At 38.8% G+C, this 71,934-nt stretch overlaps 4 protein-coding genes across 5 annotated transcripts; 2 read left to right on the top strand and 2 right to left on the bottom strand.

The window, feature by feature from the left end:
• Positions 1–34,999: 34,999 nt before the first annotated feature.
• LOC122016585 (patatin-like protein 3) lies at positions 35,000–36,926 on the top strand. The gene is made up of 5 exons (XM_042573941.1): positions 35,000–35,053; positions 35,708–35,828; positions 35,935–36,095; positions 36,168–36,437; positions 36,526–36,926. The coding sequence occupies exons 1-5, from the start codon at positions 35,015–35,017 to the stop codon at positions 36,808–36,810; spliced, it is 876 nt and encodes a 291-aa protein (XP_042429875.1). The 5' UTR covers positions 35,000–35,014; the 3' UTR covers positions 36,811–36,926.
• A 127-nt stretch (positions 36,927–37,053) lies between these two features.
• On the bottom strand, positions 37,054–42,350 carry LOC122016584 (polyadenylate-binding protein RBP47-like). Its single transcript, XM_042573940.1, has 6 exons — positions 41,941–42,350; positions 40,271–40,724; positions 38,421–38,488; positions 38,211–38,341; positions 37,976–38,072; positions 37,054–37,453 (listed from the first exon to the last, which is right to left on the bottom strand). The coding sequence occupies exons 1-6, from the start codon at positions 42,259–42,261 to the stop codon at positions 37,307–37,309; spliced, it is 1,218 nt and encodes a 405-aa protein (XP_042429874.1). The 5' UTR covers positions 42,262–42,350; the 3' UTR covers positions 37,054–37,306.
• A 1,465-nt stretch (positions 42,351–43,815) lies between these two features.
• Positions 43,816–54,463, top strand: LOC122016583. Of its 2 annotated transcripts, none has more exons than XM_042573939.1 (8): positions 43,816–43,972; positions 44,036–49,046; positions 49,133–49,380; positions 49,454–49,580; positions 51,905–52,067; positions 52,149–52,463; positions 52,566–53,251; positions 53,494–54,463. In XM_042573939.1, exons 2-8 carry the CDS (start codon positions 44,112–44,114, stop codon positions 54,175–54,177), a joined length of 7,158 nt encoding a protein of 2,385 aa, XP_042429873.1. In that variant the 5' UTR covers positions 43,816–43,972; positions 44,036–44,111; the 3' UTR covers positions 54,178–54,463. The 2 variants fall into 2 exon arrangements, with proteins under 2 accessions (XP_042429873.1, XP_042429872.1); XM_042573938.1 differs by having other exon boundaries at positions 51,881–52,067.
• Positions 54,464–55,354: 891 nt separating this feature from the next.
• LOC122017004 lies at positions 55,355–68,148 on the bottom strand. The gene is made up of 2 exons (XM_042574455.1): positions 67,993–68,148; positions 55,355–55,707 (listed from the first exon to the last, which is right to left on the bottom strand). The coding sequence occupies exons 1-2, from the start codon at positions 68,070–68,072 to the stop codon at positions 55,482–55,484; spliced, it is 306 nt and encodes a 101-aa protein (XP_042430389.1). The 5' UTR covers positions 68,073–68,148; the 3' UTR covers positions 55,355–55,481.
• Between the last annotated feature and the right edge of the window lie 3,786 nt (positions 68,149–71,934).

Genomic DNA, 71,934 nt, shown 5'->3' with positions numbered 1-71,934 from the left:
GCCTTAAAAGATACCTTAGGGTTTGCCTTAGCTCCCCCCATAGATGTGCTTGGTCTCTTGTCCTTGTGAGGTTGCCTCCCCCTCGGACATTGGCTCCTATAATGTCCCCTTTGCTTGCATTGGAAGCACACCACGTGCTCCTTGCCCTTGCGTATCGGGACTCCGGCTTCCTTGACTTTTGGTGCCGGTGGAGTCTTCTTAATCCTCTTTGGACATTTACTCTTGTAATGCCCATATTCCCTACACTCAAAGCACATTATATGTAATTTACTTGAAATTAAGTTGCTTGAGTTACCTAGGGTTGAGGATGAACATAAACTCTCTTCTTCATCCCTTCCGGAGGTAGAGGCTTCTTCTTGCACCAATCTTGATGAAGAACTCTCCTCCTCTTCTTCCTTAGATGTTGAGTAGCCCTCAACTTCTAATTCCATACCTCCATGATGTGAGCTACTTGGCTCACTTGACTCCTCTTCATGACTTGAATTGGAGCTCTCCTCATGGAACTTAGCCAAGTTGTTCCACAACTCCTTGGCATCGTTGTATCCACCTATCTTACACAAGATATCATTAGGTAATAAAAATTCAAGGATTTTCGTTACCTCGTCGTTGATTGTGGATTGGTGGATTTGTTCCTTCGTCCACTTCTTCTTCTCGAGAGGTTCTCCCTTTTTATCCACCGGAGGAGTAAAACCTACTCGTACACAATTCCAATTCACTAGGTTAGTCATAAGAAAATACTTCATTCTTACCTTCCAATACGCGAAGTCGTCGCGATCGTAGAAGGGTGGAATCGTGATGTCTTCTCCAAGTAGATCCATTCTCTAGCTTGTGCTCCCCCGGGTGTTAATCCGACGAAGAGCAACCTCGCTCTGATACCACTTGTTAGAACCTTCGGATGGCTAGAGAGGGGGGGTGTGAATAGCCGACCTCAAATTATCGTTTCTTCCTACAATTTAGGTTAGCGCAGCGAAAATACAATGTAGAAACGAAAATGGAGAAGATCAAACCTCAAACACGATGATGTAACGAGGTTCGGAGATGATACTCCTACTCCTCGGCGTGTCCGTAAGGTGGACGAAGCCTATCAATCTGTCGATGGATGAGACCCCGGAAAATCGGCTAACAACAACTCCTTCTGGGTGGAGAAACCTCGCCACAAACTCTTTTGCAACAGCAATAAAGGAGTACAAGATAGAGCAAGAAAACAAGAAGAATATGAATGTAACAACACTTTGCTTGCCTTCTTGTCGACTGGAGTTCGATGAAGCAACAACTTCACGATGCCAGCAAACCAGCCGAGGGAAGCTCACACGAAGCTTGAAACACAGAGCTCAGAAAGCTCGGATCGCAAGAGTGAGGAACAAGAAAAAGTTACTGTAGAGGCCCTCGACCTCGATATATAACCTGCACTGTGAAGACAAAGAGCAACACGAAATCTAGCGTTATGTCGCGGCTGGGCTGTCGTCGAGCTCCAACCGATCGGTGGAGACTCTGATCGATGCGTGGACCGATCAGGCCGATCGGTCCCGGGCCGATCAACCAACTCTCGAGAGTTGGCTTAAGTCGATCGGTCTATGGACCGATCAGACTATAAATGATCGGTCCGGGCCGATCCCCTCTATCGCTCTCGAAGTCCATCGCTCGATCGGTCTGACCGTCGGTTAATCCACGAAACATTCTATTTGGTTACCGATCGGTCACCAGACCGATCATCGATATCGGATCGGTCACCACACCGATCCAATGCCTTAGAGCTTCCCAGCCCTAAACCCTAAAGCCTTCCCGGTCTAGAGAACGAGCTACCGAGCCCTCTCTGACCTAGTCCGGAGAACGAGCTATCGAGCCCTCTCCGACTTCCACGTTCGGTCCAGAGAACGAGCTACCGAGCCCTCTCTGACTTAGTCCGGAGAACGAGCTACCGAGCCCTCTCCGACTTCATCCGGTCCAGAGAACGAGCTCCCGAGCCCTCTCCGACCTAGTCCGGAGAACGAGCTACCGAGCCCTCTCCGACTTCGTCCGGTCCAGAGAACGAGCTACCGAGCCCTCTCTGACCTAGTTCGGAGAACGAGCTGCCGAGCCCTCTCCGACTTTGTCTGGTCCAGAGAACGAGCTCCCGAGCCCTCTCTGACCTGGTCCGGAGAACGAGCTGCCGAGCTCTCTCCGACTTCCCATGCCAAGCTTCCATACTTTGGACTTTTCCCGTGCCAAGCTCCCTGCTTGGACTTTTCCGTGCCAAGTCTCCATACTTTGGACTTTTCCCGTGCCAAGCTCCCTGCTTGGACTTTTCCGTGCCAAGTCTCCATACTTGGACTTTACCCGAATCAGGTCAACTCAAGTCGGGTCAACCAGGTCAACCTTGACCAAAGGTTGCACCCACAATCTCCCAAGTTTGTATTCTTGTCAAACATCAAGATACAACTTTTCTATTCTCGTCAAACATCAAAATACACCTCGAGTCAGGTCAACTCGAGTCGGGTCAACCAGGTCAACCTTGACCTAAGGTTGCATCAACAGGTCTTTCACCTGGCTTCGCTCACCAGGATCTTCCAACTGTCTGACTTCACTCACCAGGACTTCCCAATCAAGTATCCAGTTAGTTTTGACCTACTTGACTCTTCTTCACATCGAATTGGTCAACCTTGACGAGAGAAGAATTGTACCAACAATCTCCCCAAATGAACGATTGCACCTGCAATCTCCATGTATTATCAGTCTCCATGTATTGTCAAACATCGAAACTCAGACATCAAGACTCAAGCTTAAGTCAACTCAAGCCTAGTCAACCTAGTCAACCTTGACCCAGAGGATATTGCACCAACAATCTCTCCCTTTTTGATGTTTGACAATACCTTTAAGTTAGGCTAATCTCATAGCCTCAACTTCCTTTTATGCTAAAGTATGAATGAGGTTTTCCTTCATTCTCCCCTTTTCTTAGAGGGCAAACTCCCTCTTTAGGTAATGAAGGCCTAACTTAAACACTATATTCTCCCCCTATTGGCACACATCAAAAAGAACTCTCCTCCTGAAGAGTTGCTCACCGTTGTTCACAACTTCACTCGTTGTTCACAACACCATAATGAAGGTCTCATACCCTTCACTATCTTCAACGCTCACCCTTGAGCGTTAACCAATCCAATAATGAAGGTCTCATACCCTTCAGTGTATTAAATGCTCATCCTGGAGCATTACTCCACATTATGATGCTCATCCTAGAGCATCCATAACCCCACAATGAAGATATCCACTCTCCATCGTTTTTCAATGCTCAATTTTGAGCATTGTTTTTCTAAACGAAGGTTTAACTACCTTCAATGGTTTCGAAAAATAAATTTCATGTCCTCAAAGAGTAACTCCCTCTAAAGACATGCACGTAACTTCTGTCATTGCACCAACAATGACTTGGAATCCCTAAATCTTTAGGAAAACTAAATTTAGAAGTTTTGAGATTCAAAAATTCAATAATGAAACCAAACCTCAACTTAAACTTCTACTTAGTCTTCCTTAACGAATCTATCCTTGTTTTCATAATGAAAACTCTCCCTAAATGTATACAAATGTGTTTTGAGAAGTTAGGAATGGCTACCTAGACTCAAAATGGTCTAAAATGCTGAAATTAAGCTTTCCCAGCCGAAATCAGCACTTCAATCGATTAAAGTTGGGGTTTGAATCGATTTAAGCAAGCTCAATTGATCCATAGATCGATTCAGCCACTGTGAATCGATCGGAGAATCGATCCAGCAAGCTTCTGCTTGCGAAAACAACCCTCTCAATCGATGCACTCCAATCGATTGGGTGATCGATTGAAGGCCTGATATTTCTGAAATTTGATTTCAGCAAGGTTCAGAAACTCCTTAAAAATTCTACAAAATTTTAAAAATCATGAAAATTCATGTAGACATTACTTAGGATATACACTATCAAGGAAAAAAGTTTTCTAAGAAAATACTTCTTATTTTCAAAGATTAATACAAAGTTAAAAAATTATAAAAACTTTAGTGTTTTCTTCAAGTTTGTGTTTAACTTTTCAATGATGATTACTATCAAAAGATAGTTTTCACCAAGGTTTTTCAAAAGTATTTTTAAAACTATTTTCAAAACCAATATCCAACCATGTTCTTTGGGCTCAATGCACATGACATATACATTAGCTTTCCCAATGATTGGAATACACATAACTATGTGTTTTGATGAAACCAAAACTCAACTAGATGCACTAAATTAACATCTTGAGTTTTGTTCATCATCCTAATATCTCACTTGTATCTAATGTACACTAAAACACATACAAGTCACCTTATAGGTATTTGTGAGATGTAAAGTTTAGTTTTGCCCTAAACTAGGGATTATACATATTTATCTAGGCATTTTGGATTATGAACATCCACCTTGGATGTTACTTGTTAGTGAATGTTATTTGTCCTTAATTGTAAGGAATTAAAAATAATGCATGATGAGTTATAACATACATCAAAATGGATAATTTTCAAAAGAAAATTCGCTATAACTACATGATGTATGAATGACATGACATGATATTTTTGTTTGTTTTTCATAATAAGCATGAATGCAAAAATGATGTCATGGCATGTGATGGACAAACAAAGCATGGTAATTTAGCTTAAATAAAATACCTAGATTTTCTATCTAAGTGTCCTTAAATCCTTAGCTAAGCCTAAAAATAATCCTAGATTGCCTATATTTTCTCAAGAAGATGCCAAAACCCAACTTGACATTTCTTTAACTCTTGATTAAATTGCACCAATTAAAATTAAGCATATTTCCTCAAGGTTTGTCACACTTTACTCTTTCAAAGAGTAATCATTTAAAATTAAGCCCTAACTTGCCCTTAACTTTCTAAGAAAATATCAAAACCCAACTTGGTATTTCTTACGCTTCTCCCAATTGTGCTAATTTAAATTGAATTCCAATTCCTCAAGTTTTAGCACATTTTACTCTTTCAAAGAGTAAACAAGTAATCTATTTCATTTTCAAAGGTTAATAAAAACCTTGAAAATACTCTTCGAGTGTCAACTTCATTAAGGTTGAATTAACTATCCTTCCAATTAGAGTTGACACTCTCTAACTCATCTAAGGGGTAGAGAAAATGCTCCTAGGAACCCAAAATCTATTGGTGCTCCTTGGATGCTCTAAGTACTCACTAGGGGTAACTTCGCTAGTTACCTTCCTAATGACCTTGTTAGGCTTCTTAAAAGCCTGGGTCACCTTTTCTAGGTCAACTCTAGGGTGACTTCCCTTGTGACCTTGTTAGTGACTTTCTTAGACTTTTAAGAAGTCTTAGTCACATTTGTTGTTGCAAAGATACTCCTAGGGATAACTTCCCTTGTATCCTTGACTTGATCTCTAGACATAGGGTTGGTTCCATAGCTATATGGAACCCTATGATAAGAGGACACATCTTTCTTGGTTTTAGGTTTGTATCCCAAACCCCTATGGCCATTGAATGACTTATGTGCTCCTAGACTGATTTTATGCTCTTTTTGCCCTTTTAGGATATTTTTTATCCTTTTTAGGGTCTTTTCAATTCTATCAAGCCTTGACCTCAAGACTTGATTTTCTTCCCATAAATCTCTAGACTTTGATTTTTCATTAAATCCTTGAGCATTTTTATTTTTAAGCTTATACCTAAGGTTCTTAGTGTTATTGCCTAAGTTGTTATCTATCTTCCTAGCCTTATGTGTGATAGTTTTAGCATGAAGAGCTACATGTTTTTTCTTAATGCCATCATGTTTTCTATTTTTATGGTAAATGACATTAAAATGATATAAACTAGAATTAGCATGCTTTTTACCAAGATGCAAGGGGATAGACTCAATAAATGATACCTTAGGTTTTACCTTGGAGACTCCCCCTTGACTTGTGCTTCCTCCTTTTGCTTTGACCGCTTTCTTCCCCTTTGGACATTGACTCCGATAATGTCATTTTTGATGACACAAGAAGCACACAATGTGCTCCTTACTCTTCTTTGTTGTGGGGGCGGTCTCCTTTGACTTATCCTTGTCCTTTGGTGCCATTTGGTCCTTCTTCTTGGCCAATTTAGGGAACTTGCTTTTGTAGTGCCCATGTTCACTACACTCAAAACATATAATATGATTTTTACTTTTAATTGAAATATTTTTACCTTCGCATGTAGAGATGACACTTGATCCTCCATTTGATGTCTCCCGATTTTTGGAGGATGCATCATCTTCTTCTTCGTTTGACCCAAATGTAGAAGTTTCTCCTTCTTCTTGATCCGTTGTCAACGAAGGTCACTCCCCCTCAATCCTAGAGGTGGAGGCTTCTTCATCTTCATCTTGTATATGAGACAAGAAGTATGTTCTCTCCTTGCCCTTTTCATTGCATTCCTTTGAAGATGAGGCTTCTTGGACTTCTTCTTCGGAAGTTGAGCATCTCTCAACTTCAGAGTTCTCTTGCTCTTGATCTTGATCCAATGAGTCGCCCTCTTTGGATTCTTCTTGATCTGGTACAGTGGAGGGGATCTCATGAATCTTTTCCAATTTGCTCCAAAGCTCCTTGGCATCCTTGAATTATCCAATTTGAGCCAATATATTGCCTGGCAATAAATTGACCAATAGCTTAGTCACTTTGTCATTTGCCTCGCTCCTTTGAATTTGCTCTCGACTCCACTTGCTCTTCTTGAGAATTTTTCCTTTGCTATTTGTTAGAGCTTCAAAACTTTTCATTAGAGCAAACCATTGCTCTATCTCCATCATCAAGAAATTTTTGATTCTTAATTTCCAAGAATCGAAGCTTGTAGATATGAATGGTGGAGGCACCCTTGTATCGAGTCCAAGTCCATCTTGGAATTCCATCTTGAAGTTGAGCTTTTTGAAATCTTTGACTTGAAGAATTTTGCTCCAACTTCTTCACCCTCTAGCCTTGTTGCCCCTTCCGGCGATGATTCTGGTGAAGAGCGATCTCGCTCTGATACCACTTGTTAGGGTCGAAATGTAGCTAGAGGGGGGGGGGGGGGGGGGGGAAATAGCTCGTCGCGCTCGTCATAGCTTGCTTCTTGGTGATGATATACAACGGAATGTACAAGAAACAAAAATACAACGCTAACACAAGGATTTACTTGGTATTCACCTCAAGAAGAGGTGACTAATCTAAGGATCCACACACACGAGCACTCTCTACTATGAAAACACTCCTTTACGGTAACTACCGAAGGCGGAGAAGCCTTACAACACTCTCAGTACAAGAAGAAAGAAAGGGAAGCAAATACAAGTAAGATCTTACAAGATTTACAGCATAAACCCTAACCCTAGCTTTTTCTTCTTGTGTTGAGCGCCTCTTGATCTTGGAAGGACAGCAATCCTTACTCCATGAATGCTTCAAGAACTGGCGTGAGTCTCTTTTGAGAAATCACTGTGATAGCGTGAAGAGGAATCGAAGAGCTGCTGAGGAATTCACTCACCAACGACTATAACCTGCACAACGGTCGGATCCCAATCGATTGAATTGCTCTCAATCAATTGGGGAGACTTTGAATCAATCGGTCAATCGATTCAGAGCACCTCTGTACTCTCTGGAAAGAGCTGGAATTGATTGCCCGATTGATTCAAGGCTCTCCTGCGATTTTCAGCCTCCCAATCAATCGCCCGATCGATTGGAGGCTCCCAATCGATCGGGTGATCGATTGGGAGGGCTTCTGTGTGACAGCGTCAACTTTCTAATCGATCCACTGATCGATTGGGAGAAGGATTTGTCACGGGACACATCCAATCGATCAACCGATCAATTGGGTATGATTCAATCGATTGGTTGATCCAACTTGATTTGCCCTAATCAAGTACGACACCCTTAAAACCCAACATCTGATCAACCATGACCTGTTGGGACATCATGCCTAGCATCCGGTCACCCTCGACCTGCTAAGACTTCCTCACCAAGTGTCCGGTCAATCCCTTTGACCCACTTGGACTTTTCTCCTCGTGCCAAATATCCGGTCAACCTTTTGACCTACTTGGACTTCTCCATACCAGGTGTCCGGTCAACCTTGACCCACCTGGATTTCCATGTGCATGGCTTCACTCACCAGGGCCTTCACCTAGCTTCACTCACTAGGATTTTCATACTGCCTAGCTTCACTCACTAGGTCTTTCACCTAACTTTACTCACCAGGATTTTCCAACTGCCTGGCTTCACTCACCAGGACTTCTCCTCTGCCTAGCTTCACTCACCAGGACTTCTCCTCTGCCTAGCTTCACTCACTAGGTCTTTCACTTGGCTTCACTCACCAGGATTTTCCAACTGTCTGACTTAATCACCAGGACTTCCCAGTCAAGTATCCAGTCAGTCTTGACCTACTTGACTCTTCTTCACATCTAACTGGTCAACCTTGACCAGAGGAGAATTGCACCAACAATCTTCCCAAATGAACGGTTGCACCTGCAATCTCCATGTATTGTCAGTCTCCATATATTGTCAAACATAGATACTCAAACATCAAGACTCAAGCTTAGTCAACTAGGTCAACCTTGACCTAGGGAATATTGCACCAACACAGTATTCCCTAAACCATCCCTGGACCATAAAAATTGATTTAAACGGCTATCACGTGCAATGCGCGTGCATGTAGAAACACAACTCACGTAAAAACATGCCCCAAGCCCTAGCCTCTCGAGATCTTCCACCTCCGTGATCCGCCGACGACTAAAACTCCACCGTGATTCGCCGGCGACGTGAATACCACCTCGCCCATAAATTTTGGATCCCTAACCCCTCCCCGACGACCTCCAGCATCCCAGACGGCCTCCAGCATCCCCGACGGCCTCCAGCGTCTGCGACTCACGTAGAAACCCACCGCGATCCGGCGGCGATGACCCAGTTCCCTGACTCCTTCGAGGCCCATCCCAACCCGCGACTGACGACGACCCAAGCTTTGCCGCCATTAGGGCTAATTTCAACTGTTGGTGTGAACAAGTTTGTTCTTTTAATTCCTTCTTATTTAAAAGTTTCAGAGCTTTTATAATGAGTTCTAGAGAAATTAAACCAAGATTTGAGCTTTCTTTTTCATCTAATGTACTTAACTACGTGTTTCAAAGCTTATTTCAGAGTGGAACAGATTGGACTTTGAAGTTATAACAATTGCTTAGGCATAATAACAGATTAGAACTTTGAAGTTATAAATAAGCTTATTTCTTTGATGTTGATGTTGAAGTTATAAGAACAGATTGGAACTTGATGTTGAATTTGAATTCAGAGTGCATTCAGAATACAATTGAGCACTCTGATGATTGGAAATAATTTGAATTCAGAGTGCAGCACTAGTTCAAGGCATAATATTATTGAAGACATTAGGCATAATAACTTTGAATTATGCATTAAACTAGTGCTGCACTCTGAATTCAAATTCAACATCAAGTTTCAATCTGTACTCAACATCAAGTTACTCATGGCATCAACTTTGAATTATAACTTTGAGCTTATTTCTTTATTTTTTTTTCCCTAAATATAATTTTTTTACAAGATCAAAGTAATTATCATGGAGGGTGAATCTACAAGTTGTTGTCGTTTGAATTTTGAAGAAAATGAAGATATTCTGGAAGGTGACTTTGATGTTATTGACGAAGGTAATAAGAATCATATTGGGAATGTATTGAGCTTCAGTATCAAATTTCCCTTTTTAGCCAACTTGCTTTGTTTGTTTGATTGTATAGGCTTGCACATTGAAGCAGATTTGGATATACTACAAATGGGATTGGAATTTGAGACAGAAGAAGATGCATATCAATTTTATTTGGCATATGCTAAAAAGGTTGGATTTGGTGTAAGGAGAGGTAGGATCCACAAGGATGAATCGGATAAATTACCTGATAGGGTTTTTTATTGTTGTGCCCAAGGTAAAAGAGGAAAAGACAAACGAGATCTTTATGTCAAAACAAGTCGTGATGAAACAAGGTTTGGTTGTGAGGCTAAAATGAAGATTTGTAATCGGAAAAAAAACAAGTTTACTATGGTACAATTTGTTAAAGATCATAATCATTATCTCTCAAGTCCAAACAAAACACACCTCTATAGAAGTCATAGGAATATATCTTCTTCTGCAGCTATACAGATTGAGATGGCAAGTGATATGGGAATCCCCCCAAAAGCATCTCATGATCTTATGGTGAGGCAAGTAGGTGGGAAGGAGAATTTAGGATTTATTCCTGATGATTATAAAAACTACTTGCGATCCAAAAGAATAATAAATATGAGAGTTAGGGATACAGGGGGTGTCTTGGAATATCTGCAGAAAATGCAGTTCGATGATCCTAATTTTTTTTATGCTATCTAAGTTGATGAAGATGATTTGATTACTAATATTTTTTGGTCTGATGCTAAGATGAGAGCTGATTATGCTATTTGGAGATGTTGTTTGCTTTGACACAACCTACAAAAAGAACAATGAAGGTCGACCAATTGCATTGTTTGTAGGTGTTAATCATTATAAACAATCCATACTTTTTGGTGCCGCTTTATTATATGATGAAACTAATTTGACTTTTGAGTGGTTATTTGATACATTAACTAGAGCTATGGGTGAGAAAAAGCCAACTACTATTCTTACAGATCAAGATGCAGCAATGACAAAGACGTTAGCTTCTAGATGGCCTCAAACACATTATCGTTTGTGCATTTGGAATATTTATCAAAATGTTGTCATACATTTGAGTGGAGTTTTTTTTTCTATATTTAGAGACTTTGCTAAAAATTTTGCCTCATGTATATATGATTTTGATGAAGAGGAAGATTTTATTTCAGCATAGAACATGATGTTAGCCAAGTATGCACTTGAAGACAATGATTAGTTGAGACGCATGTACAACATCAAGGAAAAATGGGCTTTAGTATATGGACGACAAATGTTTTGTGCGGATATGACTACAACCTAAAGAAGTGAGAGCATGAATAGTATTGTGAAACAGTATGTCACTTATAAGCATAAGTTTTTAGACTTCTTCAGTCACTTTCAAAGACTCCTTGATGATCGTCAATATGAGAAATTAAAAGCTGATTTCAAATCAAATACAATTGCTCCCTATTTAATGTTTCCAATTGAGATTTTAAAGCATGCTAGTGAAATTTATACTCCTGAGGTGTACAAGTGTTTTCAACAGGAGTGACGTTTATCTCATGATTCTAATCTAGAAATTTGTGAGGATGTTGATACATTTATAAAATATAAATTTACTCCTCACAAAAAGAAAAATCATCATATAGTTACACTTGATAAGAAGTGTGAAAAAATTGAGTGTAGCTGTAGAAAATATGAATTTGCTGGAATTTTGTGTTCTTATATTCTGAAAATATTACGTGAAAAAATATCATAAAGGTCCCAAGTGATTATGTATTGAAAAGGTGGACAAGAAAAGCAAAAAATGGATATTTTGGAGTTAATGATTCAATGACCAACAATACTAGTTTGGATTCAAAAGTACTTCAAAACATGCGTTACAAAGAGTTGTGTGGGTTGAATGTTCAATTGGTTACCAAAGTAGCAGAAAGGGATGACACTCACAGGTTTGTTAAAGATGCTATGTTGAGCTTGTGTAAGATAATGGATGATAAGTTACAAGGTAATGAATCAAATGCCCAACAATCAAATGTGAGCCAAGCATCCTGGGAATTTGATTATGGTGAAGGGAACTCTACTGGTGTGAAAGGGATTAAAATGAAGAAAAAAACGGTGTCAGGTAAGAGGTTGAAAGGTGGGTTAGAGAAGATTTCAAGGAAAAGAAAAGCAGCGAGGAAAACAAACCAAGCTTCAACAATTGTAATGGTTTATATTCCATAACTTCACAAATTTTGTTTATTTGATATTATTTGTTGTTAAATTCGAATAACTTAAATCATTATATTTTTTTATAACAAGAGTGTAGATCAAAGTATTTCCAGCGTGGCCAGCGTATAATGTGACCGGATCATTCATCAAGTTGGTATTTGTTTTACTTATGTTAATCTAAGATAATTTATGTTATAACTATCTAAGATTGTATTTTTTTTTTAGCTTATAAATTATGTTCCAACAATTGGTAGTTCTGTTAGTAGTTTCAATATGACTGAGACTTAATTTCCATCATTATTAGCATCACAACTTTCTTAGGTATATATACATCTTAGTTATCACAAGTTTCTTTAATTCTGATTGAAATTTATAATAGATACTGCTTATTGATTGTTGGATTTTAGTTATAGAAACATTATCTCTTTTGAATAAAAGGCTATGATTTGTTTTGATCAGAAGTTGATGAGGTATCATTGCTGATAGGATAAACTAGAAGATTTAACCATGAAATCAGCAAGAGAAAGAACAGATACAGAAGTATCAGTGACAACAGCGCACAAGTTTATAGCTAACCCCTAGCTTTTAGTTATTTATGACTAAGAACAACATCCACTTAGCTTACATATCATAAGGAAAACATGACAATCACGGCCAACCTTTTTCCATATATCTCTCCCTTTAAAAGAAGAAAAAACTTACTTTCTGTTTTTGTGCTAGATAACTAACAATACAAACTACACAAACAGATGCAGGTAAATGAACAAATCTTGGGCTAGAGATGAATCATTATCGAAACAAGGAAAAAATAATAATAATAAAAAAGCATGTCCTTTCGCCATCATCAATATAAATGTTAATAATTTGTAATATGATCAAGTTAGCACCCACCCTTGATTAATATATTCTTTTGTCTACTGCCAGACAATTGCAACTAAATTACGGATCATGTTTGATGCTTTCATATCTTAGGCCAACTATATATGCCATGGCTTGACCATTTTATCTTGTGGGTTCTCCAAGTAAAATTGTCAGGAAAACTGCTGGCATCACTTTCACCTTCATCTTTGCTGTGAAATAGACCAGACTTGCACACGATCGGTAAATCATTACTGATATCATCGTCAAATATAGATCTGCCAATATTCTTTTGCCTAGACAAACTTTCTTAGTCCACATTGTTAGATACAACATGCATTAGAAGGGTGCTCTTTCCTCTTCCTTCTATAGCCTTCATCCATTGAACATCACTCAGTAGATCAACATATACCGATTGTAACGCTCGAAAATTCTCAAATAAATTTTAGAAATATTATATTATTTTTCTGAAATTTTAGAATATTTTTATAGAATTTTTGGAATAGCATAAGTAGCAAAATTAAATAAAAAAAAAAATAACTTAAGCAGGAATTGAACCCGCGACCTATCAGAACTTAAAACTTATATCATGACTTTAGTAACCAAGTGGCCCCAGCAGGGGTGTGTTGAAAGAAGAGGAGAGAAATTATATTTATGATTGAGTTGGGTCGTATTAATCACTTAATATAAATAGGGAAGTTAAGTGAGAGTTTATTATTTTGGGATCGGCAACTCTTCCTCACCCTCACCCGCCGACCTCTCCTTCTTCCTCACCCTCTCGGCGCACCAAGCCCCAAGAGACCTAGGGTTCCATCCCTAGGGTCGTAGGAGCACCTTTCGGCGACGACTTTGATACGAGGACGCTCCTCTCCGCGAGAAGAATGCGTAGACGCAAGAAGATCGCTGAAGAGATCTTCTTCTCCGGAAATCTAGCGATCAGAATTATAAGAAACCTAGCGCAGGAAGTAAGTAACCCCTCACCTGCAGTATAAGTAGCTAATCGTACATTTTTATATTTTAGTTCAGCCATATGCAGATTTTTTTTTCGACACGTAGGGTGTATTTGACCCTCCTCGCAGGTTTAAGGTTTATTTGAGCACCTCTAGAAGGGCCAGACATGCTTCCCCCTCCAGTTTTGGAGTTTTAGACGTTGTCGGGTGCCTAGAGGTGGTCCCCTAATAGAGAGGAGAGTTAGAGCATACCAAGTGCTCGATAAAATGACTAGTACAGTTAAATGCTACAGTAGGCATTTTAATAGCTCAGTTAAATGTCATAAAAGTATTTAAAATAGCATGCTTAGTCTTGCTTCAGTTTATATGGGACTACGGTCCAATGGGTGGGCTCCCATAGTCGCCCTAGGTTCAGATAACCTAGTAAGAGCAAGATAAGATAAATTAGCTTATGAATCAGTATTTTACTTTTATCAGTGGCACTGTACTGGACTCTTAGTTGTCCTTGGGTTGGACTCCCATAGTCGTCCCTAGGTTAAGATAACCTAGTAAACCCTATTAGATTCGGGACCAGCTACCTCGAGTCTAGTTAGGGATGCGCGCATAGCAAAAACAGTTGTCAGGCCCATCAGCAGCATGATTATTATTTTTAAACTATTATGAAAATAGTTTTCAAAACTTCACAAATTAGTTATGTAAATACAGTTCAGATTCAGCATTAGTCTAGCATCAGTTTAGCTCAGCTTATGTATCAGTTCAGCTATTTTTTTCTTATTGATCCTACAAGACAGTTCTATGATCAGTATTTGATTGCCATGACTCATATATCAGTATGCCATGTTTTTTTTTTTAGCATTTTCAGCATAATTATCAGCATGTGTTTCAAATAGCATCTTTTAAAAGCATGATTTCATCGAATGCATGTTTTGTGAGGTAGATGGTTCTTATTAAGCTCCCAAGCTTATAGTTTCCTTTTCCTTATACTGCAGATAAAGGTAAAAGAAAGATGGATTAGCGGAGGCTGGAGGGCAATGTGTCAAGATGTGTGTGAGAAGGAACTTGGAATAAAGACTCTTGGGGACTAGCAAGTCTAAAGAATTAGAATTTCTTATATTCTTATTATTCCGCACCTTTAGAATGTTTAAATGTCATGAATTGTGAAAGTATGCACCATGCTATGCCTAGACTATTAGTTATTTTGATGTTAGTTAATAAACTATGAACAATGACAGTAATGGCATGCCTAGTAATGTTATGATGCTTTTTAGTTGATACATTGAATTGTATACGAATTAGTTGAGGAATGCTTATCATGCACTTACATTGTTATATGAGATGTTGGGGTGCTGCTAGCGGCATGTTTAGTTTGTATCAATGCTTAGTTTTAGTATGAAGTTGATACAAAGCCATGGTTCCACTCGTATGCTTAGAAATTGCCAAAGCATGCTAAATTTCATAGAAATATGTATTAAATAGCTTAGAATGGTAATATGTGTTCTATTGTATGACAATTGCATGAAAAGTTTAGATTCCATCCTTTAGCATATGTACAATAATGAAATGGTATTTTGAACATAAATTCTAGATTTTATAGCAATTAGCAGAGATTTTAATTAGTTCAGCTTTCCACACATTATACTTCAGTGATAGACACAGAATAGTTTAGCAAACGTAACCCCCGGCCTTACAGCTTAGTCAGTAGAAGGCGGGGTGTTACAGAGTGGTATCAGAGCAAATTCCATACTTCCTCCACACACACATCAACATTGAACCTGCAGCTTCCAAGTAAGAATCCCTCTCACCTTATTTATGTTTCTTGCTTCCATGTTTATAGATAACTCCATGTTTATCGATAACTAAAGCACGTTTATATATGATTGCATCTAACATGATAGTAGTAGTTATGTAAACATGATTGTAGTAGTTATATATGTCCTCTACTTCTCTAGGAAATGGTACGAGGACGCCCAGCTAGAAGGACACAAGCTACTGAGCCCCAGCATGAGGCAGACAACTTAGTGCCTCCCCCAGACCTTACAGAAGCAACTAGCTGAACAACAACAGGAGATAGCCACCCTAAGGGCTAATCAGCAGAACACTCTGTTAGAGTGTATACTAAAAGCCTAGCTTTTGGTATAAACATTTATCTAGAAATAAGAATCACATTGGTCAAATGTCTACATTTATGATAAATGTAGTTGTTCAATTAATTTATATTGTAGATAACATGGTGTGTGGTGTCACACACAGAGGATCATGTTATCAGTACCTTATAAATTATAAACAGTAACTCACGACCATAATGGAAAGGAACAAACCATTGGAAGGTCGTAGTGTAATTAGGTATTAGTTTATCTTAACTATATAATTACACTAGTACACTTAGAGTGTATTGAGTAGGACCATTAGAGGTCGTTTCTTTTATACTGACTTTATAAAGAAACAAAGACCTCAGTTATTATGGAAGTGTGTGCTCTTAATCCTAATATAATAACAAGCACATATATTTGATATTTATTTCTTTAATTTATCAATGGGTGAGATTTAGTTCGATGAATCAATAAGCCCGATAAGTTGGGAAATGATATCACTTATAGTGTATATTGTTGATTATAGAAGGAAACTGTGTCCTAGTGATCTAGGTTGAGAATGTCCTCAAGAGGAGCTCATAAGGATTGTCATGTTAAACCCTGCAGGTGGACTTAGTCCAACATGACGATAAGGTTGAGTGGTACTACTATTGGACTAAAATATTAATTAAATGAGTTGTCAGTAACTCGCTTAATTAGTGGACATTTGACATCTTAAACACAGGGAGACTAACACACTCATAATAAGAAGGAACCCAAAATGTAATTTGGGATTGGTGCGGTAGTTCAATAATAGTTCTTTAGTGGAATGAATTATTATTGATGGAATTAAGTTGTGTGTTCGGGGCGAACACGGGAAGCTTAATTTCATCAGGAGACCAAAACCAATTCCTCCTCTCGGTCCCTATCGTAGCCTCTTGTATATAGAGATTTATACCCACCTTCTTACCCAACCAATAGGGGCCGGCCAAGCTAAGCTTGAAGCTCAAGCTTAGGGCCGGCCAAGCCTAAAGGTGGCCGGCCAATAGCTTGGAGCCTAAGTTTAGGTGGCCGGCCACATCATATTAAAAAGGATTTTTTATTAAAATTATTTCTTATGTGGATATCATAGTTTTAAAAGAGAGTTTAAAAATTAAATCTTTCCTTTTAAAGCTTTCTACAAAAGATTAAGAAAAGATTTGAAATCTTTCCTTATTTGTAGATTGAAAGGAGATTTTATTTTTAAGAAAAACTTTCCTTTTTGACCATGATAATAATTTAAAAGAGAAGTTTAAAAATTAAATATTCTCTTTTATTAGTTTCTACAAAAGATTAAGAAAAGATTTGATATCTTTCCTTATTTGTAAATTGAAAAGAGATTTTAATTTTTAGAGATAACTTTCCTTTTGGAAATTATCCACATGTTTAGAAGAAGAATTTTAATTTATAAAATTTCCTTTTTATTAACCAATCATGAAAGGATAAAAATTATTGGAGAAATTTTTATAAATTTCTAGAAACAAATTAGGAAGTGTTAATTCTTGTGTGAATTAAATTTTCTGTGGTTTTGGGAATTAGAAGTGGCCATTATTATTAAAAGAAGAAAATTGTTTTTTAATTAAAATAATTTTTCTTTTTTATGACAAAAGAATTAAGGAATTTTTTATTAAAATTTCCTTATTTGTCAAGACCAAGGATTATAAAAGAGGGGGTAGAGGTGCCTTTACGGGTGAACAACTCTATTATTCTTCTCCTCTCTTTTCCTCCTTGGTGGCCGACCCTAGCTTCTTCCTCTTCTCTTCTTCTTATGGCCGGCGGCAACCTCTCTTGGAGCTCTTGATGGTGGCCGGTTCTAGCTAGGAGAAGAAGGAGAGAAAGGTGGTTTTGTTTCTTGCATCCCTTGGAGCTTGGTGGTGGTGGCCGGACCTCTACTTCTCTTGGAGAATTGTGGTGGCCGAAACTTGCAAGGAAGAAGAAGGTGCTTGGTGGTTCTCATCTCGGAAGATCGTTGCCCACACAACGTCCGAGGTTAGAAGAGGAATACGGTAGAAGATCAAGAGGTCTTTCTAGAAGGTATAACTAGTAATTTTTTCTTTTCGCATCATACTAGTTATTTTTGGAAATAATACCAAATACAAGAGGCTTACGATTCTAGTATTTCGAATATGTTTTCGATGTTGTGTTCTTTTATTTTTCTTTTCCTTGTGATTTGATTGTTCTTTTTGGTTGACCTAAAGTTATTTTAGGAAATTAAATATTAGCTTTCCATAAAAGGTTTTGTCTAGTCGGTGGTGGTTGTTCCCATATCCAAGAAGGTCATGTGCCTCGCCACGTCAGTACTGGGAACCAATTATGGAAATTAATATTTAATGGAATTAATAACTTAGGTGATTTGGATCAAACGTGTTAAGTTCCGCAGGAGATCCAAGTCTAAACCTTAAAGAACAAATAGATTAAGTTTTGGATCAAACGTGTTAAGTTTCGCAGGCGATGCAAAATTTAATTTAAAAGAACACATGGTAGCTAGGAAAAGGTTCAGACCTTTGTACAAAATTTTTATACAGTGGAACCTCTAGGTTTTCCGAGTAGCAACCAACAATTGGTATCAGAGCTAGGGTTTTGCCTCTGTGTATTTGGTATTAGTTTAATTATGCAAATGTCATACATAATTTAGGCAGGTTAATAGTAGGATGTGCTAACTTTGTGGATGCAGGATCCAACTATTATGGCTTTTAGTTATTATGTGTGTGATTGGACCCTTGGACATGTCAAGGGCATTTATATGTGTGTGCATGATTGTATTATAAAATACAGCAGGAGCTGTATTTAGTTTTATTAGGATTTTATTTTTGATCTAGATACATGTACATTCCTTTTATGGAATATAGGATCAAAAATGTAAAATTCTATTTATGTCGCGGATCGAATCTTGCAAAGCGTGGAACCTTCTAAGGACCAGAGGCGCAGCGGAACTAGGAGCAAGATGGATGCGACAGCTAGTCCCGGTGGCGGTGGCCAAATATGGCAGCAGCTTGGGATGACAACACACGGAGGACAACTAGTGATAAAAGCCATAATAGTTGAAAATTAGATTTTCTATTTATTGCTTTTATATTGTGCTGTGTGTGCATGTTGGTTTATATATTTAGTAGGCTAGCATAGTTAAAATTCCTCATTTACAAATAACTAAGTGGGAGAGGGATTTTAAGTAAATCCCATGGTCTCCATTACTGGTTTGTAAGTGATGCAAACAAGCTTGCGCGTTGGCTCTGAGTGCCTTCCTCCATAACGGATGAGCTTGTTTGTGGATCACTAAAACAGACTTCCATTTTTGGATGACTATAGGAAGTTAATTAAGAGCGTGTGATCTTCCCCAACGGAAGGGGCATAATCTTATTAATGGACTTAGTGTCAAGAAATGGTATACACTTAGACACATTTAATAGTATCCTCCCCAACGGAGTCACTACTATCACTTGTGTAACCAAAGGGAAACCAACTATTGATTTGTCATAAAACTAGATTGGCAATATAATAAAATTAATAAAACCCTCTTACAAATGTTTGAATTTGTATACGTCCACACTAACGTGGCATACAAGATTCATGATGTTTGAGGTAATTTTATTTGTCAAAAAGTTATATTGACAAGATAGTCAATGGGTAAAACCCTCCTCTTACAAATGATGAATTTGTATACGTCCACACTAACGTGGCATGCAAAATTCACGGTGTTTGAGGTGTTGGTAAATTTAAATAATATTGTTTGAGGAATCAATGTTATTTTAAATTCAAAGAGTTTTGACCAAATATTTGATCAAAGACAGATCAACTATTAATTTTATTCGTCATAAAGTAAAGATGACGAGATAATAAAATTAATGAATAAAATCTCCTCTTCGATTTTGTATACACAAAATTCATGGAGATTTTAAGGAGTTGATCTTGACCAAATGTTTTTGTGATTCTTAGGATGTTTGTCAATCCCTAGTAGTCATACTATAGAATAAGTCTTAGTAGTTTCTATTGTAAGGATTGGAAATAGGACTTGGACATTAAGGTAGATGCCTTCTTAGAACTAAGAACAATTTAGGTGTATTTAATTCATTAGTTGAAACATGTCTAGTGGTGTTATCTACCAGAACCTGTAGTGTAGATACAAGATGCCATTAATCATGTCTGCAATTCATTGCAGGGTTCCAGGAAACCCGACAACTAAATGAAAGGTAAATCACCGTCCACATGGGCACTACTGTAAAAGTGGTAGCTGTTGCAGTGGGAGATGTTTATCCTTTGATAAGAATAAAATATGGATTTTAAGTAATTGTCTTTACGTACCAAGTTTAGAAAGAACCTGATTTCAGTTTCTAAACTATTATAGATATTGTGTCTATTTTGATAACAAAGTTGTTATCAAGAAAAATAGGAAAGTTATCTATTCTGGTATGATGGTTGACAATTTATAATCCAATAACTCCCACGATGCAACAAATGGAAATTAGTAACACATCTTCTAATTTTAAGAGAAAGCAACCTTCGGAAATAAACCAATTATATCTTTGGCATCTAAAGCTAGGTTATACTTGAGTAGGATTCATTGGTAGCTGATGAACTTTTGGGTTCATTGGTATTGGAAATCTTTCCAACCTGCGAGTCTTACTTGGAAGAAAAATAACCAAGAAGATTTTAAGTCCAAGGGGTATGGAGTCAAAGATATGTTGAAATCGGTTCATTTTGATTTGTGTGATCCTATGACTATCCAGACAAGAGGTAGTATTGAATATTTTGTCTAATTTATAGACAACTATTCAAGATACAAATAAATTTACTTAATGTACCGCAAGACTAAGTACTTTGATTAGTTCAAAGAGTACAAGGTTGATGCGGAGGAATAAAGTAAAAAGTCACTATGGAAGATCGTAGTGGCAAGTACCTCTTGAGAGATTTTAGGAGTCACTTATCAGAAGTTGGATTTTAATCTCAACTAACTGCATCTGGTACACCCCAACAGAATGGTGTAGTAGAAAGAAGGTAAAGAACTCTTATGGAATAATTAGATAGATGATGAGTTATTCAGAAAATTACCAAATTTGTTTTAAGGATAAACTCTGAAAATGAAAGTGAACATAGTGCCTTCCAAGTCATAACTCTCTACTCATATAGAATTGCTGAATAGGCGTAAGCCTATTTTGAAGCATATTCGGATTCGGGTAATCTAGCACATATGTTAAAGAGAGATAATGATAAGTTGGATAGGAGTTCACTTGTTTGTAAGTTATCCTAGATAAACAAAAGTAGGTTTATAGTCTTAAAAATCAAAAGGTCATTGTTAGCATCAATGACTGTTTTTTAGAAAAGGACTATATAATGAACCACGTGCTCATAAGTAAATTTGTTCTTAAGGAAATAATAAAGGACATGTCTAACCTAGTACCAACTGTACAAGATGAGATACCACAAGAAAACTGCAACACGTATCACATATGATACATAATTGCAGAAAGTGCCTTGTCGTAGTGGGAGGGTTGTTAGGCAACCTAAACAGGTTCATGTTTTGGGAGAGTTTTTGGATTCGATCCCTGGAGGACATGAACCTGATCTCCGGTCATATGATGAAGTACTCCAAGATAAAGATGCAGCATCTTGGCAAAGAGTAATGAATAACAGAATTAGAATATATGTATTCTAATAAAATCTGGAAGCTTGTAGAATCACCAAATGGTGTAAAAGCCGTTGGGTGTAAAAAGGTCTATAATAGGAAAAGAGGGATAGGCAGGAAGGTGATAACTTTTAAAGCAAGGCTTGATGAAAAAGGAAACTTTTTCACTGGTAGCCATGCTTAAGTCTATCCGGATTCTTTTATCTATTTGGCAAGTGGATGTCAAGACAACATTCCTTAATGGAAGTCTTGAAGAAAGCATCCATATAAAGCAACCAGAAGGGTTCATTGCAAAGGGCTAAGAGCATCTTGTGTGCAAGCTCAATCAGTCTATGGACTGAGGTAAAGCTTCAAGGTCTTGGAACATCCGGTTTATCAAAGTAATCCAGATCTATGGATTTAGTAACCCGATAAGTCTTGTGTATACAAAAGGTGTGATGGAAGCGTGGTGATATTTCTTGTACTATACGTAGATAACATTTTTGGTAGTTGGAAACAATATCAAAATGTTGTCAGAAGTAAGGGTATGGTTGTCCAAACAATTCGATATAAAGGACTTGGGAGAATGTATATATTCTTGAGATCAAAGTAATAAGGGATCGCAAGAAAAAATATATTTTACTTATCCCAAGCTTGATACATCGGAAAAATCCTTGCTCATTTTAAGCATGCAAAACTCCTAGAAAGGTTTCTTACCTTTTAAGCATGGAGTGTCTTTATCTAAAGAGATGTCTCCGATGACATCAAAGGAGATTGAGGACATGTAGGCAGTTCTTTATGCTTCGGCAGTTAGACAACCTAATGTATGCTATGCACGAGATCAGAAATCTGTTTTGCCAAGGGCATAGTTAGCAGATATCAAAGTAACCCTAGACAAGGACATTGGACTACAGTAAAGCATATATTAAAGTACCTTAGAGGAACTAGAGATTATATGCTAGCTTACAAGGCAGTTAATTTGGTCCCTGTGGGTTGCATAGATTTTGACTTCCAATCGGATAGGGACAATAATAAGTCAACCTCGGGGTTTTGTGTTTACTTTAGGAGGTAAAGTCATAACTATGGAAGAGTGATAAGCATAGGTGTTTTTCTGGACTCCAACATAGAAGCTTAGTATATGGCAAGCCTCTGAGGAAACCATAAAAGTTGAATGACTTAATTACCTCAAGATAGACTTAGATATGATTTCTAGTTTGTCCAAAGATTATTACAATTTATTGTAATAATAATGGTGCAGTAACAAACTCGAAGAAACCATGAGTCTATAAGGCAAGTAAACACAATAAAGCGCAAGTACTACCCAATACGAGAAATCGTATAAACGAGGAGAAGTTGTTGCCGCCTAGAATGCATCAGATGATGACCTATAGATCTTTTCACTAAGGTCCTTAAGGCAAGAGCTTTTGATGGACATGTTGAAGGGTTGGGAATCAGATGTATGGCAGCAGATATGGCAGCTTAGTCTTTTAGTATAAGTGGGAGATTGTTAGAGTGTATACTAAAAGCCTAGCTTTTGGTATAAACATTTATCTAGAAATAAGAATCACATTGGTCAAATGTCTACATTTATGATAAATGTAGTTGTTCAATTAATTTATATTGTAGATAACATGGTGTGTGGTGTCACACAGAGGATCATGTTATCGTACCTTATAAATTATAAACAGTAATTCACGACCATAATGGAAAGGAACAAACCATTGGAAGGTCGTAGTGTAATTAGGTATTAGTTTATCTTAACTATATAATTACACTAGTACACTTAGAGTGTATTGAGTAGGACCATTAGAGGTCGTTTCTTTTATACTGACTTTATAAAGAAACAAAGACCTCAGTTATTATGGAAGTGTGTGCTCTTAATCCTAATATAATAACAAGCACATATATTTGATATTTATTTCTTTAATTTATCAATGGGTGAGATTTAGTTTGATGAATCAATAAGCCCGATAAGTTGGGAAATGATATCACTTATAGTGTGTATTGTTGATTATAGAAGGAAACTGTGTCCTAGTGATCTAGGTTGAGAATGTCCTCAAGAGGAGCTCATAAGGATTGTCATGTTAAACCCTGCAGGTGGACTTAGTCCGACATGACGATAAGGTTGAGTGGTACTACTCTTGGACTAAGATATTAATTAAATGAGTTGTCAGTAACTCGCTTAATTAGTGGACATTTGACATCTTAAACACAGGGAGACTAACACACTCATAATAAGAAGGAGCCCAAAATGTAATTTGGGATTGGTGCGGTAGTTCAATAATAGTTCTTTAGTGGAATGAATTATTATTGATGGAATTAAGTTGTGTGTTCGGGGCGAACACGGGAAGCTTAATTTCATCGGGAGACCAAAACCAATTCCTCCTCTCGGTCCCTATCGTAGCCTCTTGTATATAGAGATTTATACCCACCTTCTTACCCAACCAATAGGGGCCGGCCAAGCTAAGCTTGAAGCTCAAGCTTAGGGCCGGCCAAGCCTAAAGGTGGTCGGCCAATAGCTTGGAACCCAAGTTTAGGTGGCCGGCCACATCATATTAAAAAGGATTTTTTATTAAAATTATTTCTTATGTGGATATCATAGTTTTAAAAGAGAGTTTAAAAATTAAATCTTTCCTTTTAAAGCTTTCTACAAAAGATTAAGAAAAGATTTGAAATCTTTCCTTATTTGTAGATTGAAAGGAGATTTTATTTTTAAGAAAAACTTTCCTTTTGAACCATGATAATAATTTAAAAGAGAGTTTAAAAATTAAATATTCTCTTTTATTAGTTTCTACAAAGATTAAGAAAAGATTTGATATCTTTCCTTATTTGTAAATTGAAAAGAGATTTTAATTTTAGAGATAACTTTCCTTTTGGAAATTATCCACATGTTTAGAAGAAGAATTTTAATTTATAAAATTTCCTTTTATTAACCGATCATGAAGGGATAAAAATTATTGGAGAAATTTTTATAAATTTCTAGAAACAAATTAGGAAGTTTTAATTCTTGTGTGAATTAAATTTTCCTTGTTTTGGGGAATTAGAAGTGGCCGGCCATTATTATTAAAAGAAGAAAATTGTTTTTTAATTAAAATAATTTTTCTTTTTTATGACAAAAGAATTAAGGAATTTTTTATTAAAATTTCCTTATTTGTCAAGACCAAGGATTATAAAAGAGGGGGTAGAGGTGCCTTCACGGGTGAACAACTCTATTATTCTTCTCCTCTCTTTTCCTCCTTGGTGGTCGGCCCTAGCTTCTTCCTCTTCTCTTCTTCTTATGGCCGACGGCAACCTCTCTTGGAGCTCTTGATGGTGGCCGGTTCTAGCTAGGAGAAGAAGGAGAGAAAGGTGGTTTTGTTTCTTGCATCCCTTGGAGCTTGGTGGTGGTGGCCGGACCTCTACTTCTCTTGGAGAATTGTGGTGGAAGAAACTTGCAAGGAAGAAGAAGGTGCTTGGTGGTTCTCATCTCGGAAGATCATTGCCCACACAACGTCCGAGGTTAGAAGAGGAATACGGTAGAAGATCAAGAGGTCTTTTTAGAAGGTATAACTAGTAATTTTTCCTTTCCGCATCATGCTAGTTATTTATGGAAATAATACCAAATACAAGAGGCTTACGATTCTAGTATTTCGAATATGTTTTTCGAAGTTGTGTTCTTTTATTTTTCTTTTCCTTGTGATTTGATTGTTCTTTTTGGTTGACCTAAAGTTATTTTAGGAAATTAAATATTAGCTTTCCATAAAAGGTTTTGTCTAGTCGGTGGTGGTTGTTCCCATATCCAAGAAGGTCATGTGCCTCGCCACGTCAGTACTGGGAACCAATTATGGAAATTAATATTTAATGGAATTAATAACTTAGGTGATTTGGATCAAACGTGTTAAGTTCCGCAGGAGATCCAAGTCTAAACCTTAAAGAACAAATAGATTAAGTTTTGGATCAAACGTGTTAAGTTCCGCAGGCGATCCAAAATTTAATTTAAAAGAACACATGGTAGCTAGGAAAAGGTTCAGACCTTTGTACAAAATTTTTGTACAGTGGAACCTCTAGGTTTTCCGAGTAGCAACCAACACACTCCCACTGCCACGTCGGAACCTAACATAGCAACCCCAGTAGTTACAGAGGTTCCACCAGTCCAACCTACAGCACCTGTAGCCCCAACAGCGGGGGCAAGGAGAGAATCCTATCTGATCCAGTGGCAGAAAATCAAGCCAGAGAACTTCTCAGGCACTAGTGAACCATGGGATGCCCAAGCCTGGTTCAAAACACTGGAGAATACGATGGAGCTTCTGGACTGGCAAGAGCATGAAAAGGTGAAATGTGCCTCCTTCTGCCTGGCAGGAGACACACGTATGTGGTGGGAGAGGATTAAAGCGAAGCGCCCAGTGAACCAGATGACATGTGCCGACTTCGAAAGAGAATTCTTTGAGGAGTTCTTTCACATGCGGGTCACAAACCGCCACTACGACGAGTTCACTGAATTTCGTCAGGGCAACCTTTCAGTTGAAGAGGTCGTGAAGAAATTCAACAGGTTGGTTCGTCTGTGCCCCGAACTAGTCAACACCGAAAGAGAACGAGTCCGGCTTATGCTCAAAATGCTAAGGCCGGAAATAACACTTAACGTGGCCAGCGGCGTCCATAGGCCACAAACCACTGAAGAACTGGTAAGTAGTGCTCTGATCACCGAGCATTACTAGAACAACTTCAAACAGTAGAAGCAAGCCTTCTCAGAGTCCAAAGGCCAAGGAGGCTCAGGTACTCAGAAATACCAGGGCCACAACTCTAACTGGAAAGGGAACTCCAGTAACAAACGTAAACCAGGGAGTTACCCAAAAGGAGGACCAGCTAGTAAACATCCTAGCTATCCCAAGTGTTCTACTTGTGGGAAATTCCACCCAGGAGTTTGTCGCAAGGGCACACGAGGATGCTTCGAATGTGGCCAGGAAGGGCATATGGCTAAACAATGCCCGAACAAGACCAGCTTTCCCCCACCACAGCCGATTCAGTATGGAGGCAAGCCAGCACAGTTGCACCAGATGCAGGATGCTTTAGATGGTCCACACATTATCCAGGGCAGACTAGAAGCCCCCTCAGCCACGACGAACGCGAGAATCTACTCACTAACCAGAGAGGACGTAGCGAATGCCTCGACAGTTGTTACAGGTTAGATCAGTATTTTACAGCAAAGTGCAACTGTCTTATTCGATACTGGGGCAACCCATTCTTATATATCCAGGGCATTTGCCGAAAAGTTAGTAATACCTCCAGATGTACTCAGTGGTCAATTTTTGACAACACTACCTTCCGGAGAAATCATGGCATCCACGCACTGGCTCCGAGCAGTGCCAGTCATTATAGCGAACAGAGAACTCTTTGGTGATCTGATAGTGCTAGATATGGCTGACTATGATGTCATCTTGGGAATGGACTTCCTGATCAAGTACGGTGCCTCCATAGAGTGCCGTAAACAGAAAGTTGTATTCCAACCTGAAACAGGAGTGCAGTTTGGGTACATCGGAGAACCAAAGAGAAAGGCCAAGAAGTTTCTCTCAGCTCTGAAAGCACAGAAACTACTGGATTCAGGATGTACGGGATTCCTAGCATATGTAGTCAGTACCAGTCAGGACAAGGACCAAAAGTTAGAAGAGGTCCGAGTTGTATGTGACTACCCAGCAGTCTTCCCTGAGGAGTTACCGGACCTAGCACCAGATAGAGAGATTGAATTTGAGATAGAACTCGTTCCCAGTACAAATCCCATCTCCAAAGCACCCTACCGCATGGCTCCAACAGAACTGAAGGAACTTCAGGAGAAACTACAGGAGCTGCTCAACAAGGGTTTCATACGCCCTAATCACTCACCATGGGGAGAGCCTGTGTTGTTCGTGAAGAAGGAGGATGGGAGCATGCGCCTGTGTATAGACTACCGGGCACTAAACCAAGTTACGATTAAGAACAGGTATCCTCTTCCCAGAATAGATGACCTGTTTGATCAGCTAAAGGGAGCAGCAATGTTATCTAAAATACACCTCAGATCGAGATATCACCAAGTGAGAGTTAAAGAAGGTGATATACCCAAGACAACTTTCAGGACCAGATACGGACATTATGAGTTCGTAGTCATGCCCTTTGGCGTGACAAATGCTTCAGCTACTTTCATGGATCTCATGAACAGAGTATTCAGAGAATACTTAGATAAGTTTGTTATCATGTTCATCGACGACATTCTTATCTATTCCGGAACTCAGGAAGAACATGCAGAACACATGAAAATAGTACATCAGACCCTCCAGCAGAGCCAGCTGTACGCCAAGTTTACGAAATGTGAATTCTGGCTCGATCAGATATCCTTCCTGGTCACATCATCTCCAAGGATGGTGTCATGGTAGACCCCAGTAAGATAGAGGCTGTGAGAAACTGGAAAAGACCTAAGAACGCTAGTGAAATCAGAAGCTTTCTGGGACTAGCAGGCTATTACAGAAAATTTGTAGAGGATTTCTCCAGGATAGCCTCCCCACTGACAGCTCTCACCAGGAAGAATAGAAAATTTCAGTGGACAGAGGACTGTGAGAACAGCTTCATCGAGCTAAAAATAAAATTGACCAGTGCTCCCATTCTGACTCTGCCAGGAAACACAGACAACTTTGATATTTACAGTGATGCCTCTAAATTGGGACTAGGAGCAGTACTGATGCAAAATGGCAAAGTGATCGCCTATGCCTCCAGACAACTCAAGGACTATGAGAGGAACTACCCTACTCATGACCTTGAGCTTGCAGCAGTTGTCTTCACCCTCAAAATTTGGAGACATTACTTATATGGAGCTCAGTGCAGAGTGTATACAGATCATCAGAGTCTGAAGTACTTCTTCACTCAGAAGGATCTGAATATGCGATAGCGCAGATGGCTTGAGCTGGTCAAAGACTATGACATAGACATCCTCTACCACCCAGGAAAAGCCAATAAGGTGGCAGACGCACTTAGCAGGAAGTCCAGTGCCACCTTACTATCCCTAGCAGCCATGTCACCGCCCCTACGAAAGGAGATTACAGATTTCAATCTCGAACTTATAGTTGGACAACTCTCTACTATGACATTAGTATCTACCTTGCTTGGTGACGTCCAGACAGCTCAGGATCTGGATCCTGAAATTCAGAAAATCAAGCAAGGGATAACAGAATCAGGAAGTGGAGAGTTTAGAGTATCTGATAGTGGGGTATTGCATTTTGGTGACAGACTATGCGTTCCGGATCAGGAGGAACTATAGAGGAAGATCCTAGACGAGGCTCACAGGACTCCCTATGCGATGCATCCTGGTTCCATCAAGATGTACCAAGACTTAAAGAGACATTTTTGGTGGCCTGGGATGAAAAGAGACATCGCTAGATATGTCAGTACCTATCTGACCTTCCAGAGGGTCAAGGCAGAACACCAGAGACCAGGAGGAGTTCTACAACCTATTCAGATCCCTGAATGGAAGTGGGAGGATATCTCCATGGATTTCATAGTGGGGCTACCCAGAACCACGAATGGTTTTGATGTCATCTGGGTAATAGTTGACAGATCGACTAAATCAGCCCACTTCTTAGCTATCAGGATATCCTACTCCATGGAGCAGCTAGCTCAGTTGTATCTCAAGGAGATTGTCAGACTGCATGGAGTCCCACGGACCATTATTTCAGACAGAGACAGTAGATTCACGTCACACTTCTGTGAGTGTGTACAGTCAGCATTGGGCACCAGGCTAAAGTTTAGCACAGCTTTCCATCCCCAGACAGATGGTCAGACGGAGCGAGTAAATAAGGTATTCAAAGATATGCTCAGAGTGTATGCCCTAGACTTCAAGGGAAGTTGGTGCAAATATTTATGTTTAGCAGAATTTGCATACAACAATAGCTATCAGGTCACTATCGGCATGGCACCCTACGAGGCTCTTTATAAACAGAGGTGTAGATCTCCAATCTGCTGGTATGAAAGTGGTGAACAGAAAGAACTAGAACTTCAGACAGATCTAGTAGTAGATACCACAGCAGCTATACAACAGATCCGCCAGAGGATAGAGACAGCTCAGAGCCGCCAGAAAAGCTATGCTGATACACGGCGCCGACCCTTAGAGTTTTCAGTGGGGGATACAATATTCCTCCGAGTGGCTCCTATGAGGGGAGTAATGCGTTTTGGGAAGAAGGGCAAATTAAGTCCCAGATATGTGGGACCATACCTTATCATCAGAAGAGTTGGCAAGGTAGCATATGAGTTAGAGCTACCCCAGGAGATGTCAGCTATCCATAGCATATTTCATGTCTCTATGTTGAAGAAGCATATCCCAGATGTCACCCAGGTGATTGAGCCCCAGTCGGTACAAGTTCGCGAAGACCTCAGCTATGACAGTCAGCCTATTCAGATAATAGACCGAGCAGTTAAGAAATTGCGGAACAAGGAGGTACCATTAGTAAAAGTTATGTGGTAAAATCACACAGCAGAAGAGGCAACTTGGGAGACAGAAGCTAGTATGAGACAGAAGTACCCAGAGTTATTTTAAGTTTGAGGATGAACTTTTTATAAGATATGGGGGATTGTAATGCCCAAAAATTCTCAAATAAATTTTAGAAATATTATATTATTTTTCTGGAATTTAAGAATATTTTTATGGAATTTTTGGAATAGCAGAAGTAGCAAAATTAAATAAAAAAATGGAAAATAGTCTAAACAGGAATTGAACCCACGACCTATCAGACCCTACATCTTATAGCATGACTTTAGTAACCAGGTGGCCCCAGCAGGGGTGTGCTGAAAGAAGAGGAGAAAATTATACTTATGATTGAGTTGGGTCGTATTAATCACTTAATATAAATAGGGAAGTTAAGTGAGGGTTTATTATTTTGGGATCGGCAACTCTTCCTCACCCTCACCCGCCGACCTCTCCTTCTTCCTCACCCTCTCGGTGCACCAAGCCCTAAGAGACCTAGGGTTCCATCCCTAGGGTCGTAGGAGCACCTTTCGGCGACGACTTTGATACGAGGACGTCCTCTCCGCGAGAAGAACACGTAGACGCAAGAAGATCGTCGAAGAGATCTTCTTCTCCGGAAATCTAGTGATCAGAATTGTAAGAAACTTAGCGCAGGAAGTAAGTAACCCCTCACCTGCAGTATAAGTAGCTAATCGTACATTTTTATGTTTTAGTTCAGCCATATGCAGATTTTTTTTTCGGCACGTAGGGTGTATTTGACCCTCCTCGCAGGTTTAGGGTTTATTTGAGCACCTCTAGAAGGGTCAGACATGTTTCCCCCTCCAGTTTTGGGGTTTTAGACGCTGTCGGGTGCCTAGAGGTGGTCCCCTAATAGAGAGGAGAGTTAGAGCACACCAAGTGCTCGATAAAATGACTAGTACAGTTAAATGCTACAGTAGACATTTTAATAGCTCAGTTAAATGTCATAAAAGCATTTAAAATAGCATGCTTAGTCTTGCTTCAGTTTATATGGGACTACGGTCTAATGGGTGGGCTCCCATAGTCGCCCTAGGTTCAGATAACCTAGTAAGAGCAAGATAAGATAAATCAGCTTATGAATCAGTATTTTACTTTTATCAGTGGCACTGTACTGGACTCTTAGTTGTCCTTGGGTTGGGCTCCCATAGTCGCCCCTAGGTTTAGATAACCTAGTAAACCCTATTAGATTCGGGACCAGCTACCTCGGGTCTAGTTAGGGATGCGCGCATAGCAAGAACAGTTGCCGGGCCCATCAGCAACATAATTATTATTTTTAAACTATTATGAAAATAGGTTTCAAAATTTCACAAATCAGTTATGTAAATACAGTTCAGATTCAGCATTAGTCTAGCATCAGTTTAGCTCAGCTTATGTATCAGTTCAGTTGTTTTTTTCTTATTGATCCTACAAGATAGTTCTATGATCAATATTTGATTGCCATGACTCATATATCAGTATGCCATGTTTTTTTTAGCATTTTCAGTATAATTATCAGCATGTGTTTCAAATAGCATCTTTTAAAAGCATGATTTCATCGAATGCATATTTTGTGAGATAGATGGTTCTTACTAAGCTCCCAAGCTTATAATTTCCTTTTCCTTATACTGCAGATAAAGGTAAAAGAAAGATGGATTAGCGGAGGCTGGAGGGCAATGTGTCAAGATGTGTGTGAGAAGGAACTTGGAATAAAGACTCTTGGGGACTAGCAAGTCTAAAGAATTAGAATTTCTTATATTCTTATTATTCCGCACCCTTAGAATGTTTAAATGTCATGAATTGTGAAAGTATACACCATACTATGCCTAGACTATTAGTTATTTTGATGTTAGTTAATAAACTATGAACAATGACAGTAATGGCATGCCTAGTAATGTTATGATGCTTTTCAGTTGATACATTGAATTGTATACGAATTAGTTGAGGAATGCTTATCATGCACTTACATTGTTATATGGGATGTTGGGGTGCTGCTAGCGGCATGTTTAGTTTGTATCAATGCTTAGTTTTAGTATGAAGTTGATACAAAGCCATGGTTCCACTCGTATGCTTAGAAATTGCCAAAGCATGCTAAATTTCATAGAAATATGTATTAAATAGCTTAGAATGGTAGTATGTGTTCTATTGTATGACAATTGCATGAAAAGTTTAGATTCCATCCTTTAGCATATGTACAACAATGAAATGGTATTTTGAACATAAATTCTAGATTTTATAGCAATTAGCAGAGATTTTAATTAGTTCAGCTTTCCACACATTATACTTCAGTGATAGACACAGAATAGTTTAGCCAATGTAACCCCCAGCCTTACAGCTTAGTTAGTAGAAGGCGGGGCGTTGTAACTTCCTTGCGAGGTCGCTTTCCAATGATTTCACTGTTGCCATGTGTACCCTGACCTAGTTGCAATTTGGTTTTGTCATTGTTAGTATTGTGAAATACCCAATTAGGCACCTCATTTTCCTCCATCATCGTTGACCTGTATCTTTCCTTCCGCCTTCTCTCTTCATCCATCAGCCTTGGTGTTATTTGTTAAAGAGTTTGTAAGTCAAGTCTTTTTGTTTTGAAATCTTGGAATGTAAGTATGGAGAGGAGTTATCTTAGTTTGAATATACTTGTAAATTTTTCGAGTCCTTGTAAAGTTTTTGGAGTACCTGTTAAATTTTCTGATTAAAATATTGTGCAATTCCCATTTAGTCTTTTAGCTTATTTGTTTAATAGTTTACAGTTGTTTACTGTTATAGGTGTAATTCCCATTTGTGCAGTTTTCTGGACCACCTCCTGCGACCTCCTCCTCTTAGACATCAACGATCTTGTATGTGTCTATGTTTATTTATATGTGCACTTGAAATGCTAGTTAATCTATTGATATGATTTCCTTTCTTGACAGGTTCCAAATGCTTTAGGAGTCATTTTGGCTTTTACCCAACTGATCCTCATGCTTGTTACTATAGATCCACATCGTAAAAGGAAAACAACGTTGAGATTGAACTATCTGTTTAACATTTTAAGCTTCCTCTTTTGGCAATGGAGATGTGTTTACTATTTGTTTGAAAATGTTGTTAGTTTCTGAAGATTGAAAACTCTTAAAATTCTCTTGCTGATTGTCTGAAGAGGTGATGATTGTATGAAGAGGTGATGTAAATTCTGAGGTTGTAGCACCATCTTCAACTTCATCTTTTGACTTTCCAAAAAATGACAAATTTAACTCTGTAAATGGAATAAGTATTCATGAGGTGTTCAGATTGAATGAGAGTTATTTTAATGTCTACTATGATGGTTGACTTCATTGTCTTTGTGCATGGAACAATCCTCGAACTGAAAGTCGCTTCTACTTTGTCAAGCATTCACTTTATGCATTGAACTAGTGCTGCACTCTGAATTTCCTTGAGTGTTGTCATGAGAACCAACTTTCCTGCCAAATGAACTAGCTATTATATTCCATGCATTATATCAAAAGTTATGACAAATGGTCCATAAACATGAGTTTTACTCTTTGACTACCTCAATGGCTGTTTACGACATTATCTGTTCTGTTGTCAAGAAATACAAATCAGTTCACTTTGCATAACAAGATCACACTCATTCGTCCTTACATTCCTCCAATACATGTGCACACAAAGTCAAAGCACCCACCAATCACACACAACATCATATGAACACAAGTCCTTATGTTGGACTTGCATTCACGCCAACACTATTACATTGATTTACAATCAACGGACAACAAGCAACCATTGCAACACAAGCTTAACTCAAACAAAACCGTGGGCACCAAGCATAACACGGACATCAAAAGAAACCATTGCAACACAAGTGAACCAATCAACCCTTGATGAACATTACAGAGATGAGAACTAAGTCCCGAAAAAAAAACAACACAGAATAAATCATTACAAAAATTCCAAACCATTATATAACATGTTCCGTAATATCCATTTTAACAAAAAAAAAATTAATTATCCTATGACATTACAATACCAACATCAGTCAACACTAATTAACCACCTGAACTAATAAATTAATTAGCCTTCAGCTAGTTCTTACAAACAGTTAATCCGTCATATTACAACAACAACATTACTCAACACTAATTAATCAGACCGAACTAACAAAGTAATAAGATAAACGGCCAAAAGAGTCAGATTCACTATAACTAATATCCAAACCACTGATGGTACATTTGAATTTCCTAGATTATGTCCACGAGAAGTAATGAGCTCACTTCCTAACCTTGACTCTATTTTTCCTAACATTCCACGACATATTTCATTGTTATCTTCATCAGACAAAGTATCGGCTACCACTTACTTTTGCCAGCCATGTTGCCCACATCGATAATACCTCCTTCCGGGATTTTAGGTCGATCTAGAAACACATACCAATATTCTTCGTCCGCAGTCCCTGCATGGTATATGTTCAAATTTTGTATTGTTAATGAAGTTGTAACTTGATGATGCCATGAAATACCAACCTATTAAGCAAACGAGAATTATTTAAGTCCAAATATTTTTTAATATTCGTAGATTGTATACTAAATAAATTTAAAAAAAACAAAGAAATAAGCTCAAAGTTATAATTCAAAGTTGATGCCATGAGTAACTTGATGTTGAGTATAGATTGGAACTTAATGTTGAATTTGAATTCAGAGTGCAACACTAGTTCAATGCATAATTAATAACTCTGAATTATGCATTGAACTAGTGCTGCACTCTGAATTCAAATTATTTCCAATCATCAGAGTGCTCAACAGTATTCTAAATGCACTATGAATTTAAATTCAACATCAAGTTCCAATATGTTCTTATAACTTCAACATCAACATTAACATCAAAGAAATAAGCTTATTTATAACTTCAAAGTTCTAATATGTTATTATGCCTAAGCAATTGTTATAACTTCAAAGTCCAATCTGTTTCACTCTGAAATAAGCTCTGAAACACGTAGTTAAGTACATTAGATAAAAAAGAAAGCTCAAATCTTGGTTTAATTTCTCTAGAACTCATTATAAAAGCTTTGAAACTTTTAAATAAGGAGGAATTAAAGGAATAAAGTTGTGCACACCAACAGTTGAAATCAGCCCTAACGGCGGCAAAGCTTGGGCCGTCGCCGGTCGTGGGCAGGGCTGGGCCTCGAAGGAGTCAGGGAATTGTGTCGTCGCCGCCGGATCGCGATGGGTTTCTGTGTGAGTCGAGGACGCTGGAGGCCGTCGGGGACGCTGGAGGCCATCGGGGATGCTGAAGGCCGTCAGGGCTCTAAAATTTGTGGGCGAGGTGGTATTCATGTCGCCGGCGGATCGCGGTGGAGTTCCAGACGCCGACGGATCAGGGAGGTGGAAGATCGCGAGAGGCTAGGGCTCGGGGCGCGTTTCTGCGTGAGTTGTGTTTCTTCGTGCACGCGCATTGCACGTGATAGCCTTTTTAATCGATTTTTGTGGTCCAGGGATGGTCCAGGGAATACTGGTCCAGAGGATCCGAACTATCAGCACCGAACTTGCTGGGTGCTTTCACTGGACCAAGATACGATGGGAAGTACCTCAGGCAGGATCTCTTGGACCACTTTTTGTGATCAAGGGGATGTGTCACTCGTATTTGCGGTCGGATCACGGTCGCGATCCGGCCGCAAATGGTTGCGATCCCTTCCTAGGTTCAATTTTCCCACCAGATTATAGTTTTTGTTCGGAGCGGGCGGCCGGAGGCCGCCCGGAGGACACACTCGCTTGGTGCCCAGTAACCTAGCCGCTTATCTACCACTGGAGGCCTTCGGGCGACCTCCGACTGCCCGCTCCGAACAAAAATTATAACCTGGTGGGGACGGTGAACCCAAGAAGGGATCGCAACCATTTGCGACTAAATCATGACCATGAACCGATCGTAAATACGAGTGACACATTCTTTGGATCATAAAAAAATGATCTAGAAAATCAGTACCTTCACTCCAAGATTCAACTTTTAGGGAACACAAACTTAAGTCAAACTTTGACCAACATCGTCATCCCTTCTGTTGACCGCAAAGTTTCTCAACCCATCATCTTCTCGACTTATGAGTTTATAATTAAACTAATCCCACTCTTCGTCTTAATTAATTACTTAATCTTGGGAAGATTTTATAGGTAGATATGGCGATCCATATTAATTAGTGTTTTTTTGGCAGACGGAGGAGAATCCGTTGAAGAACGCTCTTCTGTCGGGCATCTGCATCAGCACCTCCGCCGCCCCCACATACCTCCCGGGGCATTACTTTGAAACCCAAGACGATCAAGGAACGACGAAGAGGTTCAACCTCATCGACGGCGGCGTGGCGGCAAATAACCCTGTAAATTCACACATGCACATTCTGCTCGTAATCTAGGAACTAGTTGTTATATGTAGTATTGATCATGAACAGACGTTATCCGCCATAAGCCAAGTGACGAAGCAGATTCTGAAATCGAACACGGATTTCAAATCGTATGAACCGGTCGACTACAGTCGGTTTCTGGTGATCTCGATCGGGACCGGAACAGATGAGCTCGCGATGGGTTTACTCGGGTGGTTGTACAACCGAGGAAAAACTCCCCTCATTGACATTTTCTCCCAGGCGAGCTCAGGCATGGTGGATATCTATGCAGCAGTTGTGTTTCAGGCACTGGGCAGTGAAGGCTACCTTCGCATACAGGTAATTAACCAATTAATTAATCATCGTAAAATCGTACCAAATTCATCGATTCTAATTAAAACAAACAAAGAAACAAACTGAATCCTAGGACGATACATTGACTGGCGATGCGGCTTCGGTGGATAAGTCGACGGAGAAGAACTTGAAGAATTTGGTGGAGATCGGGAAGAAACTGCTGCAGAAACCGGTGTCGATGGTGAACCTGGAGACAGGGCATTCGGAGCCGGTGGTGGACGAGAAGGGAGGAACCACATCGAACGGAGATCGACTCGGCAACTTCGCCAAGAAGTTGTCGGATGAAAGGAAGCATCGCCAGGGCCGCAAGAGAGTTTGGCTCCATTGCATGACAGTTGTGGATCCTATTGATCTCTGAGCACCTTCAATAATTAATGTTGTTCATCTAAACTAGTCATCGATAACTACTGTTGTTGGGATTATTCCACCAATTTATCAACTTGTAAGCGTGATCAATTTTTTTAAGCTATTCAATGTAAACTCTGTAGTATAATATATTTTTTTATTATCTGTCTATCTAATATAAAGAATCATGATCCAAACACAATACCCTACCGAGTCCACTGACTCTGACTAATAACTTGAGCAGCATGTGGACTTGTAATTTGCTAACCCACATTCCTTGATTTGAAACAATGATTATTACACATCACACGCTAAACACGGACGACATCTAGTTCCATACCAATTGAATTTGGGCAAAAACTTTAGTAAGAACCTTAAGTTCATAAGTTTACAGACACAACAGAAACATATTTTTGATTTTTTTTTTTCTCTAGTTCACTATCGAACTACCATTAACCTCTAATTAGAGATGTCAGCGGTCTCCAATCCGCGTGTCGGCAATAAATTCTCTAATTCACTTGTTGTTGGTTGCCGTAAAAAGGATAAGCCCCATAGGCAAATGCATACATGCCAGGATAGTGAGGTAAACTATACCCATCATATACCTGCCCGACATAGTAAACACCATTCCATTGTCTGCCACGTTCAGCTCTCGACTGCAAGAACAAAAAAAAAAGTAAAAGAGGGTAATTAACAATAAGCACCATATACATAGGCGGCTATTAATCCTCAATCTAGATGTATTATCGGTGCTAAGCACCATGAGTTTATAGAAGCTTCATAAGTATTGGACCTAAGAGGGCGGAGTGAATGGACTCTGGTGGATTCTGTATGCATCGAAATCTAGTGCAGGTAGTAAAGAATCTAACAAATGTAGTAGTTAAACTATCAGGCTATAGAGGATGCTCTATATAAATATCAGATAACAGAATAAAACAGAATGAATCTATCAGCCTGCATCTCCTTAGATGCATGGGTTCCTTAGTTCGACAAGAGGAACTATTATTTAAAAATTCAATCAACTCCTGTCTTTCCTATTTACTCTTTCCCACTCCTCTGTTGCTGTTCTATTCTACATCCCTGATACACAACTTCAGAAAATGAACTCCTTTACAGGAGAAAAAAAAAATGTAATGATTATGTTTAGTAAAACAAGGACTAGAAGTCATGACTTATACCTGTTTTTTGGCAGGATGACGACCCCAGGAAAGCCGAACCTTCTGCTTGCCAATGACAGTGCCATTCAAGTGTTGCAGAGCTTCTTCAGCATTACTTCTGCAATTCATTAAATACTTATAGAACATTAATCTATATATAAATACATTATGAATAAAAAAGTATTAGTAGAATGCAGGAGATGAAAGTTATTGTGTCGCCACATTTATATGGTCTAGAAACAAAACTAAGTAGTACCTATGAACAAACAAGACGAAACCACATTGCTTTCCAACGGGAATTTTGACTGAGGTGATTTCACCGTACTGAGAAAAGGCTTCCTTCAGATCATCTTCACTGACATCAGGATCAAGTCCACCAACAAATACCTACAGCAGCAATTTTGTTGTTAAAAGACAACAAAAGCACCACTAATGTGATACTTTGTGGCAAATATGGACATATTACTGTTGTATTAGTTGAATCTACATCTGATTGGGCGAGAGCTACAGATGCACCACTTGTTCCAAAACCACCTACATCATTATTTAGAAAAATTAAACATGTAAAGAAAAAGAAGGATGCACAGTTTAATGAAAGGAGAAATAGAAGAATGATTTCTTGGATGTTTATAATTCAAATCCTTAAAGGGGAGTCCTGGTGCAACGGTAAAGTTGTTGCTTTGGAAACCGCCTCTTGCAAAAAGCAAGATAAGGCTGCATATAATGGATCCTTCCCCGGGATTCTACATAGCGGGAGCTTCATGCACCGGGCTACCCTTTTATAATTCAAATCCTTCACATAGCATCAATCAAATGTGCTAAATACAAAACAATGGTAAGGTGAGGCATTTGAATCAAGGTATGTCTGAGATTGCAAGCCATATGCTGGCACGTCTCATAGAAAAATGCCAAAAATATTAGTTAAAAAAAAAAGAAAATATCACTGGTTATTTTTATAATTTTGATCTGGTATATAGTATCAGACTAAATGTATGGTCATTAAGGAATAATAAAACTAAATAATGAGTACCTTTTGAATTTAGTTGAGTCTGTATTAGAATGAATCCAAGTAGTTTTTTATCACTTGAAATTTCAACAAGTTAAGTCTGTATGGTCATAAAATGTGGTGCATTAGCCATATGGCATAAACCTACTCTAAACTAGGAACTGAGTTCTTAATCTGCATCGATGTAAGCAATTCAAGTTCAAGTTAGCAAACAAAAGTCTGCTGGTTAGAGTTTTTGATCCTGTGCTTTGAACTGCAAGAATAGTTTGTTATAGTTCTCATGGACACAAAGACTCATATCTGTCCTCATGGGGTATCTGTTCGTAACAAAACCAAATACTATCAAGTACTCAATCTTGTATCTGTCCTTGCGGAACCAAATACATTTGAACTCAGCAAGGGTCCTTGAAACAGACTGCACTACAAGGTCTTCCTTAATTCTATTTCTATGCATATTGTTCCTTAAGATTTATTTAGCTTATGTGAAATTGGCTCAGAGTCCACAAAGCACTTCCTCTTGCAATGTGATTTGGCTAAATAGGATTGACTGATAATTATCCCTGCATTGCACTATCAACAAGCTCGTCACTGCTATATGGCAGGTGCATACCTCACGGATTGACTAAAAGTGCCTAATCTTTGGAGTAATTATTAGCTGGACCAATGCCATCTAGAAGGCAATGAATATAAGATTTTATACAAAATACTATGAGCCAGTTATGCAATCTTCTACAGCTTGATCAATTATCTATTACTTAAATGGCATGAATGCTTAATTATCTTATTTTGCTTTTGTTTTTTTTCACTTGATATCTTATAATGTTTTCATTGCAATCCTATAATGTGTATATACACACCCAGATTTTTAAAAGACACAAGTAAAGAAAATGAAAAAATAATAATAACAACGAGGTTGTAACTAAGCTTTTGCAATCTACAACTTCTAAACTTGAAATGCTGTTCCAGAAAGTGTAGCAAAGAGAGACTACCCACTATCCATGTATTAGACAGAAAATTCAAGAAGACTATATAATATTATGGTTATAATTTTCAGAATTAATTTGTAGAACTTGTCATCCAAACAATTCATAAAAGAAACACAATAACTCAAACATCTCAAGCCTCAAGGAATTAGGGTGTTATTTAACTAATTTGTTTGATGACTTGAAATCAATATCGAATGACAGTTGAATTTAAATGGATATCATTATATAGCACCAGCTAAGGGTGGCTAAATATGTGAAATGATTGTAGAAATTGAACAATATCTGTTGAATTTGCTAATGTTGAGGAAAAAGATGAATACATACCAGAGAACTTTCTAGGTGTAGCAACACCAATGCGCATAGGCCTGGTAGAACAGTAAACACCATTCATCTCTGCAATGGCAAGTTTTCTGTCATTCTCATCTCCAAACCTTACAAAACCATAACCTTTTGAACGGCCAGTGTTTGCATCCACAACTACTTTTGCACCCTTTACTGAGGAATATTTATTAGCAAATATTTCTTGCAAAAATGCATCAGTGACGTCACAAGCTAAATCGCCTACAAAAATTGAATGACCAGAAGCCAGATCTGAATGTTTGTCACCCGTACTAAATGACGCCCAATTTAACCTAAAAGGCTGATCTGTATTTGGCATTAGACGACTACTGCTTCCCTGAAGTAATTTTTCAGCTGTCACACGTGAATGAAACTCAACAAAACCATAACCTTCTGATTGTCCTGTCTGTTTATTACGAATAACCTTTATTGAAACAACCTGTACACAAGTGTCCTATCAGTACATAAGCATAAGGTTACATGATTATAATTGAGTCTCATATATGTCTAACAACTGGAGACCAGAAAAAACAACAAGTGTCAGCAAATGTCGACCTTTTCATCTGATGCAATAATCCATGATAAGAAAAACTAATTATTTAACATGGTCTTAGTTATCTCATAAAAACAGTGGCATGGCAGGAAACCGTCAAATGTCACTACTAATAAATATCCTTCAGTTCCTTTCTTCGTTCGCTCCATTCATTCAAGTGAAAGTTAACAAGCGGTGCATGTCCCAACTAAAACGAAAGTGTGGACATATTGAGTTTCGACAAAAGAAGCACTCAAAATGGGAACACTCAACTATATGCTCGATCTACATCCTATTGGCATCCGTGAATTGGCTTCTTTTAGAGAAGTCAGAAGCCACTAGTTCTATGCAATTGATTATCTAAATTAAATTTTGATCCACAGGATCAGCTATTTCGCTGAGCAAAAAAGGTGGTGGATGCCCCCAGTTTTAGCTCATTTTGTCTCAAAAAGAAATCTAAATACCAATAGTATGTTCCTGACATTCAAAAATAATTACTGAGAAAAAATAAGATTAAATCAAAAGTCCTAGTTTGATATCCATGTACATAATTTTGGTGAGAGGAAATCTTTTTGATGGGACAACTATTTTCTATTTTGATGAGAAGAAGAACGTATTTGGAGAAAACAGTATTAATATCCAACTCTAAATGCTGGTCAGGTAACATACCATGTTAGTGTATGCAATGCTAGCTGGACAAGTCACTTTTTTTTTCACAATCATAGCCTTAATGTAGGGAAAGAATAAGTTATATTTAATTAGAAGAACGGACTGCTACCTTCTTCCCAATTAAATTTTCTCTTAAACGATAAGAACAATCAAGACAAGTCATCATGTTAAATAGACACAAAACGAATTAAAATTCACTCGAAAGATTTTACCAAATTCAAGCCAAGATTTCACACTTCCTATCAATATCACAATATCACTCGCTAGACAATTAAATAGCTGAATCCAAGTTACTAATCGGATCGAAATGACTACTCTCTGAAATAGATCCCATGAAACAAATAAAAGGATTCAGCCAGATCTAATTTCACGCTGCAATCAAAGAGGAGAGAGATTTCATCAAAGAATAAAGAATAGCATCTTATGGAGGTAAAAAAAAAATGAAAACCCAGACCTCGCCGGTATGCACGAAACAGCTATGGAGGTAATTTTCATCCATCCAAAACTGGAGGTCCCCCACCCAGATGGTCCTCTTCTCATCCTCTGCCGCTTGCTCCCCGCCCTGCTGCTGGTGGATCGATTTCGACGTGGGCGGAGGAGGAGGAGGCGTGGGGGGTTGACGGTAGGGCACGAACGGGTGCCCGTAGGACGGCTGTATCGACGGCATCATCGGGTGTTGCATCACCACGGCCGGCGCCGGGTACCTGACCGCCGACCAGGGATGGGGAGTCAGAGACGGAGTACGCCGCGGATCTACTCCGGCGGCCAGTTGCATCTCTGCGGAAGGTGGTCAGATGAAGATGGCGAGCGAGACGAGCTAAGCCACAAGAGGCGAGGGAGAGGCCGAGGACAGAGAGAGATCTGGAGGTGGGGGCGGAGGAGAAGGGTTTAAATATGAAGCGGCTTCGGAGAGACGTTTGATATAGACCGTCAGATTGAAAGGAAGAGAAGCGATCACCGATGATCTGTTTCCCAAAGTTCCTATGCCGCGGTTTTGACCAGATCCGTGTTTCTCGCTGGACTGCTACAAAATCGGCCCCGATTTATTGCCTAACGACATTCGTGCCGGTATGATCCATGAAATAATCTAGGAGTGATAGACCGACCAGAAAATTAAATTAAAAAGTAATATTTTCAATATTTCAATAATAAAAGATATAAGTTATAGGATCAACTTATAGTAATTTTTTTTTTCTAAGATTATATATTCATTGGGGATTAATTCCTACTCTTAAGTAAATCTATCATCTTCTAACCCTGGAACACACTACCCTAATAAAAGATAAGACATATAAGGAATATAATGAAAGCAAATTCAAACATTAAATAATTAACATTTCCAATGACAACTATATGATATTTTTAAAATCATCCACACGTTAAGGGCCATTAAGTATTTAAAAAAAATATTAATGATATTAGAAAGTTCTAAAGTTAGGAAAGACTCTTTTGGTATTGATCACTTTCTAACAAAGATTATTATAAAAAATTATTGACAATCTTAAAGAGTTCTAAACTTCTAATGGGTGCAAATAAATAATTTCAGTGCTTCAATCTCAATCAAAACTATTTTCACATTTAGTAGATATTGTTGTTCTTATAATTTAATTAAAATATTAATCTAATAGTAGATCATAATCCCTTTAACTTCTGTTTAGGTAGAGAAGTCAGGAATCAAGAAGAAAGCCCTTTCTTTTTAGGATATTTGACAAACTACGCTGTTTGCTGTCACTTGATTGTGGAGAAGACAGGGGGAGACTTTTCAGCTTCCAGCCACCTCGTCGCACCGGAACACCTCCATCATCGGCGGTGGCGCCGCCTTGCCCGCGTTCGGTGCCACCCTCACTCGTCCTCTGCTGTCCCGATCCGCCCCCGCCGCGCCACCACCACTCTTGCGGGCGCCAGGTGTATCTGGCCACCACCGCCTCCACCTCACCCCAGCGGCAGCGCTGGCGTCGGGACCTCCTGGCGCGACGGCCCCTCATTCTCCAGTACTCCTCCTCCTCCTCGTTGATATCCACTGCTTCCACTCCAAGTGTTGCGACACAGGCTCAAACTCCACCTCCACGGCGGCGCCGCCGTGGATTCCCGACTGCTCTGCTTCCTCCTCCGACGTCTTCATGAATCGGCAGCCGCCGCCCGCCGGGTGCGCGCACAGTTTCCAAAGTCGTAGCGGGAAGCAGGACGCCTTAGTTGGTTATTTACCTTGCGCGATGTCTGCTTTACGGCGTTAAAAAATTAAATAAAAAACCATATTGTTAATTTAAATTATTTTGTAATAATAATAATAATAATAATAATAATTAAGTAAGAAAATTAAACGCTGCATTTTTTTTTTTTCAATGCGTTCTTCCAAAACCATCCCTTTAAACGAAGCCGCCGCCGCTGTCTCTCTCGATCGCGGTCTGAATTGATCTCCGCTTCGCCGCGGTCGCCCCACCGCTCTTCCACCGTTCCACCGGCAGGCCATAGCTGCTCCAAGAGAGGTAAGTTACCCCTCTCTCTTATTATCACCTCTGCGGGGGAAACCCTAATTCTTGTCTCTATAGGACGTTGTGAGGGGACCGAGAGTTAGGGTTTGGTTGATCGCGGTGGCGGCAACGGGAGACAGAGTCTCCCTTTGGCATGGCCCATCAGAGCAAATTCGTTTCTGTTAATCTGAATAAATCATACGGCCAAGCCACCTCTTCTTCCACATCTGTTCATGGCCGCCCTCGCCCTGGCTCAGCCGGAGGTGGTGGGAGTGGAGGTATGGTCGTCCTCTCCAGAGTTCGGAGCTCGGTCTCATCCTCCGCGAAGGCCGCCCAGAAGCTTGCCGTTCCACCCCCCTTGAATCTCCCCTCTTTAAGAAGGGAACATGAGCGCCTCGATCCTGCTTCTTCGGGTTCCGCCGCTAGCCATGGAAGCCCAAGGCTCGGATCACGCACTGGCTCTTCGGTTTTAGGCTGGAGCAAGCCATCGATTCCACCAACATCGCCTTCTGTGCCAGAGAAGGACGGCAGCATCAGAGGCCAGGCTCAGTTGGGGAGATCAGCCATCACAAGCGATGGGCATGCAGGTAACCCTTACATGCCACCCGGTGCTCGTCCAGGTGGCCAGCCGCATAATGTTGCATCTGCAAAAGGGTTTTTGGAGAAAGCTGTGATCTTGAAGGGTGAAGACTTCCCTTCTCTAAGAGCCACGTTCAGCTCAGTTCCAAAGCAGAGAGAGGCATTGAAGCAGAAGCAGAAGCAAAGGCAGGGAATGGAGGAGCAGTCCAACCAGCGAGAAGTATCTGATCTACGTGCACCTCTTCAGATGAGGCCTCAGATCAGATCATCTCGCCTTATTACAGACAACGTGGCAGATGGCGATGGGGTGTCAATCCAGCTAGTTGGTTCTCCAGACAACTTGCAAAAACAGGGCAAGCACTTGCCTGCTCCATTGCCACAAGTTCGACTCCATCACACATCAGATTGGACAGATGATGAGCGTGATACGGGCCTCTGCATTCCTGAACGGGAGAGGGATTATGGGTTTTCAAGATCTCAATCTGTTCAAATTCATGATGTGTACGATGATCGAATACTGCAGGATACTGGAGCTGGCAGTCCTTGGTCCAGAGATTTCTTTAAAGGCGGTTCTTTGGGGAGGGATTTACATGATGCAACTAATGAAAAGCATGAATTTGGCTCTTCAAGGTTTTCAATGAATCCAAGGGATAGACCAAATGCCAATGCATCAGGAGTAAACAGAGATAGACATAATGTTAGACCCTCAAGTGGAAACAGGGAAATGAATGCAGATGGCATCAATGCTCATTCATTTTACGGAGAAAATTTTGGTGATCGTTTTAGTAAGAGGAGCCAGGATTATAGGCATGGAAGAACAGAATTGGGTTCCCTTGAGAGCTCAAGAATTGATAATAAAGCCACAGCAGAATCCTTCAGCGGAAAGAGTGCTGAAAAGAATGTCCATAACCACCAGAATGGTTATCCCAGTAGTTGGTCAAAAGAAAGTTCTTTTCAGAATAACACACTGTTGAAGGGCCAAGTTCTTACCAATAATAAGACCACTTCCTTGAGTGATCCAATACCGTACTTTGGTAGAGAAAAGTGGTCTTCATCAAGTGGTGGAAAACAATTCCTTGAAGATTCTGAATTTGACAGCAAGGATCCTTTTTCAGGGAGTATGAAAGCCATGAATGCTAAAGTGTTCAAGAAGGTTCCAGAGAAACAAGTTGATTTGCATGATCCAGTTAGAGCGTCATATGAAGCGGAACTCGAGAGAACACTTATGTTGCAAGAGCAGGAACGTCAACGCATTTTGGAAGAGCAATCTAGAGTTTTGGAGCTGGCACAGAAGGAAGAGGAAGAGAAGGAGAGGTTGGCCAGAGAAAACGAGGAAAGAAGAAGGTTGCTTGAAGAAGAGGCAAGAGAGCTTGCTTTACGGGAAGAGCAGGAAAAATTGGAGGCTGCTAGGCGAGCCGAAGAGCAAAGGATAGCAAGAGAAGAGGAAAAGAGGAGATATCAAATGGAGGAAGAAAGAAGGAAAGAGTCTGCACGAAAGAAACTTTTGGAGTTGGAAGCCAGAATTGCAAGACGACAGGCTGAAGGGAAAGATAATAGAGTTCCTTCATTTTCTAATGAACAAATACCTGAATTTTGTAAGGAAAAAGACATTCCTTTAGTCACAGAAGATGGAGGTTGGGAGGATGGTGAGAGGATGGTAGAACGAATCACTGGGTCTGGAATATCTGATTCTTCATCTGTGGATAGATTTCTGGAACTGGGTTCTAGGTCTCAATTTCCCAGGGATAGTTTTCCTTCATTTGTTGATAGAGGAAAGTATTCCTACGGTGATGCAATTATTCCTTCCCTAAATGAAGATAATACTTACCATAACTCAAGGCAGGATGTTTTTGGTTACAAGAGAGGCTTCCCTAAAAAAGAGTTCCATGGTGGTGCTGAAAAAATGCCTAGTAGACTATCCTCTAAAGAAGCGATGATGGAACCTTCTCAAATGCCAGAAGAATTCCGTGAACATAGGAAACAGAGATGGAATCCTAACAAAGGGCATGATTATCTCAAGAGGAATAATGATGTTGATGAGAGTAACGATGGTGTTAACTTTGGAGATGTTAGAATGATGCAAGGAAATTCACATGGAAGTTCCCATGCCCAGTATTGTGGATTATCATCTGATTATTCAGTTGATGACTTTTCCTCCTTCACAAGGTCCAGCCAATTACCAAGGCAACCTCATGTGCCGCCACCCCCTTATGTAGCTCCTTTGCACAGAAATTCCTTTAGAGGCACTACAGAAAGAGCTAGTTCATCAGGTTTCATAGATAATGATAGTCATTATAGCCATGCAAGTATATATGACCATCGGATCATGCCAACAGGTAATGACGGTCTGCTTCAGGAAAGCCGTCAACAAACACAAAAAACTGCTTCTTTTGAGGGAAATGCTATCAATTTAGAGCAAGAGTCAGAGAAAATGAGCCCAAGATGTGGTTCACAGCTCTCCCTGTCTGTTTCAAGCCCACCTACTTCACCTGCACTTCTTTTGCACCATGAGATGGATGTTTCTAGGGATTCTCCCCCACTGCCAGCTTCTGCTGATGGTGACCATACAATTATATCTGACAGTGAGCATATTGTATTCCCATTGGAAGGTGGTAGTATGGATAGAATGATGACTTCAAGTTCAATTTCTCCTGAAGTTGATGATGAATGGCCTCTTGAGACCAATGAAGAGATACTGGAAAATGAGTGCGATGAATTCCGGGACATAGCTGAAGCACATGAAGCTGACAACAGTAATCATCATCAAGTCCATGATATGGAAGATTTACAATCCGATGTGCAGACAACTGGCAATATGGAACAAGTAATTCTTGGATTTAATGAAGGTGTTGAAATTAAACTTCCAAATATCGATACCTTTGAGATATCCTCTAGCAACAGTGAAAAGGAATTTAAAATACATGGAATTCCTGTAGGTTGCTTGGAAGAATTGATTACTAATGGTGAAATGACTGCAAGAAAAGGTACTGCCGATAGTTCTCTGACCAATATAAGTGAAATGGAACAGGCTCTACACAGTTTATCCCTTGATCCAGCAGGAGAATCTGACTATTCTGCAAACAGTATTGGGGCATCTCAAAGCTCAAGATTGCCAGATCAGCCTATGATTCTTGCCACAAGCTTGTCAATGCCACCTTCAACCACAGATGCACCCAGTTTATCCTTTCCTTCTATTGTTAGTCAGGTTGAAGCTCCTGTCAGTCTTCAGTTTGGTCTGTTTTCTGGTCCTCCTTTGATTCCTTCTCCTATACAAGCCATTCAGATTGGTTCAATTCAAATGCCAATTCATGGTTATACGCATACCAGTCCATCTCTACCACAGGTTAATTCTTTCCATTCTCCTTTGTTCCAGTTTGGCCAGCTTAGGTATGCCCCGACTCTCTCTCCGAGTACATTGCCACCAGCCCCTCATGGCACATCTATCATTCAGCCTCCTGTTCCATCTCCTTATTCATTTAATCAAAATCCTGCTGGTGGTTTGTCTAACCAAGCAACTCAAAACATTTCTCAGATGACAAAACGAGATGGAAAATTTTCTAGTTCTTCTGATAAGCAAATTTATCATGTGCAAAACATAGCTGAACCGTCTCCAGGAATTTTTGCAGCTGGGCAGCTTAATCCATTGTTAGAGGCAGGAAAGCATGCTTCTATAGCTTCTCAGAATGGGACAAATGCATGTTTTATGGGTGACAAGAAAGGTACAAATGATTCAGCCTCTCATGCTGACAGTCATGTTTATGATGATACCACTGAGAAGAGAAATTATCAAGGATATGGTAGGCGAAGAGAGCCTCAACCTCAACAGCATGGTGAATTTCATTCTTCAAGGTACATTTCTGGACGAAAAGCTCCTCTAGGTACTTTAGCTGAGGCTCGAAGGAAGAGATATGCTCACAGTGTTAGAACTCCTGCCCCAGCATTATTTCCTGATATGGATGAACTGCAGGGAGATTTAAGCAGCTTTCTTCGTAGATCAAAGAGAAATACCCGAAGAACTGAATTCAGAGTCAGAGATAATATTCAGAGAAAGAAAGTACAAAGCATAGAATCATTAAATAATGTGGGGTTAGATGTGAATTCAGTTGCTACTGGAATTACTATAAGGAACTTCAGTAAGAAAGATGAAGCTTTGAATAAGTCAACCAAGATTACCAATCAACCAAATGGCTTCAATTCAAGTGCTTCTACTTCTCAAGCTGTGAGTTCTGATAGGAAGGCTGACAAAGTTTCGAGCAATGAATTTCTTTCAAAGAACACCAACATTGACAAGTCTCATGCCGGTAAAGGCAATGCATATGCAAACGAAACTATTGAGGATGACGGTGATGCTCCTTTATTGAGCGGAGTTGTTCGTGTTTTTAAGCAAACAGGAATTGAAATTCCTAGTAATGAGGATGATTTTATTGAGGTAAGGTCGAAAAGGCAAATGTTGAATGATCGACGAGAACAAAAGGCTAAAGAAAATAAGTCCAAGGCTAGGGTGCAAAAGGTAATTTATTTAGCTTAATTCCTGTGGTTGTCTAGAAGTATTTCAAAAGACATTTTTTTTCTTTTTGTTCTTTTTGTGATCAACAGGCTCCTGCCAAACATTCTTCCACTTTACAAAGTAATGCATCCAAAGCCAACTCTAATAAAATAGTTGAATCTTCTCTTGGAGACACAACTAATATTGCTTGCTCTAATCCACTTGTTGCTGGGGGAAAGGGATCTACCAAACTTGAGGCATCATTTGCATTTACTGCCAGCATGTCATCTCAAACTCTGCCTCCAATTGGCACTCCTTCAGTAAATATCATTTCTGAAAAAAGATTGAACAAATTAAAGTATGGACTATCTTTTGGGCAGTTTCCTTTGTTTCTATAATTGGTGTCTTGATCACAATGCATTTTTTTACAGACCAAGCCAGGTGATATCTGCACCTGCTGTATCTGATAGTGAGTCAATTCCTGTTCTGGGGCCATTAGAAAACAAAAATGATGATTATTCTCCAATGCCTTTGAATTCGTGGGACAGTGAAAATCAGGTAATGTCTTGCAATTTATCATATAGTTCTTATCTTGCATTGTGTAGTTGTCTTTGACAACTATTTTTATTGCCTGCTGTGTCCAATAAAAGCAAATACGCTACCTCACCAACATTTGCTCATTCAACTAGTCCCCTCATGCGGATATAAACCACCCTTGTTTGTTTGAAGCTGTCGCAGTTCTTGGTAGAATCTTTGGTAAAACCCCATTCTGCAGTTTGGAAGGCGTGTACTATCTTACTAGTTTATAAGAAGACATCTGTTCTACATGATCTAGGTTCTTTATTTAATGAAGTCAGATTTGTAGTTTTACATGCTTCCCAAATCTTGATTCAGATTTGTAGTTTTGCACACTTTCCAAAACTTAGCATTCGTATGATTTCCCCTATTTCCATATCAAGTTTTATTTGCTCGCTCTAGCTTTCATGTTGCCTAGCTGCACTGATTTCTATGCCAAAAATCAACTAGCATGTTACATGCCAGATTTATTCTTTATTCATCATCATCATTGTCATCCCTTCAGTTCTAACTGGTTTAAATGGTTGATTTTAAACATTCCAAATCACCTTAATCTGTTTAGTTTTTAATTTTATAATACATTAGAGATCAACCTAATTGCTCCCAGGTTGCATTTCTTTAATTTTACCTTGTAATCCTGCACATCTGTTTTAGCACTGGCTGAAGTTTTGATGGTGCAGTGGGTTAAGCTTGTAGTCTTTTTAAGTTTTGTGAACGTAAAAGGTTGGGGTTGTAGGAATCAGGAGGAGAAGTATATGGAACGTGCATCTCCCTAATTCCAAGTTCACCAAATTTAGCTGGGTCAAATATGTAGCCTTACAATCATTTGTTACGTGGAGAAAGATTTTTCATTCAATATTAAATTCCATGTACTATCACTTAGCCTATCTTTAGTTCTTTGTGATAGGAGAAACTTAATTATCGCAATAGAGCAAATTCTTGAATTTAGCTTTCATCTAGTTAAAAAATTTAATTTTAAACTCTCATTTGCATTAAAAAAAAAAAGAATCATTGAACCTGAAAACTTGGATCTGTGCCTTCAATTTTGTTTCTGGTCAAGTCAAGCCTTAAAATCTTAAAGCAATCTAACTTTGACTCGTTCCTATTTTGGTGAGCTTCATTGTTCTTCATGTTAGACAATATTCACAATTGATTAAAATGATTTGAGGTTCTTGCAAGCAACAACTTATTTGGTCATTTTTGCGAACTGTTTAATCTAATAATATACTCCTCAAAGTATACACAATCCGATGATTCTTATCCATAACTGATCAAAAGAGATTTGATTAATTTCCTTCTCTATGAGGCTTTTGAATATCAGCACTTTGCTAATTATCCTGAATATTATTTAATTGTTTAATTGTTGCCGGTAACTATGTAATTTAGTTTGATTATGCACATGCCAACTTGACAGTGATCCAATAAAGTATAACTTGAATAAGCAATTATGGGCACTTTCATTCCAAGGTTCCTTAATCAGCTACCAAGTCCTTTTTTTTACTGCAGATTAATTTGAAAATCATCCCACAAATGTCTCCTTTTATCTCTCATTAGTTTCTTCTTGTTCAGGACTCAATTTTTTTTTTGCCATATTCTCTATTTTTTGTTCTTGTTTTTACCTAGATCTCATATTATCCAGAGAGAACAACATGAATTGTCAAGGTCTTGGTGAATCTTTCAGATCACTGCCATCTTCCCCTCAATATGTCTAAGCTGCACATGTTAATTTAAAAGGTTGTAAAGAATACATTCTATTTAGTCTGTTTTGTTCTTGTGTTTGACTTGAAACGCTTGTCATTTCTACAGACTTTCCTTGCAAGCCAAATTTAAATTGGTTCTAAGCTGTAAAATGATCAAAGAATAGGTTTTACCATGTCTTGTTGCATAATTTGTTTCACAATAAATTTGAGCTTAGATGCTTTTTTTAGTCAAATTTTGTTTTCTTGGCATTCACATGGCACTTAGATATTTCTAGGATTTGTTATTCTTGGTGTTATAATGGTCTTTGCATAATCAAGGTGATTTGCATTTTATTCATTACCAGATTGGATTTATTTATATGTTCTGGAAATTTTTGAATAATGATTATATTGCTGGAGTAATTTTTTTCCATAGCTGTAGGAAGCAGAATATTGTCTTTTTTATATTTGTTTTTTTCTGGAATGTGGTGCATTATCTTTTTACTCATTGATGGAACTTATTTTCCCATCATCTCCATGTTGAATTTTATGTGCATTATGTTTTGTTTGTGGTGTTTGAACAATGATGTTATCATTTTTCAGGTGATTGATTTAACGCAAACTCAGCTTGATGAAGCAATGAAGTCGGCACATTTTGGCTCACAATTAGCATCTAGCATTGTTCTTGAACCCCCAAAATCTGTAGCATCGGCTGTGACTCCAGAGAGCACTTATCCTTCATGTGCAACACCGATAAGTTCGCTGATTGCTGGTGAAAAAATCCAATTTGGTAAGTGATTTTCTTCAATATTCAACCTGTTCTTAGTGTTTATGGACAAAATGTTGAGTTTGTATAATTCTTTTGGTTCAGGAGCAGTGATTCTACCAAATATTTTGCCTCCTGTTAGCCGAGTCATTTCCAAGGGACCTGGGCCTCCAGATTCAAGCATATCAGACGTGAGCAAAGATCAAAATTTGATGAACAACAATCATGCTATGTTTCTGGTCCAAGAAAAGTGTTCTAGTCAACCATCTGCAAATCTCAAAGATGCAGAGGCAGAAGCTGAAGCAGCCGCTTCAGCTATTGCAGTAGCTGCCATTACCAGTGATGAAATTATTGGACCTGCTATTGGTCCCTCAGACACCAAAACTTACTCTTCTGATGGCACTGCATTGACTTCTCGAGGTGATAAAATAAATCCTGTTATCTTACTTGTACATTTAATATCTCATCATTATAAAGTCAATGCTCTAACAAGCTAATGAAAATGCATGAAAATTTCAACAGGTGTCACAGCAAACCAAGATATAACTGTCCAGTCTTCCAGTGAAGAGTCTTTAACTGTTGCTCTTCCAGCAGATCTTTCTGTAGATACTCCACTCTCAGTATGGTCTGCTTTACAAAGTCCACAGGCTTCCATGTCAATGCTTTCACAATTTTCTGGAGCACCACCTTCACATTTCCCCAGCTTTGAGATGAATCGGATAGTAGATGGGTGTCTTTTTTCATGTGGGTCAAATGATGAGTCTGCCGGATCACAGGGACATTCTCAAAATGCTACTTTAGGTTCAAGTACACTGGGGGCATGGCCACAGTACCACTCTAGTTTTGACCCTTTTTATCGCCCACCGGCAGGCTATAATGGTACATTCATCAGCCCTGGTGGAATATCTGGCGTTCAATGCCCCCCTCACATGGTCGTCTACAATCATTTTCCTCCAGTTGGACAATTTGGGCAAATAGGATTAGGTTATATGGGAACTGCATACATCCCTGCTGGGAAGCAACCTGAGTGGACCCAAAACCAAGCTTCTTCTAATGCTAGTGACAATGAGGGTGATCCAAGAAATCATAACACTATATCTGGTCAGGGAACCCCAACCACTGCACCAAGTACTGTCCATAATTTAGCTCCAGGGTCATCTCTGATGGTTGCTTCTCCTCTGACTATGTTTGACATGAATCCTTTCCAGGTAAATATGAATTGAGCTATAGCTGAAACTAGAAACTTTTAAGTTATATCTGAAATGCAATAATTCCTACTGCATTGTTGTTCCAAGATGGCAGAGTCCTATTTTATGTTTCTATGAGTATATGATGGATTTTTCTTATTATGTTTGAAATTTGACCGAAAATATGACATTTTGCTTCTTGTCCGTTAGAATCAACTACCCTTAATTTACCTGTGTAACTTGAGTATCTACTTTCTGTTCAGCCAACTGCTAATATTCCTCTGCGAGCTTGGTCTCATGTACCTCCACCACTCCATTCCGTTCCTTTATCCATGCCACTACAGCAGCAGAAGCAGCCGCCTCTGCTGGACAGTCGGATCCCTTTACAATTTGGTCGGACTGGTGATACATCCATGGGAAATAACAAGTCTGATGTTTCTCATACATCTCCATCTGTAGAAGTTATTGGAACTATTTCCATGCCCAATTCTGCTGCCCCCAACATGTCAGGAGAGTTTGTTTCGACTAAGCATCCAACTTCTTTCACTGCCAATAATGAGTCAGTCGGACCTTCAGAAATTGCTATAAATGTGAATGAGAAGCAAGGTACCAGCACAGCAGCACGAGCTTTAGGGACCATTGTTAATGATGGCGGGCGCATCAGTGCAAGTAGCAGCAGACCTAGTGGCCAGATGACAGATGTTCCCTCAAAGACTCAACCACCAACAGTGCCTGGAGGCAATCACCTTCATGCAGCTGGATATGGTGATCAGCATCGTGGAATTGTGAACCGTGCAGGCTCTGGATCCGAATGGCATCATCGGAGATTCCAGGTCAAGAAACAAGGTTCAAGTGCAGACAAAAATGCTGCCCCTAAAATGAAGCAAATATATGTAGCTAAGCCATCTTCCGGTGCAACCTCAAACCAAGGCCAGATGAAAATTTGATTGCATCATATTGGTATAATCCTTCGGTGTTTCTATCTTCGCAATAACAGAAGTTGCCATATCTCTGCTTTAGTTAGCTTTCCCATCAACCATGAGAAGCTAAAGACTGCACCCTTCAACTCTCTGTTCCCATGTTTAGTAATCTATTCTTGATGGACCGTGATTTATATTATGGTTTTGATGATGCTTTTATTTGTATGGTCTATTATATACAATTTGCTTGTTTTTGTTTCATTTGAACAAGGTCGATCTTGTTATAGTTTCATTGATCATTTTTGCCGTTGAATCTTTCCATGTACCAGAATCACCTGTCACTGATTTCCCATATTCCGTGAGCATGCTTGCTAATTTGTGTAACGAGTTTTGGGTTATGAGGATACGTTGCTGGGTTCCTGCTTGATGCAGTAGGCTATCTTGTTTCATTCTCAGTTTTTGTATCTTCCATACTGAAGTTTTGTTTTAAAGGCATTGATCCCATCAATAAATAAGAGATTATTTTTGTGATTTAAATTCGTGACCTTCTAATTACATGACAATAACTTTACTGGTACTATGCTTCCCTTCACTGCACAACCTACACAAATAAAAAAGTATTACAAGTAAATAACTAAGCAAAGGCCTCCATTAAATCCTTGGCAAAGTAAAATTTAATCCAGTGAGGACACAAAATTGTGAATCTCTTTATTCTTTTCTTTTTGCATACATTGTTTGTGTTTTATCATTTTTTTTTGTTACACATATTGCGTGAGAATCTTCATAAAATCACAAATATTTATCAATTCTTATGGACCTATAAAAAAATTTGAAATATAAATTGCAAGAGTATACGTTTCGAACCAAAATTGAGCCAAAAACGACAAATTCATGTACTTGACAATCCGAAACCAAATCAATATAGTAAATCAACTTTTTTTATTTTAGTTAATTAATTAGTGATTTTGGTTTGCAGATGCACACACCAAACAATTTGACAGAACTAGTGATATAATCTTATATCAAATTCAACAAAGGAAAACAAAGACAGCCAGATTACCAGATTTGATGACATGACCTGAGCAACTGATGTTTACTTTTCATAACTTCAAAGAATTCGTTTCACAAGGTTTGCTTATGAACAATTTCTATGTAACAAGAGTTCTTTGGACATAGAATTGAATCAGCAGGTGACTCATGATGAAACGAGGAAATAGATCTTATTGAAACGTCATTCATTTCAAATAAAAAGCTGAAATTTAGTTTCATGATCGATACAAGATGGATACGTAAAAGAAGAAAACAGATGAGTTAACTTGAGACAGCCAAAGTTAACTTTCTGCATCCACTGGCACAGTGTTTTCATGGTTTTGGGCTTCTAAGAGTCTCATCTGGTTCTCTGCATGTTCTCTTTCGCACTGGCTGATTCCTATTATGATATCGAGCATGGTGCCAGTGGTACCAAAGAATACCAATGGCCCCAGTGATTTCCTGCGTATTCCGACGGGAATTGCAATTAAAGCACCAGCTACGGAGAAAAACCATGTTCCGAGTGCACTACAAGTACCAACACGCATGGTTAGATATTGTCAACTCAGACATATATACAAATCACAAACATTTTCTTCAAGTCAATTCAACAGAACATGCTAGGCAAGTCAGTAATATCATATCAAAGATACTCTGTTGATCAAACTAGTCGCAATTACAAAACGTATTGATATGAACAAAAAGGCAAGGAAGATGATGAAATTGAAGCCGCCAGTGAAATAAATAAACTGGTGATGCATCTGCCTGTAAAATAAAGTTCCTGCACTATGAGAAACTGCAAAAACAACTATTGCATATGGCATGTGGTAGGTTTACTACCTTGAAGTATCTGGAGCATTATTTCAATAAGACTAATCAACGAACGAAAGATACCAAACCAAAAAAAATCATCCATATAGTGAAAAAAAGGGCAGCCCAGTGCACGAAGCTCCCGCTATACGAGGTCCGGGGAATGATCTATTGTACGTAGCCTTACCTTGATTTTTGCAAGAGACTGTTTCTAGGAAAAATAACGTATGCCTTTTTTGCTACTGATATATATATATATATACTCACTTTGTGTAAAGAGAAGTATGAAATAGTCGAAGTAAAATAAGTTATTATGAAAAGATACAACAACTAACCTTATCCCACTAGGTGTGGTCGGCTATATGAATTTTTTTATGTCATTGGACTCTCCCTTGCTATATCATCATTTATATTTAAATAAATTTTATTTTATTGTTGCTAATCAAGTATTTTTTTGGTCTTCCTCGTTTGATGTGCGTATTTGTCATAGTTTCACATCGTCAATTGGAGCATTTAAGTATATGTTCGTACCATCTTAAATGTGTCTATCGGAGTTTTCCATAAATAGATGCAACTCTGACTCTCTCTAATGCTCTCATTTCTTATTTTGTTCATCCTCAAATGTCCACAAATCGATCTTAACATCCTCATCTCTGCAACTCTATCTTCTGCACATGTACTCAAATCATAGCTCAACATTCAACATCATATAACATGGCAGGTCGAACCGTCGTTTCCCTTTTAAGTTTTAGAGGCACTTTACGATCATATAAAACCCTCGATGCTTTTCTCCATTTTAACTATCCTGCTTGTATTCTATGTAAGACATCTCTCTTAATTCTTCTATCCTTTTGCAAAAATGATACTAAATACTTAAAACTCTTAGTTTCAGACAACTCATCATCTCCTATCTTAACAATTCCCTCATTATGTCTAATATTGTTAAACTTAAATTTTATATATTATGTCTTTACTCTAGTAAGCCTAAAACTTTTTACTTCTAGGGTATACCACTAAAATTTTAGTTTAACATTTACTATTTCATCTGCTAAAATAATATCATCTGCAAATAACATGCACAATACTATGTTTTGAATGTGTCTAGTGAGTTTGTCTATGATTAGTGTAAAAAGACAAGGACTTAGAATTGTTCTTTGATGTAACCTTATTTTTATTGAAAATGGTTCAATTAATCCGTTTGAAAACTTCACAATCTTATACATATTCTTAATTAGTTCAATCTATGCTACAGTAATACATCTCTTTTCTAAAATTCTCCATATAATTTCTCTTAAAACATTATGATCTTGCTTTTGCTCACGATACTTTTCAAATAGTTGCCTAAGATGTATAATTTCTATTGTCGACTTTCTAGGCATGAACCTAAATTGATTTTTGGTCACTTCCATAATTTTTTTTTTCTATTATTCTTTCCAAAAATTTCATGGTATGACTCATTAGTTTAACACCTTTATACTTTGCAAATTTTATATGTCTCCCTTATTCATATATAAAGGAACTAGAGTACTTATCCTGATTTAACATTTTTTTTATTTTCAATTTCATGTTAAATAATTTTGTAAATCATTCAATACTTTGTTTCTCTCAGTACTTCCATACCTCTATCGGAATATCATTTGGTTCAACAACTTTTTCATTTTACATCATATTTAAAGCTTGTTCTACTTTAAAAATTTGAATTCTACGATAAAAATTTAAATTTATATATTCATTTGACCTACTTAAATTAACTAAATTCAGTTGGTCACCTAAAACTTTATTAAAAAATTGATAAAAATACCTCTTTCACCGCACTTTTATTTTTTTCATCATTTACTAGTACCCTATTGCATTTATCGTGAATACATCTGATTTGGATAAAATTTCTTGTCTTCCTCTCTATCACTTTAGCTATTCTATCAATGTCTTTATTTTATTCACTTCTTTCTTAGTCTCTTTTTTGACTATTGTATATTTATTTAAGTTTTCCTTGTTCTTACAAATATATAATTCCTAATAGGCTGTTCGTTTTTCTTTTCCTTTCTCATTCCACCATAAAAAAAAATAATTAACCAGGCTGAGTAACATCGAGTCTGGAGTGACCGGCCTAGCTCCACGGAAATTTTCCACCGGCCACAGGATAAATCGCGAAGCACTTGCAGCGGACGACCAACATCCCTTAGTTGCAAGTCCCATTTGGAGATAAAATCCTTGCACTTACTTGATGGTGCATGCCCATTTGACTCATCGAGTACGCTCTTAACTATTATTTTCAATTTTGATATTATCTTATCCCATACTGTATTAGAATTACCATATATTTACCTAATGTTTGTACTCTACTTTTTCCTTAAATATATTTTGTTTTCTATCATTTAACTTCCACTACTTAAATTTAGCAGTCGTGTTATCTTTCTTTTTTTGTAACTATGATTGAGGCGTATATCCAATGTTACTAACCTATGTTGGATAATTAAATTTTCTCCATTGGGTGACCTTGCAATCTTTACAAATCTTTATATCCCTCTTCCTAATCATAAGAAAATCAGTTTGCGATTTATTATTTCCACTTTTGAACGTGACCAAGTGTTCTTATTTTTTCTTAAAAAACATATTAATTATTATAAGGTTATATGCTATCACAAAATTCAATATAGTTTTCTCTTCTTCATTTCTTGTTTCAAACCTATAATCCTTATGCACCCTCTCATATTCCTCATTTTACACTCCGACATGTCCATTTAGATCGTCTTCTATTAAAATTATTTCAATTGACAGCATGTTTTGTAATACTTCATCTAGATCGTCCCAAAACTTTGATTTAGTATCTTAATCTAATCCTACTTGAGGTACATATATGCTAATTATGTTCATAGTTTCTTTCGCCAGCTATAATTCTATCTCCCTTTCTAACTACTCCCACAACTTCATTCTTTAACAAACTATCTACAACAATACTCACTCCATTTCTTGTTTTACTCTTTCCTGTGTACCATAACTTAAAATCTAAATTCTTTACCATCTTTGTCTTCTCACTACCTATTTTATCTTTTGTACACACAATATTAATTTTTCTCCTAATCATCGTATCTACTGCCTCAATTGTTTTGACAATGAAGGTTCCTATGTTCCATGTTCTAAGTCCTTGCCAAGACATTATAATCAGATCCTGCAACGCATTTCTTCCGAGGAACAATCTAACATTAACACAATAGTTTAATTGATCAATTCATTAAATATTTGTCTTATCTGAGCTTGAGATTGGCCATAACAGGGTAATTCGTTGCGGAGTTATCCTTTATTTTATGAAATTAAAATAACTTGAGAAATCCTTTCCCTTTCCTTTATCTCTTTGAGAAAAAATTCCTGATAGATTTTCAGTCAGCCGCTGAATACTTGGATATTCCATTTCACAATTTGCAGCAATGAGTTGAACAATTTCTTCATAATTTTCTGGTCGTAATTCAAGAGCATGTTCTCTTCTCCCACCACCTTCGCTGGCGAATGGATTAGTCCATTCATCATCTGAGTAGGTGTCCCAAATTGGTTTGGTGTTTGACAGTGAGGATAAATACTAAATATAATCAAGGTAGGAATCAGGTTCCTCCTCATAGTTTAGAGTAGTGTCCATGGGCTGCGGTACAGAGGCCCCTGGGCTTGTAGTCGCTGCATGAGCTTCCTCAAAACATATGTGGGAAGAATCATTTTCCACCAAAACTGCCAGCTTTTCCTGTGGCACTAGTTTTCCCACTGACTCGAGTAAGGTTCAGGTTCTGCCTGAATTCCTTGCAAGAGTTTCTTCTTATAGAGAACGTTGGGTGCTCATTGGGCCCCATCAACACGTTTTTCAAATAAGAAGATCAGAAGGAATCTTCATAGTGCTTCATAAAGCTACTTTAATAAAGCTACTTTAATAAAGTAAAGCTTGTATGGACGTTGAGTAGTCATTCATTGGGTCCATCATGCTTCAAACTTTAAAATTACGCATGCGAGAGACACAGTCTTGCAGAAGATAAGATGATTGTGTCAGTTGGTCGTCACATTGCTTGACAGCTGGATACCAATCATTCCACCAGTTATCCTTTCCTCTGCACTTATTGCACTCTTGTAACTTTAGTGAGTGGATGATGCGTAGTTGTTGGAGTGCATTGATTGCTTGCACTGCAGCTCTTTGTTCAAGTTGGTGCAAATCTTCAGAGATTTGGTCGAATCTTTTGAGTAGGACTGGTTGATTATGGCGTTTACTTGATTCTCGTTGGTATTGTTCAGCGAGGCTGAGAGGGCCTTCAGGGCCTTGATCAACATCTCCTGGGCCTCCTGGTTGGGTTTCTTCTCGAGCTCCTTGAGTGCTTGTGGAACCAGAGCTAGCTTGCCAAGGTCTTGTTCCGGCCATTCTGAAAAAGTTAACACTGATATTAGGCGAGAAAGAGAATCAACTACCTGATTATTTTTGCCATCAATATGTTCAAATTTGACCAAAGGTCCTGCTCCAGTGATATAATCGGTGAAAGAAAGCCATCTAACTCGTGATGGTTTGTGGTTTGCTGTCTTCCCGAAGAAGCTGATTATAGCTTGACAATCTGTTCTTATGAGAAGTTCAGCTTTATCAAGAAAATAAATCTTCAGAGACTCCATTGTATTTAAGACGGCATAAATTTCAGCATCTATAGTTGATTTGGGAGGATTAAACTTCCCACTTGCATATGCACAAATTTTCTCCGAAGATATAGAGTCAAATTTATTTTGTTTCCACTTACAGACCCCCCCCCCCCCCCAACCATCCATGCAACCGTCAACTTCTAAAATAATATAGCATTCAGGAGGAGGTATCTCTAGATCTGGAAGTTGCTGAACCTTTTCTTTAATTTGTTTTATCAAGTCCCAATCCTGCTGATTTAACTTCCTTTCCCCTTTGGGTGAAGTTTTAGCATATAAAGGTCCAAGCAATTTTCCGAAATTAGGAATGTAATTCCTGGCATAATTTAAAAGACCTAACCATGATCTCATACCTTTGGTGGTCTTGAGTTCATTGTCTTTAAAATCAGCAATCTTTGAGATAACATGTGGTTGTAATTTGATTCTGCAATTGCCAATAATTGCACCCAAGAATTCAATCTCAGTTACTGCAATCTTCATCTTAGTAGGACTCAATACAAGTCCATTTAATTGACAAATATTAAGCATCTGTTGGAGATGCTGTTCATGGCTCTTCTCATCTGGAGAGAAAACCAAGATGTCGTCAATATAAACAGCAATAAAATCCTCTGTTCCTTTGAAACAGAGATCCATTTTTCGTTGAAATATTGCTGGGGCATTTTTCAAACCAAATGGCATAACGAGCCATTCATACAACCCATCAGGTACCCAAAATGCGGTCCATTCTATAGAGTCAGGGTGCATAGCTACTTGATGGAACCCGCTTTTCAGATCAAATTTGGAAAAGATACAACTATTACTAACCTTCTTTAAGATGGTATTAATACCAGGAAGGCTATACTGGTCTTTATGAGTTATGTCATTGAGACGTTATTAATTAAACACCAGCCTTTCTTTGCCCTTCTTTTCTTTTCCAGTATCAGGGTCAATGGTAGTACCTGAATTAACAATAATGGCAGTTGTTCTGTGTCGGCTTTTACTGGGACGGATGATTCCCAAGTCTAGTAAAGACTTAATATGTTTAGAAAATGCCTCCTTCTGAATTGGAGTCAAATGTTTGAGAGGCCGATATTCAATAATAAATTCTGGATTTTTGATATCCAGATGACAAAGAACTTTGTTTTTCTGCCAATGTTGGAGAGGATTTTCTCCAATAATTCCTTGTTTCTTCAGCTGCTGTAATATGGGGTCAAACCTTTGCTTGAGTGATGGATTAATTTTCTCTGCTGAATATATCACCATCTCCTTAATTTGTATGTATTCGTCTTCATCTAGATTCAGTTCTCCGATTGCTGCATTTACAGATGGTAAAATATTTATAGTTGTTAAATTTTTGTAAAAAGTTACCATATTGCCTTCAATGCGGAGTCCCCCATGCATTGCTCTGATGAAATTACACCCGATGATAAATTGAATATTATCCCCAAGAACCATAGGAAAGCTATAGGTATAGGGAATTCTGAAGATATTATCCCCAATAATCATTAGCCCATTCTTTAGCTTCATATTAGCGGATTGTTGTGAGTTAATACCGCTAAAGTTTACCACATAAGTATTTTGTTCCAGAGCATTTTTGGGAACGGATCTTTGGTCTACACAACATGTTGTTGCGCCGGTATCCAAAATTGCCTTTAACTTGAATTTAGGAATACCTGGTATATCCATTTCCACAGTTAAATTGTACAGCATATTTTTTACTAACCGTGGGCTTGATGTAGAAGGTTTTGATGTTGTTGCAATTGTTTCTTCAATAAACATATTTGCAGCTTCTTCTTCAAGTTCGTGAAAATCTTTTTGTAAATCTTGTTCCAGCTGCAAGGCTTCCCATTGTGATTTATAATATGCAACTTCTTCTTTTAACCTTCGGATTTCTTCTTCACACCAGATGATATAACTTCTCTGCTCCTGTATTAAGTTCATAGGATTAAATGGAGTTGCAGGTGCAGGGGTTACAGGTACCTCTTTGTTAAAGTAATAGGGCCCGCATAAATTGCATACTGTAAGGTAGCACTCCGGACAGTGTATCCTGGCTCTCTGAATAGTTAATCTTTTGCAATAGGTACAAGTGGTTGATTTTGGAGCAATAATTTTTTCATTATGCTTCCATTGATGCATACAGTTTGACTGTGAATCTGTCAGTTTGATCTGTTGCCTGTATCCTCCATCTTCCAAACCTAACATATACAGTGAATTTATTTGCAAGGTTTGGACAGAGTGTTGTACCTCGAGAATATCATCTTCTCCTTCAGAAATACTGTAAATGGCGTCACTTTGAGCTTCTCCTTCTTGTACAGATAAGATATCATAATCATCAGGAATTTCTAATTGCTCAAAGATTGCTACCCTTTTGACATTTCTTTTATCATTAGGACAATCTTTTGCGAAGTGTCCTTCTTGACCACACAAATAACACTTGCACTTTTTGTTTCTTAATAAATGCTTTCGCTTTTCAATTCTAGCATGAGTGTTATGTGGTTTACCTTTATAAGTTTTTGATTGTCGGATCCCCATTTTCTTCGATCCAGCCTTCTGATAGTACCCTGGGATAGGGATTTGGTTGCAAAAAGATAGATCTTTTAACGATCTTTTGAATGCCGCATCCTTGCACTCCTGCTCAAGAAATTTATGAGCAAATATAATTCTGGGAAAAACTCCTACTGTTAAACCGGGATGCTTTGCTTCAAAGGCTGTCTTGATTCTATTTCCGAGATCCCCAGGCATTTTTAACCAAAATTTTTCTGAAAGTTCTGGTCCTGCAAAGCCAATCTCATATAATCATTGATGTACTGGATTATGTGCTTAACATTATTACAGGATAATTTTTCTAAATCCCTGTATGCTGAATTTTGAACTTCAGTTGAACCCTGAGTAGGGTCCTCAGCAGAAAACACACGTCTCATTTGAGATAGAATGTTCTGTGTACCTTCTCGCCCTTCACTGATGACAATAAGGGCATCATATTCAGTAGGGTAAGTCATTCTCCACTGAATCCATGTGATTTTCTCAATTTCTCCCAACAGGTTTTCAATAAACTCTATTTTTTCTTTAGAGTCTGAGAAGGCTTGTGATGCCACAAAATTTTTGGTAATAGATTCCCATCTTGAGAAGGCGTCATCAAATAAATTTAATTGTTCTGGAATAACAAAAAGGGCCCCACTTTGTTGTTGTGCTGATGGTAGGGTCCATATATTTTATCTTGTGATGCCTTTGGAGGTTGCTGCTCATATATGGGCTGAAAACTTGGGCCTGGAGTATTATTAGCCGGTGGATATCCAGGTGGCCACATTGCTGTATCTTGAGGGGGTCGATATGGAGAAATTACCGTACTAGTTGAATATATCTGTTCTTCCCCGATTAGATTTTCAGTCAGCCGCTGAATACTTGGATATTCCATTTCACAATTTGCAGCAATGAGTTGAACAATTTCTTCATAATTTTCTGGTCGTAATTCAAGAGCATGTTCTCTTCTCCCACCACCTTCACTGGCGAATGGATTAGTCCATTCATCATCTGAGTAGGTGTCCCAAATTGGTTTGGTGTTTGACAGTGAGGATAAATACTGAATATAATCAAGGTAGGAATCAGGTTCCTCCTCATAGTTTAGAGTAGTGTCCATGGGCTGCGGTACAGAGGCCCCTGGGCTTGTAGTCGCTGCATGGGCTTCCTCAAAACATATGTGGGAAGAATCATTTTCCACCAAAACTGCCAGCTTTTCCTGTGGCATTAGTAAGGAAAAGACATCCTGCGTTGTAAGTTTGTGGGGTTCTTGAGAAGAAGAGGCTTCATTAATTGGTAAAAAGACAGAATGTTGATCTGTAGATCCAAAGCCTTGCTCTCCTCGTTCAGTATAACTCAGATGAGGAACTTCATATACTTCTGGCATAGCTATTTTCTCAAGGATTAATTGTGCAATATCTTGATGAGAAGTAATAAGTATAGGAAGGCTAGTTCTATTAAACAAAAGAACTTGTACCTCACCCCGATAGTCTGAATCAATTACTCCAGCTCCTACTTCAACTCCATGTTTCCATGCAAAGCCCGATCGTGAAGCTATACGACCATAATATCCATATGGGATTTCTATTCGTAGGCCTGTATGTACGAGTTCTCGTCCATATGGCTCGATAATAGCATCATGACTTGCTGCTATATCAAGACCAGCAGATCCCTCTGTTTTTCTTTTTGGGAGTACTGCCTGTGGAAACATTCGATTTACTAAAATATGAGGCTCAATTTTAGGAGTGTACCTTGGGGAGTAATTTTCTTGCTCTGCTATTTGTTTTCCTTTGTCATAAATATTATCAGAATCTCCATAATTTTCAAGATATTCTGATTCCGTGCCGTCAAAGTAAGTAAAAACACCAGGATGTGTTTCAATCAATACCGCCAAAATTTCTTCATCTCTGTCATTATATTTTGGTGGTTCTGCTACTTGGGCTGCTGCATAATTGTTGAAGCTTAATGATATGCGTCCATCCATCATTGTTTGACTATTTACTTCTGCTGGTTGCATAGGAATAGTAATTTGAGTAGGATTAATGGTCCAATTTAGACCTTGCAGTCGATGAGTTGAAAATCTTCTTCCAGGTAAGGCTTTTACTCCGTGAGAAGTAAGATAATCTACAACACCTTGAACTTCGTAAGCAAAACCAACATTAGGTGTATTTGAAAGCCTACCTACCAGTCCTCTTGTGATTAGCAAATTAGCTTCGCTATTTTGCCAGGCTTCATATCCTCTTGTAAGGATGGATATTTGAACATTTCGGTAGAAATCGCCAATTGTCATCATAATTTCTGGAATCACGTAGATCATTTGGCTTCCTTTGGTAAGATCTACTTCCATTGTTGCTATGATTGCCTGATGACCTTGCCACCTATTATCTCGAAAGACAACAAGTGCCATCGTTCCTTCTTGTTGACGGTGTAATATTTGTATGCGTACCTGAAGGACTCCAAGGTGAATATATTGCATCCCACTTCGTCGTAGTTGATTGAAGCTTTCTTCTTGTATAAAGCTTCTGTCCACTTGATGGTTGTCAGTCACAAGTATTGCTTCTTCAGATCTATGCACATATACTCGATGATGTGCATCATCCCTTCGGGAGTGGTAAAGTACCTCAGCCGGTACTATGGAAGCTCGTTCTTGCATGGATAATTGTAATTGAGTTTCAGGCTCAATTTGTTGTTCAAGAGTATGCCTTGTTGAAGTACCACCAATAAGAGCTTGCCCAACGCGCCTTGCTGCTTGTTGTGTGTTGAACAATCGCCGTTGATTTCGCCGATAACCTCGTATTTGATCTTCAAATAGTGGTGTTGTGGTTATTTGCTGCTACTCTGTCCTTGTGGTTGCCATGATCCTTTCAATTTTTCTTGTTCTTCTTTTAGAATTTTATAAGGATCTTTGAAAACATACAGTTTTCCAGGCTTTTCTTTAGGCTTAGAGAGAGTAAGGTTTTGCAATTTTGTAATCAGGTCTGATGGAAAAGGAGTTGGATTTTGTTTTTGTAGACTGGCTTGAATTTCTTTTAGTGTTTCAGAAATTTGGACAAGTAGCTGGATTTGGGTATTGTTTTGCTTAATGATTGTGGAAATACTAGGTGTAGAACCCTGGTAATCACTTGGTTTAGCGAAACCAGTTGAGGGTGATTCTATAGGATCAGTTGCAGAAATTGCTTCTCTATAGGATGAAGTGTTTCTTGAAATAATATAATTACTCATAAAAGGGATCAGTACTTACAGGGATTCCTGTTGCCTTGGCGAGGGTAGTTCCTTTCCTGAGAATCTCATATAGATGTGCCCTTGGTTTTCTTAGGCCTCCTGCCGTTTTAACCAAGTTAGGATCTATCCTTTCGTTTCTCAGAATTGCATAGTGCCAACACGCCAAAACAAAAGAATTTGTAAGGCTCTGATACCAAAAGAGGGTAGCGGAAGTAAAGCAAGAACGCAAACTTGGAATTAAGAACTAGAAGGTTTACAAACTAGTTTTCCCACTGACTCGAGTAAGGTTCAGGTTATGCCTGAATTCCTTGCAAGAGTTTCTTCTTATAGAGAACATGTTCTATGCTACTTGTATTGGCACTGGTGCTTACAGGAGCAACCCATATGCCATGTTGTTCTGAAGTCATTGCTGCCCAAAGTTGCCATATTCTTGCCAAGAGTAGAACGATATTCATGAATAAAGCGCACACGTACACCCAAAAATCTAACATGGTATCACAAAAGTAATAGTTCTCCGAAAACACTCAAGTGGCCATTCAAATAGTATGGATATGGACCAAAATAGGTGATTAATAGGCATAAGCTGCACATCAATCAGAACTTTTCCCCATAAAAATAGGCACATAATAATGGTCACATGATCTTACGTAAATGTTTATTATACTATTCTACAACAATAAGATATGCACATAGTTTGTACAAATTTGTTTCCTCTAAAGACACCAAAGCCCCTATGACAGTGTATTCATAGAAAAAAGAATAACAAGCAAAAATGACAAAACTTAAAACCAAAAGTGTTTTGACTTCTACTCAGAAAAATATAATACATTTGTTGTTTGTATAGCACACACAAGCATCACTCTAGTAGGTTGCAATTGCATGCTTTATAAAGAGAAAGAACTGAGCAAGGTAGGTAACTAAGCATGCCAAGAAAATAAGTTTTCTTACTTTATCATTATAAATGTACCAATCCAATAGCTTCTCAATATGATGTACGCAAAGAATAAATGGAAAGCCACTGCTTGAAGGAACTCAACTCTGATAATTCATTGTACTTTGAAGGAGGTATTTCTCCTAAACCAACAACAAAATGTGATATTTTATTTCAAATTTACAAGCAATAGTCGACTCCTATAAAATTCACAGATATAATTGAAAGTGTAGGCAACTTTGTCCAGAAAACACTGGAACTTCCACAATGGGATTAATTGGATCATTTCCTCTTTGCTAAATGTGGCTATGTAAAACAACTGAGTTCAGCTCGGTGGATGATAACAAAAATTTTATTTCACTAGTAAGATCAAACATGGTCAGATGTTACAAATGGCGATTCGGTAAAAAAAAAAAAACCAAAAACACAGGACAGAACACGAACTCTTTCATGCATTTACTCGCCCTGATATCATTGATCACATAACTCAAATGAAAAAGGATGTACAATCGAGCTAGAGTTCTTATAAGGACAAACAAAAGATCTGGATAGGAAGAAGGACGAGATAAATAAACAAATCAAAAGGTGAAATTTTAATCTTCGACGGCATGGCAAACAAAACGCAACGATTTTCAGAGGATATATCAAGCATTATCGGTCGTAGAAGGAGAATTCGATCGACGAGCGGAATGACTTACTTGGCAACAGTGCAATCCGCGAGCTGCTTGACGTCGCCCTGACCGTCGCCCTGACCGCCGCCTGGTATACCCTTTTCCATCTTCCGCTCGATCACCGCCGCGCGCCTCGACCTCGCAAGCGGTTTAATAAAAGGATCCCTCAATTAGGTTACCTGGAGGTTCACGTATTATTCACCAACCAGGAAACAGAGTACAGTAACATCCGATTGGTCGGAAAGTGGATCCCACGATAAATCGTAAGGCTAGCAAATCAGGTTACAGTCATGCGCTTCTTTCCGCATTCTGACGCCCTTCTTTCGTTCCTCTCGCCTCTCGTGTGAAACGTAGCGGACGGAAAATAGAGCCGTCGCAGTGATCGTGGTCGCAAGAAATGGCCATCCGAAGGAGTTTGCAGATATGTAAGCCTAATATATCATCTTCTTTTCTAGGAATAGGTTCAAAAGATCATAAGTTCTGGGTGTCACGTCCCAAGGTAATATCTGTTAAAAAAAATTTAGACAACATCTCTTCGGCCAATACGGCTGAAACAATAAATATAAAATACAATAATAATTCACACAATTTATATCATCTCAACCTCTTGCTAACACAACCACGCAGTTTATTTGAAAACAACCTACTCCACTACTACGACGAAAAACACATAACACAACAGAGAAACCATCGCAGCGGAAAAATAAATAGTAGACCAAAACTCGCTAAAAATCCTCGAGTACAAGTCATACATCACATATATATATAAAATATATAACAAGGAAACCAAAAACTAGGGTTGTAAATGAACCAAGCGTTCATGAACAAGCTTGGTGTTCGGCTTGGTAAGAGCTTGTTTATGTTCGTTCAATATACATAAGATTAATTAAACAAACAAACTTGAACACATATATGTTCAACTCGTTAATGTTCGTAAACAACATTCATGAAAATGTCCGTGAACAATGTTTACAAACCATATTCATTAATATAACTCTTTTCAATATGCTCAATAATTAATCAAACAACTAAAAGTTTCAAACAATCAAACAAACTTGAATTGAGAGCTTGATAACATCTAAATGAACCAAGGACAAACCAAGCTCAAGCCAAGCTTGAATTGAGAGCTTGATAACATCTAAATGAACCAAGCTCAAGCCAAGCTTTAAACAAGCTCAAGCTAATAAAAAATAAATCAAGCCAAGCTTGAACACTCATTTCAAAAGCTTGGTTCATTTTAAGCTCGGCTCGGCTCGGCTTGGTTACCTTATCAAACAAGTTTGAACACCCCAAAGCTCGGCTCGGCTCAGCTTGTTTACAGCCCTACCAAAAACCGAAAATATATGAATCCGTCGCAACAAGTGGTGGGGACTAGCGATTCGAACCTCCTGATGACCTCAACCTGAAATAGAGTAAATTCAATGGTGTGAGTTCAACAACTCAGTGGGTATTGGGCTGATATGCATAATAAGAAATAACTAATAGTAATAAATATGTGTACAGTCTCCTGGAGTAATGAAAAATGTAAAACTGTAAGAAAAGGAGAAGTTGTACTCACCAAGACCTCCTATCAGAATAATAAGGTCGTCAGATCAAAAGTAACATGTCTCTGTATGCATGTCAAACATATGCATCCACCAAATATGCAGTAAATAAAGTGCAGCAAACACAAACAATAAATGCAATCATGCATATGATGTCAATGACATATCCTGGTCACCCCTGACGCTAGTCAGCCATCTCACACACCATGGTGAGACCGAGTGGGTAGGGCTATGACAACTGTGGACTCTGTCATCACTGCTCCTGATGAGTGACCAAGTGGACAGGATGCTGTCGAAGTACACCTATCTTCCTATCTCAAATCATAAGTGGGGGAGCTCAATGCTCTCATCTCCCTGAGACAATTCAGAGGAGGGATCCCTGCCGGCTACCACGCTGCGTTACCACTACCCATTAGCGGACCAGCGGAGCCTAACAGAGTAACCTGCTACAACACACCCTCCTGAATAAAAACCACTAACCCATGAGTGGTTGTATGTGCAGATCCATGTAACTGGCGATGTGCTCAACAATAATAGAGCCGACAATCGCTCAGCATGCAATCATGCGAGATGGTGCATGACACTAAACATGAAAATCCTGACCATATCTAGCTCCATAAAACATGTACCAAAAATAAATTGATCAAATAAACAAATCTAGGTACACGGGTCAGATATGGTAAATGTCTAGTCTGGTGTATCATAAGGCATGGTATGTCACTACCACTATGAACATAAATAATCAAGAGAGTAATGAATGCAAGATAGGTAAACAAAACCAAGCATGCAACAGGTAACAAGTAGTGACATACCGATACAGATAATGTTGGAACAATCTAGGTGCCCTAGGTTTTGATGTTTGGGCAAATGTTTAAGTTAGGTTTATTGTTGTATTTGATATGCATTGTGAGTGTGTAGGATACAGGTACAACAAGGAAAGTCCAAGTGTGATCTTGGAAAAGGAGGAAAGTCCAAGAATGAGTCTTGGCAGGGTAAGTCCAAGCATGTAGTCTTGGCAACATAAGTCTAAGTGTGACTTGACAATGGATGAAGTTCCGGAGGTGAGGAGCCTCTTGGTAAAGGAAGACCCGACAATATGGACAAGGCCGAAGGAAGCTCCAGAAGGCAAGACGTGAAGGATGGGGAGATATCCGAGGGACGCGAGGCTGATGGAGGAGGCTAGAAAGCTAGGTCTAGGTTGGTCGGGCGAGGACGAGTGCTGAGTGATTGTACTCAGGGCAAAATTCTATGTGTTGTAGGATTTACTGTAGCAGTATTGTAGCGACACTGCAGCAGTACTGTTGAGACACTGTAGCAGTCGACTGGTACACTGTAGCAGTCGACTGGTAGCCGAACGTTGGGTAACGGTCGGTTTCACTTAAAGGACCAGTCGACTGGTGCATACACCAGTCGACTGGTAGTGGGAAAACATCTTAGTGTTTTCCTCTCGAGCTCTATTTAATAGAGCTCGAGGTGCTTGGTCATGGTTGATGAAATAGACTTGGTTAAAGCCCATTAGAGTCTCCCAAACCTTCGTGTGATCAGTGTGCTTGTATTCAAGTGTTTGTGGAGAGATTTCTCCACCGACAAGAAGCTTGAGCTAGCCGGAGGTTTTCCGGGGAGTCATCCACCGAATGATCGAGATCGTCCACCTTACGGACAGCCGTGGAATAGGAGATTTATCTCCGAACCACGCTAAATCAACGTGTTAGGTTTGCTTTCTCTTGTTAGTATTTGTTTTTGTATTTTCGTTGTGCACTAATATTATAGGAAGCGATCGATTTGGGTGAGACGTTATTCACCCCCCTCTAGCGGGCGTCAAGGTCCCAACAAGCGGTATTAGAGCGAGGTCGCTCTTCTACGGACTAACCACCAAGAGAGCAAGAAGCTAGAGGAAGAAGAAGATGGAGTCCGAAGGACCGCTCGGATGGGATATCCGAATTCCACCTCCGTACGACAAAGAAGACTTCAATTATTGGAGGAAGCGGTTGGAGACATGGTTCCAAATGATCCGAAGGACCGCTCGGATGGGATATCCGAATTCCACCTCCGTACGACAAAGAAGACTTCAATTATTGGAGGAAGCGGTTGGAGACATGGTTCCAAATGGATTGGAATTAATGGCTTGTCTTGAGTGACCCATTTGAAGTGCCTACGGACAAGAAGGGTAAATGCCTCTGACCTCGGCATTGGACCGAAGAGCAACGAGAGCAATCAGATGCGGACAAGGAGGTAACGAGAATTTTGCATAATTTACTACCTTCTAATATTTTTTTGAGTGTAGGTGAAACCACAAATGCAAGTGATCTTTGGAAAAAGATCATTGCCTATCATGAAGACCCTATAAAAATCCAAGGAGTGGAAGAGCCCAAGGAGAATGACTCATTGGTCCAAGAAGAGAAGGGTCAATCCAATGTTGACAAGA

The sequence above is a fragment of the Zingiber officinale genome, chromosome 8B (genome assembly GCF_018446385.1).
Source record: "Zingiber officinale cultivar Zhangliang chromosome 8B, Zo_v1.1, whole genome shotgun sequence".
NCBI classification, from domain to species: domain Eukaryota; kingdom Viridiplantae; phylum Streptophyta; class Magnoliopsida; order Zingiberales; family Zingiberaceae; genus Zingiber; species Zingiber officinale.
The sequence above is the reverse complement of the archived record's forward strand: the minus strand, read 5'-3'. Positions and strand labels throughout refer to the sequence as shown.

What these genes read in the sequence shown, in the direction of transcription:
- LOC122016583 (XM_042573938.1), top strand. Translation starts at nt 44,112, where the DNA reads ATGGCCCATCAGAGCAAATTCGTTTCTGTTAATCTGAATAAATCATAC. An exon ending in TGGTGAAAAAATCCAATTTG is followed by an intron (nt 52,068 to 52,148) that starts GTAAGTGATTTT and finishes CTTTTGGTTCAG; the next exon opens with GAGCAGTGATTCTACCAAAT. An exon ending in TTGACATGAATCCTTTCCAG is followed by an intron (nt 53,252 to 53,493) that starts GTAAATATGAAT and finishes CTTTCTGTTCAG; the next exon opens with CCAACTGCTAATATTCCTCT.
- LOC122017004 (XM_042574455.1), bottom strand. Translation starts at nt 68,072, where the DNA reads ATGGAAAAGGGTATACCAGGCGGCGGTCAGGGCGACGGTCAGGGCGAC. An exon ending in GCGGATTGCACTGTTGCCAA is followed by an intron (nt 55,708 to 67,992) that starts GTAAGTCATTCC and finishes TGGTACTTGTAG; the next exon opens with TGCACTCGGAACATGGTTTT.
- LOC122016584 (XM_042573940.1), bottom strand. Translation starts at nt 42,261, where the DNA reads ATGCAACTGGCCGCCGGAGTAGATCCGCGGCGTACTCCGTCTCTGACT. An exon ending in TACACCTAGAAAGTTCTCTG is followed by an intron (nt 38,489 to 40,270) that starts GTATGTATTCAT and finishes ATAATGATGTAG; the next exon opens with GTGGTTTTGGAACAAGTGGT. An exon ending in TAGATTCAACTAATACAACA is followed by an intron (nt 38,342 to 38,420) that starts GTAATATGTCCA and finishes TTGCTGCTGTAG; the next exon opens with GTATTTGTTGGTGGACTTGA.
- LOC122016585 (XM_042573941.1), top strand. Translation starts at nt 35,015, where the DNA reads ATGCTGAAGGCCGTCAGGGCTCTAAAATTTGTGGGCGAG. An exon ending in GCGTGGCGGCAAATAACCCT is followed by an intron (nt 36,096 to 36,167) that starts GTAAATTCACAC and finishes GATCATGAACAG; the next exon opens with ACGTTATCCGCCATAAGCCA. An exon ending in AAGGCTACCTTCGCATACAG is followed by an intron (nt 36,438 to 36,525) that starts GTAATTAACCAA and finishes ACTGAATCCTAG; the next exon opens with GACGATACATTGACTGGCGA.